Below are 72089 nucleotides of genomic sequence, written 5' to 3'. Positions count from 1 at the left end.
TTGTGATAAAATATTTCCAAAATAGATGAACTACAAAGGATGAGGAATTTTTTTTTTATAATGAGCTTCTATACATCAATAAGAAAAAAAGATTCATTAAAAGCATACAAATCCAAAATACATGTAAAAAGCTGTGTTCATCAAAGGAACACCGCTTAACATCATCTTAATCAACTACACAGAAATGAAATCAATGATGCACACTTAATCTGATCAGCTTTTCAAAGATTTAAAGTTATCAATACTCGTGAAGAAACATAGAAAGTCTCAGACTTTTGGTGGTGAATGCAGTGTGGGACTGTACCTTCTAATCTTATTCTTGTAAATCACTAATTTATTTATTTCAAACTCCACCAACCCAAAGCTTCATATATATATATATATATATATATATCCTTTAAAATATTTTTATTTATGGGGAGGTCAGGCAGTAGCACATCAGATTAAGTACACATAGTGTGAAGTGCAAGGACCCAGCAAGAATCTCAGTTTGATCCCCTGGTTTGAGTCCCAGGCTCCCCACCTGCAGGGAGGTCGTTTCAGAAGTGGTGAAGCAGGTCTGCAGGTGCCTGTCTTTCATTCCCCTCCTCTATCTCCTCCTTCTGCCTCAATTTCTCTCTGTTTATCCAATAAAATAAAAATGGAAAAAATGGACACCAGGAGCAGTGGATCTGTAGTGCAGACACCGAGCCCCAGCAGTAACCCTGGAGGAAATTATATATATGAATTTGTTTTTGATAGACACAGAGAAAAAATGAGAGGGAAGTGGAGTTTTCTGGGGGGGGGGCGGGGAAGAGAAAAACACCTGCAGCACTGTTACACCACTTGTGAAGCTTCCCCTCCACCCTGTAGATGGGGACCAAGGGCTTGAACCTGGGTCTTTACACATTGTAATGTGCGCTCTTAACTGGATGTGTCAGCACCCAGCCCTCCTGCCAAAGTTTCCATAGAGTTTGAATCCTCTGGTTGACTGTTTAGCATTGTTCTGTGTCCTTCTTTGCTGCCTCGATCACTAAGACACCTCCAGGCTGCCTGCTTTTAGCAAGAAGCCTTTCCTAATTGCAGCTTGCAATGCACAGCTAAAAAGGAAAGCAGAAAACTGTGCTGGGAGCAAAAGCTTCTGGAAGAAAATAAATGCTCAGTTTCTAGGAAGCTACCTTGTGAACAAAGGCCTAGGTGTCTCTGTTGGAGTCACGCATGTATGTGTTGCTTATGCAGAGACCCAGCGACTCTCCTAGCCGGTATCTGAAATGAACTGTTTTCCTGAGTGCAAGCACTCTGAAGACAAGAGTTGACTGAGGCTTCGCAACAAAATGAAAATTGTCATTATTCATGGTGTGCCTACTATGTGTCAAGCATGATGCCACAGGCTCATATTTCTTATTGCAGACAGAGAGGATAGCCACCTCCTTCCTTACACCACAGAGATAACAATAAGGAAATGCCATCTTGTTCTTTTTTTTTTTTTTAATCTCAATGTCCTTGAAGATTTTTCTTCAAGAGGTTTCTTTTAAAAATTATTTACTTATTCCCTTCTGTTGCCCTTGTTGTTTTATTGTTGTTGTTATTGATGTCATTGCATAGAACAGAAAGAGAAATGGAGAGAGGAGAGGAAGACAGAGAGGGGGAGAGAAAGATAGACACCTGCAGACCTGCTTCACCGCCTGTGAAGCAACTCCCCTGCAGGCGGGGAGCCAGAGTCTCAAACCAGGATCCTTATGCTTTGTGAGGTGCGCTTAACCCGCTGTGCTACCGCCCGACTCCCACCATCCTGTTCTTAATACCCAAGACTAAGACCTCAAGAGTCTAGCACAATGGTGGGCACTTACAAAGTCTCCAGCGAATGTTTCAGTGCGAGAAGCGTGCTTCGGCATCACCTCAGTCCATCCACTCAGACCCAGAAGATGGGGTATGTAGAGTGCACGGCATCTAACGACCAGCACAGATGTCTGCGGAATGAAAATGAAAACCCTGAATCATGCCTGTCACCGCATGTATCTCCCTCCAATGGGGCAGCAAGAGGGCAAAGCATTCAGCTCTGAGTCCCAGGAACTGAAACCACTAACAAATGTATCTTGTTAGTCTGCTGTCAGGAGCGAGATTTTTATCAGGAATGTTGTATTTCTGAAGACACCAGAATAATTTCCTCCTAATAAATTTCCATCTTATTCAGAGAAGTTGAGCTTCTGCCAGGAGCTCGGAGCCTCCTGGGGAGGGGGTTGGGGGTAGGGCTCCGTGGCTTTGTGTTGGCAAATTAAACGTGTGTTCATGTCCCCAAAGGCAGCTGGTGTCAGCCTCTCAGGAGCACATGTGCCCCAGCACAGGGCACCAGGCAGCTCTTTGAAAGGACCAGGATGGGATGTGGTGTTAAGGGGTTTTCTTCCATTTGCAGTGGGGGGAGGGGACCAGCTCATTCTTACAAATAAGAAGAACTATTTTTCTATTTCATTTCAGAGGGATGCGTGAAAACTTAAAGCACCGGTAATCTTGGAAGATTTTTTTTTCTTTTTTGCTCATTTTTCTTACATTCTTCATTTGCACATTCAAATTCACTCCTAATGTGTCAGGAGATCACCCCCAGGAGGGAATCTCTGCAGACTCTACTCTATTAATTCTTGCCAAGTCTTACCCCATATGTTTCGACATGGATGGTCTTTCCTGAAACAGATCAGGATGGTTCAACCTCGTCCTTCTTTCCTTTGTTGGCAGCTTCCCAGGGGTTCCTTAACAGACACAAGTTGGACAACAAATACAATAAAAAGAATTGGTGTTCTGAGCCTTCCACCCCCACCCCCTTTCAAAAAGTATAGTTCTAGCCTGTAAACTAATTTCCATTTGTAATGTGAAGGGACATGAGCCCTCCCCGGGGTAAATCATCACCATATGAATGCATGAAAATTAGTACAGGCCACAAATTATCAGACCCTTAGCTGTAGGATTTTCTTTTTAAGTAAATCGAGGTTGTATATTTCAATCTTCCAAGAGGCTTGGGTGCTTGGCTCCCCTTTATTAAAAGGACCTTTAAGATTCCCTGGAATCTAATACTACGTGGGACTGGAAGGCAGACTTGGTTGTTAGAAATATGGTTTCTCCAGGGTCTGGGTGAAGGTGCACCCGGTTAAGAGCACATAGTGCTGAGCTTAAGGACCGGAGTTTGGAAAGTCCTGCTTCCTCCCTGCAGTGAAGATGCTTCCTCAGTGGTGACGCAGGTCTGCAGATGTCTGTCTCTCCCTCTCCCTCTCTATCCCCCTTCCCTCTGCAATTTCTCTCTGTCCTATAAAATAAGATGAAAGAAAGAAAGAAAGGAAAGAAGGAAAGAAAGAAGGAAGGAAAGAAGGAAGAAAGGAAGGAAGGAAGGAAGGAAAGAAGGAAGGAAGGAAGGAAGGAAGGGAGATATAATGGCCACCAGGAGCTGTGGGTTTGTAGTGCTGGCACTGAGCCCCTAGCCATAAACCTAGAAGAAAACAGATCTTGTAACTGAAGGATCTGCAGCAGAGAAAAGGCATCATATAGTTAGAAAATCGCACATCCTGAATCCACCATATATTAGTTAGTTGATCCGTCAGGCCACCAGGAAATATAGAGAAAGAAGCTGGTGTGTGGGCATGTGTGTACAGTTACTGGCATGTGTGTAATATGCGCATGTCCATGTGTGTCTGCATGAGCATATGTATGGATGCATGCACATAGCAATAAGCATGTGAGCACGTGTGTGCACAGAGCTGTGCATGTGTATGCTTATGTCTGCATGTGTGCTCGCCTGTGTTGTACAAGCCTGTCTCTGTGGGTCTGACTGGGAGTGTGTACACGCATGCTACACGGGTGGCTGCAGTTTCCTCCAGCCAGACAGATCTGCATCAATGCTCCTTGTCTGGTTTTCCAGTAATCATACCTAAACTGGAGTTGATTATGTTTTTTTTCATCTTTAAGGTAACAAACTGGTATTAAATTCCAATGTCCGTGCACTGCCGAAGTAATCTGTGCATCACTTTTCTGCAGGGTGAATACACCTTTTAGATTTCATCCTAATTTTGTGAAATGTTTTCAATGCGTAGGCAGACATTTCTTCTCAGACAAATGCGTGTTTTTTTTTTTTTTTTAAGAAAAATGACTTTACTGAGGAAATGTTCACTTATAAGACTTGTTGTCACAGGGTTCTTACTGCCCTTCTCCCAGGTAGATATTGGAGTCCCCACACCCTCTGTTAGGACTTTCTTCCAAAAGCGTCTTTACTTCATTCCTCTCAATTCCTACAGAATCAGTCATCTAGGACCATGCTCCTGTGCTAAGGGCTAAAGCTTTGCTCATAAGGTAGGGTAGATAGAACAATCCCCCCCATTATTTTTACTTGTGAATAATAATTGCTTACAATACTTTATACTTTAAGATTACAGTGTACAGTTCCACACTATACCTATTACTAAAGTCCTGTGATCCCACGCTCTTGTCTCTCCAAGATAACCACCAAAGTTCTCTCAAGACTTAGAAAGTTTGCTTTTTTTTTTTTTTAGGTTCATGTGACCCATGAGTGAACTGATCTGGTAGTTTACTTATTTTACTAAACATAATCACCTCCACATCCATCCATTTTGTCCCAAGGAGCTCAATATCCTCTTTTTTATTGCAAAGTAATATTCCATGATTATATATATATATATATATATATATATATATATATATCCCATAGCTTCTTTTATAAATTAGTGAATTAATGTTGATTGACAAAATTATGAAATAATAGGGGTATAACTCCACACAGTTTTCACTGCCAAAGATCTGTATCCACAGTTTCACCTCTCTTTCAGTGATGGTATGGAAACAAGATTCTTCGTGAGAAACGTTTAGAGTCCTGGTGGAAATGAGGTTTAGAGTCTTCTGGTCATCTTACCCTGTCATTTACCCCCTCTGGGAGTATTGCCAAAATTCTATATGAGGTAGGTGCAGGAGGTGGGAGTTCTGGCTTTTCCAACTTTTGTATTCCTTTCTTTGATGAGCTTCGATTTTCTCCCATTTATGAAGTCTCAAGTGTCCTTTGTTGTATCCAAACTAGTATTAGGTTTACAGGGTTTGGCCTCAAGCTAGGGAGGAAATAGACCCAGGATTGTAGTGAGGTCTAAGTTAACCTCAAGTATTTTTACATTTACTTGTTTAATGATTGCAGTGAAGGTTGTTGCAGGAACATTAATTATCCATTTATATATATATATTCAATATAACTCTTGGCCAATTGTATATAGTGCTTCTTCTAAAAATTGTCAAAGGCTGATAATAATGCCGATACCCTGTCAGAAGAGACTGAAAGATGAAGAGTAAATCTTACTTACTTTCTTTGGTGTTGTTAATTATGTAGATAAAGTAACTGAAGAGAGAAGAAAATAATAATAATAATAATGGGGAAATGGCTTCTGGGAGTCATGAATTCATAGTGCTAGCACTAAGCCCCAGTAATAACCCTAGTGGCAATAAAAATAAATAAACAGATAAATAAATATACAAATGGAAGTGGAATAGGAGTTAGGAGAGGAGGGTGTCTAGGCTTAAGTAGCAAGTTCTTGACTAGAGAATTCTTGGTGGCTTATTTATGCCATCCTACTAGATTGCCAAGATTATTAGGTCCAAGTTTAATCACAGAGGACTATTAAGCAGTTTGACATTGAGGTATATGATTGCCCCCTAACTTACAGATACCTGTAACCATGTACCCAGTGCCCTAAGTGTTACTTTAGATCTAGGTAATGTAACTTTGTTAGAAATCATGCTATCATGGGCCAGGCAGTAGTGCACCTGGTGAAGCGCTCACATTACAGTGCACAAGGATGCAGGTTCAAGCCTCTAGTCCTCACCTGCAAAGAGAAAGCTTCATGAATAGTGAAGTAGGGCTGCAAGTGTCTGTCTTTTTACCTCTCTACTTCCCCTCCCCTCTCAATTTCTTTCTGTGTCTGGTCAACAATAAAAAATAAAAACTATTTTTTTTAAATAAAGGAAAAAGCATGTTATCTGAAATAGAACTAGGTAGTCCTATGTGTTGGGGGGGGGGGAGAAATCTCACCAGGTTGAAGATCTGCTCCGATCGTCTTATTTTTCAGTGGGGTTATTTGTTTAATTCGGAGATGAGACTTAAGAGAGAAACAAATAAACACACAAACAAAAACGTAAACACAAAGTGGAACATGCATTAGCTGTGATCTATTGCAGTAGACCCAAGGCAGTTGGAGATGCAGTATCTTGTGGTGGAGAAAGAGAATGAGTTGGTGGAACATGTGGTGTACTGACACCTATCATGGGAAGCAGGAAACTACACCATTGTGACAACAACAGTTTTGTAAACCAGCATCTCCTCCCAATAAATTGAAAAAAGGGGGGGGGGGGTGTGAGGGGCTATCCCAGAGAAGGCAGCAGCTAGCCTTGTCTCTGTTAGAATGCTCTTAATCTACTCTGTGTAGGTAGCTTCCTGGCATGCTTAGGCCTCCAGGAAGCTATCAACTCCTCAGGGAAGCCTTTCTTAAACCCTCTTTCTGAATCCATAGCCCACTTCTGTGTTGTTGACTATCAGTGTGCCTGGATTGATCGTTGCCCTCTGCATTTTTCATAGTCTGAAACCTTATCGTGATTGGCTTAGCTCTTGTTGATTGCCTCTCTCTTTGCCGTAAATCCAGGTGGGATGAACAATGACATTTTTCTTTCCTCTTATCTGTCCAGCATTTAGTCTAAGTGTACACTTCAGTGCTCCATGAAAAGTTTTGAATGAATAAACAGAACAATAAAACCTGCAGGTGGTCTTTTAAGTAGGGAGCTGGTCATTCACACATTTCCATATCACCTGCCCCCACGTGGAGGGGTCTGGTGTTTTCATCGGATTCTAAGGAAGAATTCATATTAAGATGTGCTAACTTGGAGCAGGGGCCAGCAAAATGACAAGGACAATCCTGAGGAAAAGAAAGTTATTCTCTGTCTAGATGGATGGTAGTTAACATATGCATGTGCACTTATAAAGCTCATCAACTTGCCTTGAAAATCTGTGCATTCTATTAAATTAATGTTTCATTTAATAGCAGTAATGAGAAACTCACTCAGCACACTTTGTCTTTCTCTTTCCCCAGCTAAAATGAAGAAAGAGAACAAATGACACTTTAAAATTAAACTCAGACTCTATCCCGGTCTTTAGAGTGAAGCAGCTAGAGCCAGGTTAACTTCTGAAATCATTGGATAATTCTCTTATTCAGTCTCCTATATGTTCTCCCTCTCCCTCCCTTATTTTTCCCTCTTTCTGCACACAGGGGAGACCAGTTCACAACTTGTCAAGTCTTCAGGAACACATGAGAAATTAAATAATTCTTGATGTAGAAATGAGAGTTGATAGCAGAAAGTAATGAAAGATCCCATCTACGGTGGGAAAATGTGATTTTGGATAGCAGTTAGGAGTTAGGGCTCCACCTTCCTTTCTGTGAAAGAAAGACAGGAGAAGAAATAGGTGTTGCAGTTCCTAGATGCATAACACTCCCTGAGGGCTACGGAGATCTGCCCCTCTGCGTCTGGTTGTGAATGAAGGCTTCAGATCCAAAATGCCAGGAAGAGCAAGAGGACTAGACAATGGAGAAATAGTTCTCTCCTGAGAGTGATAGTGGTGTTATCTGTTTTCTATATTGAGTTATTATTAAAATTTCTAGTGATTTAGTACTGGTTTACAAAATTACAAGTTAAGGGGGCCAGATGGTGGCACACCTGTCTAAGCACACCCATTACAGTTCACAAGGTCCTGGGTTTGAGTCCCCGGGTCCACACCTGTAGGGGGAAAGCTTCACGAGAATGGTGAAGCAGGGCTGCACATGTCTCTCTGCCACTCTCCCTCTCTACCTTCCCCCTACTTTCTTGATTTCTGACCGTCTCTATCCAATAAATAAATAAAGATAATATTTTTAAAAATAATTACAAGATGTCAGGTACAATTCAACACCAGAGAGATGTGTCTCCATTCCCTCTATTGGAAACTGCAGTGGTTCCTCCAGGGTCACAGCTATGGGTTGATTTTTATTTCTATAACTCTATGTTTTATCTATCTATCTATCTATCAAACTATCTACCCATGTTTTATCTGTCTATCTATGTATCTACCATCTATCTATCTACCCATGTTTTATCTATCTGTCTATCTATCATCTATCTCTATCTATATATTATATATCATATATCATATATCATATATCATATATCATATATCATATATCATATATCATATATCATATATCATATATCATATATCATATATCATATATCATATATCATATATCATATATCATATATCATATATCATATATCATATATCATATATCATATATCATATATCATATATCATATATCATATATCATATATCATATATCATATATCATATATCATATATCATATATCATATATCATATATCATATATCATATATCATATATCATATATCATATATCATATATCATATATCATATATCATATATATACTTATTTTTTGCCTATTTTTATGGTCCCGCTTTGTCTTCCTAAGTCTTCATATAGCTATTTCCGAATGTATTTCCTTTTCTTCTTCTCCCTTAGGGTCCTGATGAGACTGAGTTTCAGAGACCTGTAGTTATCTTCTCCAAAAATTCCTCCCCCCCTCTGGGAGTATGGACCCAATTTCTTTTTGGGGTGCAGAAGGTAGGAGTTCTTTCTTTTGCAATTGTTTCTCCAATGGACATGTACATTGGCAGGTTGAAGACCTGAAGATTTTCGAGGACACATATGAATTTTTACATATTTTTGTCCACATCTTCATTGTCTGTGTGTGTGTGGGTGTGGGGGGCTTCTCAGGTTCACAGATTCACAGAACATGGCACGTAGTCATGGAGGAATTTCTAATCTTCTAAGGAGCAGGGATGTCTCAGTTCTACAGGACTCTGCTTTCCTTGGGGAATGAGCAATGAATCTGACTAGATATGGTTTAAGTTTCTTCTCTCTTTATGTATTTATTTTTTGTCTTCCCCATTACCCCCACCAGTTTCCAAATTTTTGAGATTAAAATGAAGAAAACAGAATAATTCATAGAAGTTTGCCATAATTTTTAGACAATTCTTAAGAGTCTGGTTTGTACTCAGTCCCGTGAATTCAGTCAGTAGGAATCTGCCTTGAGCTCTGGCATGATGTTGCATCTTTCCATGCATTAAAATCAAACTTTTAAACCTGAAAATACCAACACCTATTCCTTGGGACAAAATCCTTCTGTAGAGACTTGTTGGCAGGGAGTCTTCTCACATGCTACCTGTGATAAAGCTGCTTTCTTATAGGAAACTGCTGGGATTGTTCTGCACAAATCAAAGGGATGAATGATTTTTATTTTTAAAATATTTTAAATATTTTATTCATTTTATTATTGGATACAAAGAGCAATTGAGAGGGGAGCGTAACATAGAGAAGGGAAGAGACAGAGAGATCCCTGCAATCCACTTTCACCATTCTTAAAGATTTTCCCCTACAGATGGGGCCTAGCATCTTGAACCTAGATTCTTGTGCACTGAAATGTGTGTGCTTAGCCAAGTGCACCACCATCTGACTCCCTTAAAAATGTTTTTTGTATTCGTTTTGAATAGAGACAGAGAGAAGTTGAGAATGAAAAGGAAGCAAGAAAAGAGAGAGAGAAAGACACTTGCAGCCCTGCTTTACCACTTGTGAAGCTTCTCCCTACAGGTGGGGACCAGGGGCTAGAACATTGTAATGTGTGTGCTTAACTAGGTGTGCCACCACCCAGTTCCCTAGGGATGGATGCTTTTAAGGATAAACACAAGTGAGAATAGCCTTCTAAACTTAGGATCTCTTGACTAAAACACATTTGGAACCTGCAGCACCTTCTGTTCTATTTGATCTCTGACCTTAGTTCCTAGCACGGAGATCTTAAATCCCTGCTTCATAGTACCATGGTCTTTGTTCCAGTAGGTGTCTCTGAATAGGCTCCTGACTGAAGACTGGACACTAGAAAAATGAAGCTATGGATAGAACCTTGGAAATTCCAGCCCCTTTAAAACTCTCATTCTCCAGAGGGGAGAGAGAAACTGGAGATGGAGTTAATAATCTAATCGGGCACATCCACAGGGTTGAATCTCCATGAACATCCCAGCAGGGCACATTTACAGCTCAGGGAAGTGACATACCCCCAGCCACTGCCAGGGACAGAAGTTCCTGCTCCTGGGAGCTCTTCAGATATTCATCCTGTGTATCTTTTCATCTGGATGATGATCTATAATCTGTATCCTTTCTTATATAACAAGTCAATAAAATAATAATTAAAAAAGAACCATACAAAAACTTATTTCCACTTACAAGATATAGAACAGTAACAGTGCTAATTAGGCATAGTTCTGGAGACAACAAGCTAGGAGGGTTACCTTTTGGTAGATAGCATAATGGTTATGCAAAGAGACATTTATGCCTGAGGTTCCAAGGTCCCAGGTTCAATCCTCTGTACTACCATAAACTAGAGCTGAAATAATAATAATAACATACTACTAATAATAAATAATAATAATAACAACAACAACACAGTGTAGTGCTTCATGGCTAAAAGCCTCAGAACTGGGGGCTGGCCAATAGCTTGCCAAGTAGAGTCCACACTTTACCATGTGTGAGAACCCCTTGGAAACCCTGGTGGCAAAATAATTAGGAGTAAATGACAATTAAAGGCTGGCTTTCTTCCTTAAACTCTTGTTACACTTAGGCCAGTATCATAAAAAATGATGTTGCACCACTGTGGGGAGCGACATATGCCCTCAAGGTTGCTATTGGCATGGCCATAGAGTTTATGTTAAAAGATAAGTTCCTGGGAGTCGGGCAGTAACACAGCTGGTTAAGCACACATGGTGCTAAGTGCAAGGACTGGCATAAAGATCCCAGTTCAAGCCCCCGGCTCCCCACCTGCAGGGGGTTTCTTCACAATTGGTGAACCAGGTCTGCAGGTGTCTGTCTTTCTCTCCTCCTCTCTGTCTTCCCCATTTCTCTCCATTTCTCTCTGTCCTATCCAACAGCCACAATATCAACAACAACAATAATAATTACAACAATAAAACAACAAAGGCAACAAAGGCAATAAATAAATAAATGAATTAATTTTTAAAAAAAGATAATATAAGTTCCTGCTTCCCTACAACTTAGAGTCTTTGTTAAAAGATAAGTTCCTTTTCCCCATGAATCACCCAGGACCTTCCAGATAATGGCTGATTACCATGAAAAATAAAAATAAAAATAAAAATATAATAATAATAAATAAATAGGAAATATACATCCCCCAATACTCAGTTGGCTAAGGCACCAAACCTCTTTTTCTATAAAAAATTCAAATCAGATGCCCTGCTAACCACGAGAAGCAGATTGTTTGTGTTTCTTCCACAGGAATCCCGGAAAAAACCATCTGGACCCCTGCACACCCTGACATCACCCACTAGATGGCACGACTACAGTGGCACACACCCCCAAAACCCTAGATGTCACCTGACGCCATCTGAAGAACCTGATTCACAGACTCCAAGGACAGAACTTTTTTACTGCCTGTCTGCCTTTCCTGCTTCTGCTTTGCCTGTCATGTTTTGGCGGTTCCAGCTCACTCTCTACACAAAAGCGGAATTCCAGAGGCTGACCTTCCTCATGCAGCATTTCATCCCCTGCCATTTCTCCCCCTAGTCACCTACTTTGGACTGAGACTTCTATCGGACTTGCTGGTATACCCTTTGGACACTTTAGACAATTTTACAGTAGCTTCCTTCCCTTCACATTGCTGGTTTTTCATAGACTGACCCTGAGTAGTTCATACTCTACAGACTGTTGCCCTGGCCATTAGATAAAAGGAAAGGGGGAGATGCTGGGAAATTGTGCAGATGCAGTCACATCTGCCATGTTGTCCCCTCAGGCTACTGCTAGTTCCTGTGAGAGTTGGGACATTCTCGTAGTGCCTGTTCCACCATGTTGTGCCCTCAGGGTATTGTCTATTTCCCCGCAATATTTGGAGTGCTTTGGTTACTCCTCCCCCTTCCCATTCTCGTGAAAGCTGCTCCTATAAAAGCCCTTCTTCTTCCGCACCTCTCTCTCTTGCCTGCTCTTCACCTCTCTCTTGCCAGTGCTTCACTTCGGTGTTTAGAAGCAGGAAGGGTTACTGAGTGAGGCGGCCATTTTCGCTACCTCCACGTGGCCCAACCTGCTTCTCTCGCACCCAACTCTGAGGTGCCAGCACAAATAAAGATCTGTGTTCCCTCTTCGCCCCGGACCTCCTCTCTCTTTCTCTGCTGCTCAGAACAACACACCACCCTCTTTATTTGTCTTGCTTATTATCACTTATTGAACGATAAACCCTGGAAGTCTGTATTTTGTGTACCCTTGTATCTTTATAACCCATGAACTGCCTGGTAGTCACATAGTGGTTATTTCTCCAATAACTTGTTTTTGTAGCTGAGCTATTTAGAAGTTCATAAGCAGCTTCTATCATAAGTCTCTTGGGGAAAAAAATAATAAGTCTCTTGGGCACCTCTCAATAGTTAATACAAAGTTGCTTTATATAGAAGGCACATAATAAATGTTGCCCATCATAACATTGATGGGTATAAGAAGAAGAAGAAAAAAAAAAGAGGCCAGATTTATTCAGGTTTTGAGCCTGTGCCTCCCTCAGCTGAGGTGATCACACATACAATTAGAGGTAAAAAGAAACTCGCTGTCTTATTTGCATAGAACTGCCCTGAGTCTGGGTCTGCTGTGACTGCTTCTGTAGTTGATGACTTAACTCTGTCTCCCCACCTGAACTGAAAAAAGCAGAGCACTGAGCCCTCCCAAGGAGCTGAAAAGAGCTAGAGTTAAAATAATGGGCACACATCAGCTTTGAGAGAGAGGGAGAGAATGGAGATGTCATTTTTATCTTTAGGAAATGATCACCCCCACTTGCTGCAGTTTGGTAAATGACAGGCAAATGCCTATTAAGATAATGATCGAAGAGGTGAATGAAATTGCAGAGAGAGAGAGAGAGAGGTCAAGAAAAGCTGATGAGAGACAGGTATACACCCAACACCAGACATACACCCCCAACACCAGACAGTGAAAAACCCCAAATCCTATTTGCTTGTGTCCTTTGATATCTATGATTTACATCAATTTTTGTTTTTCTTTTCTCTACCTCACCTTAATGGTTTAACCCCATGCGTCTCTCAAATGCTTTTGGATAGTTAACTTGCCTGCATCATGGAGACAAATTATCTTGACCTTTATGTATCACATCAATTCTTGTCATACCAACCCCCTTCCATAGGGGCAAGCTGACCTTTAAGAAACCTGTAATTTCTGACATATGTAAAAAATGTTCTTTGTTTAATTCTCTATATAAACCTGTACCCATCTCCAAGTAAATGAGTGTTCATACCAGAGTATTCCCCGAGACTTTCTTCATGAATCACGCAGTCCCTAAGAACCAGTGAGGGAGGATCAGTGACTTACCCCCTGGCTGGATCCACTCCATGGGAGTACCAGCACCCCCTTGCAGATGGGGTTGGGGGAATGAATCTGTACCCATGAGCACAGTAACATGTGTTTTTTACTAGGTGTTCCACTGTCAAGTCCCTTATTGCCAGGGTCCAATCATGTTTGGAAAGGAAGATTTATAATCCTGATGCTCATTTTCTCCTCCTGCAATCCATTGTCTGGGATGGAATGCTTCCAGATTTCTGACAGGCCTGTATCACTCTTAAAAACGAACACCCAGATACTTGGATTATAGCTACACAGGATCTTAGATCAAGCTCTTTTCGGGCACCTACAATGCAGGCCTATGCAGCTACCCTACATAAGCAAAAAGGGCTTGTTTTCAGTGCAGTTGCTAAGGGCATTGGCAGAACCAATGTCCAGAAAATAGACCATGACCCCGCCTCCAGCCAGGGCAACCCTGCCTCCAGTCAGGGCAACCCCACCTCCAGTCAGGGAACCAGAGACCATGAATGTCTTGTTCCAGATGCCAGAAAGGGTTTCATTGGAGGAGAGATTGTTGGTCAAGGTTCCATAGGAATGGCATGCCCCTGCCAAATGTAAACAGGAATTTAAACTAGGTGTTGGGCTTCCCTTAGCCCCACCTCCAAGAGGGAATGAAGCAGGTTGACGGCTTGGTGCCATGCCCTTCTTCCATAAACAGAAGCCCAGCTTGGGACCCAACCCATCACTACACCCACCACACCAAGTAACAATAGCAGAAGGTGAGTGGAAGGAGGAGCACAAAGCATGTGGGAACTTCCAGTGTAGAAATAACCAGCTGGAGCAAGAGAACAGCTTGGATTCAGAGCCTGAGATTTTGTGGACAACCTCTGTTTTAGAAAGGGGTCACCCAACTATGACAGTAAAGATTGGTAATATTCCCTTTAAGTGCTTGATTGACACAGGGGCAGACAAAACAATCTTAAGACAAGCAGAGGTTCCCCAGTGTTGGAGGGTTGACTCAAGCATTTCTCACACGAAATTCACTTGTGTGCAAAAATCCAGAAGGGACTACTGGACGCTTCCGTACTTTAGTAGCTGATATAAGCACCAACTTATTGGGGAGAGACTTGCTAGAATCTCTGGATGTATTAATATCCTCAGACACCTCTGCAGGACACCACACTCACTCCTGTGAGACTGCTAGACCCAACCAGCACCCCAATACTAACTGCCACTGTTCATAACAGAACTCCCCACTTAGATTGGTTTTCTAATGAGCCTGTCTGGGTGGAACAGTGGCCTTTGCCTAGGGAGAAGCTAGAAATTTTAAAAGAACTCATCCAAGAGCAGTTGTCTTAGGAACACATTCGTCATTCCTGGAGCCCATGGAATACTCTGGTCTTTGTGATTAAAAAGTGCTTAGGATTGCTCAACAAATTGTTTGGCTTCTTATGTTAACTCTCTTTTCAATCATCAGGTTCCAGAAGCCACCAGGATGCTGGCCAGGCTTCCCTGGATTGAAGACCCCACCAATGTGTCTTGGAGCTCAGCTTCCCCAGAGACACACCTTACTAGGGAAAGAGAGAGTCAGACTGGGAGTATGGACTGACCAGTCAACGCCCATGTTCAGCGGGGAAGCAATTACAGAAGCCAGACCTTCTACCTTCTGCAACCCTCAACGACCCTGGGTCCATGCTCCCAGAGGGCTAGAGAATGGGAAAGCTATCATGGGAGGGGGTGGGTTATGGAGATTGGGTGGTGGGAATTGTGTGGAGTTGTACCCCTCCTACCTTATGTTTTTGTTCATTAATCCTTTCTTAAATAAAAAATTTAAAAAAATAGTGCTTAGGAATATGGCACCTCCTCCAAGATCTTCGTGTGGTTAATAAAACCATGCAGGTTTGGGGTTCCCCCCAAAGGGGTTTGCCTCTTGCTTCTGCAATTCCCACAGGAATTCCAGTCATAGCCATTGATATACAGGATTGTTTTTCATCTATTCCCTTACACCCACAAGATTGTAAACATTTTTCCTTCTCTGTTCCTTCTATTAATAACGCCAGCCCTGTTGATAGATATGAATGGGTGGTACTGCCCCAGGGCATGGACGATAGTCCTACTATTTGTCAAGAGGCTGTTAAATCTGCCCCTTTTCCATATATTCATAAGGGCCTTAATGTTTTTCATTATATGGATGATGTATTAATATGGGGAGAATTAGATACAGATCTCTCCACCCTAGGTGATTTTTCTAATCCCTGCCTTAAAGAGAAGTGGACTTAATGTACCTCCTGAGAAGATACAACTAATTCCTCCAATATCTTTCTTAGGCTCAGAGATTTCCCTAATGCAGATTTGTCCTTTAAGACCTTGTGTTGCTTTTCCTTCTAATCTCACTCTTGCTTCTTTACAAAGTTTTCTTGGAAATCTGAATTGGCTTAGGCAGTATCTTTACCTGCCTACTAGCTGCCTGCGACCACTGTATGATATGTTAAAAGGAAACAAACAGCCTTCCTCAAAGCATATGTTAACCCCAAAGCCTCCTTGGCACTGGAAAGAGTTAACCAGGATCTCCAGGACATGCACCTCGTTCGGTTCTCCCCCTCCTCTCCGGTAAATCTTGTAATCTTTAACTCCACCCCCACAGCAGTGGGGGCACTGTGGCAGAAGCATGGCATTCTCGAATGGCTTCATACGCCAGTAGGCAGAGCTCCAAGACTTCTTACAGAGATTGATGCCTTAGCATTCATGGTTCGCCAAGGAAGAAACAGATCGGTATAGGTCTTAGGAAGGGAACCAGATTCAACCATTCTTCCTTTTTCTCTCACAGATACAGAATGGCTCATACTCCACCATTCTCATTTTGCCATAAGTTTAATGGGTTTTCCAGGACAATTAGATAATCATTTTCCCTCTAATAATTTGATAGCTTCTTTACCTCTTTTGCCTCTACTAGTACCTAAACTTTTCTCTCGAGATCCCATCCCCTCTGCTCCTACAGTGTTCACTGATGGTAGAAAAAATGGAGCTGCTGCCTTTATATATTATCCACACCAGAAATACCCCAAACCTCTCTTTACTGAGCTTCCTGATAATTCCCCTCAGTACAAAGAACTTTATGCTGTTTTCCTTGCATTAAAAGTTGTACCAGAAGCCTTCAACTTTTTATCTGACAGTGTGTATACTGTTAACTTACTTCCATGGCTTGCTCGATCTTATGTGAGAATTGATGACATCCCACTTTCTCCTCTTTTAATTCAAATTGCCTCTATGCTCTGTTCTCGAACCCAACCACTGTATGTTCAGCACCTATGTTCCTACAGCCCTCTTCCTGGTCCCCTGTCTGAAGGGAATGCTACAGCTGATCACCTCGCTTCCACGGGAATTCTCCTAGCTTCTGTCTCTAATCCTGCTGACTTTCATTCCCTAAACCATATTAATATTAAAGGCCTTCGAGCTTGATTTCCTGATATTCCTCTGACACAGTTGAAACACATTCTTGCTATGTGCTCCTCTTGTGCAGGTCTGATCAAAGCACCTGCTATTCAAACTCTGGGGGTTAATCCTAGATGTTTAAAAGCCAACGCTCTTTGGAAAATTGATATTACCCATATACCCAACTTTGGCAAACAAAAATATGTGTTCATCTCAATTGATACCTTCTCTAAGTTTGTGTGGGCTACAACTCAGATGGGAGAAAACTCAAAAAAGCTTATAAACCATATGCTCTCCTGTTTTGCTGTAATGGGGATACATCTTCAACTTAAAACTGACAATGGGGTGCTTTCACCAGCAAACAATTTAAAGATTTTTGTTCCCTCTGGAACATTACTCATACTACAGGCATTTCGTATAATCCACAGGGACAAGGCATTGTCGAGAGGGCCCATCAAACTCTTAAGGCTCAATTAAATAAAGAAAAAGTGAAAACCTACCCCTCCCAATATCCAACTGGCAAAAGCCTTAACTACATTAAATCTCTTTGATATTTACAAAAATTCAGACCAACCTCCTATTATTCTTCATTGGCAAACACCACCCACCTTTCCAGCTATTAAAGTCAAATGGAAAGACCCACTTGATAACATTTGGAAAGGACCTGACCCCCTGGTGACTATGGGGAGGGGTTTCACATGCGTTTTTCCACAAAATTACTCCAAATCTATTTGGGTTCCTGCCCGCCATGTCTGGCAATACCCACATGATGGCACTGAAATCCCTGACGAACAAGAAACACTGCAAGAGGACTGGCTGCAAGAGGACTGGCTGCAGAACGCACCCCTGGATCCATAATACGACATGGCAGAATCTAAAAATCTGATTCACAGAACTCTTCCTCCCCCACCCCCCGAATGTCTTATGCTATAACTGGCCAGTTGTGTTTTGTGAGTGAGTGAGTTGGAAAAAAAAAATTGAGTGAGTTGAGTGATCAAAATTTTTTGTACGAACCAATGTGCTCAGAGTGCTCTGAAATTTAATTGACTTTATATAAAATGGCTGGATGCAGCCATGGTTTCTGGAGGTGTCCAGAAACAGTCCAATTATTGTTTTTTCCTCTTTTTTTTATTTCTTTTTTAAGTCTTGGTATAAATATAAAATGTTTAGTCTTAAACTGTGTGAGTAAAGATGGTTCTACTATGACAGTAGATATAAATTTTCATTTAAAATGATATGTCTTAGTTACAAAAGCTTTTCTCCTCCTGTGTGTTATAAACTACATGTTTAATGTGTGTGTTTCAAGTTTGGTAAACATTAACTTAACAGTTAAAGTGTAACTTTGAATCTATATTCTTACCAGGAAAGGTAAAATTAATTCGCTAAAGTAACTGAGTGTTTAAGGTAAAAGTTTAAATTTTCTATGTGACAATTCATCATCTCCTAAGTTAAAATACAAATTCTCTATACAGAACATTTTTGGAGGGCCCACAAAAATGTCCTGTAAACTATCTTGTGGAAATTAATCCACAACAAATCTGGCATCAATCTGACATTGTAAATGTTAAAAAAAAATAGTAACTAAAATGTGTTAATTCTCTAGTAACCTGAGTTTGATTAAAATTCCAATGTAAAAATAGTTAAGAATCAATATATATATATATATATAACTTAAATTTGGTTTGAAAATTTTGCTGTACAGAGTCTGCTACATGAGGTCACATAAGATGACCTTTAAATGAAATTATAAAGATACCTAAACCAATTATAATCATCGACTTATCAATTATAGTAAACTTCTAATTTGTTACAAAGTTTTTTCATAAGTAATTGACTATTTCTATGTTAAGCCTTCACATGAAGAAGCATCTGCTTATACAGAATCCCCAGAAATTCATCTTGGACCCCTGACCTCTGACAGCACCCACAATTACAGCCATCCCCCTGAAACCCATGATGTGACCTGGCACAATCTGGAGAATCTGATTCACAGACTCCAAAGGACAAGACTTTCCTACTGCCTTTCTCTCACCCATCACTGTCTGCTCTTCCTGCTTCTGCTTCACCTGTCACGTTTTGGCTGTTCCAGCTCACTTTCTACAGAGAAGAGAAGTTCCAGTGGCTGTCCTCCTCCATCAAGATAGACATGTGGCATTTTTTCCCTGGTCTTTGACATTGGATTCACACTTCTATTGGACTTACTGGTACACCTCTTGGACATTTTATATAACTTTACAGCAGATTTCCTTAATGCTGCTGGGTTTCTCAAAGACTGACAGCAGCAGTCCATGGACTTTGCATCTGCCTTGGCACTCTATAGGCTGCGTCCCCTCACCTGCAGTCCCTGCCCTCAGAGGTAGGAAACCTCCCCTCCTTACTAGGTCCTGCCCACAGAGTCAGGAAACGACCTTTGAGGCATGAAACGCCCCTAGAGGCAAGTCATGCCCATAGAGGCAGGAAACGCCCCCCTCAGGCCTCCCCTTGTCATCACACTGGTTCTTGCTGCTCTCCTATTTTGTTCCTCCACATCTTGTGCCTGTATGATATAGGTTTTTGTTCACCCCACACTCCTGATACTATGGCCATTAGTTAAAAAGAAAGGGGGAAATGTTGGTATGCTTCTAATTCTGCTTCTAAAACCCCTTCTGTTTCATTGGTTTAATCCCCCTGCTTAACACTGTATTCTATTTACATAACCACTGTTAACTAAGCACCCCCCTGCCTGCAGGGCATTGGTTTAATCCCCACTGGTCATGATGTCTTTTTGATCCGCCCCCTCTCATAGTACACCCTGATTTGCACCAGTCTATATTTGCTCCACCCTCTCTACATCACATCCTGTTTCCACCCTACTTGGTGAGTATATATATATATATGACAGGATTGAGATTATAGATAGTTCAGATAGCTTAGATTGTGCTGCATTCCACATGAATAAAGAGATACTGCTTCCCAGCTCAGCCATGAGTCCCTGGTCATCTGTTTCCCACCTGCAAAGCTAGCCCGGCACCTTATGAAGTAGTTTTTAAAATATTTTATTCATTTATTAATGAGAGGGATAGGAGGAGAGAGAGAAAGAACCAGACATCGCTCTGGTACATGTGCTGCCAGGGATTGAACTATGGAACTCATAGCTTGAGAGTCCAACACTTAATCCACTGCACCACCTCCTGGACCATGCTTATGAAGTATTTTTACAACATACCCATAGCTTCATAGTTTGAGGGCTTGTGTATAGACATATTTATGTACAAACAACACTGTAGGAGAGAGAGGTGGAGACAGGATGGTTTCCAGAAGCCAAGCCTAGTGAACTTCTTTAGAAACCTTTTCAGATCCTGATCTATCTGCACAGAAAGGACAACACTGAGAACACAAAAAATCCATGGAAGAAACCTGCAACATATTTGAACAGTAGGACTAGGAACACTGAAGGAAAATACAAGCTATCTAGGAGGGTTTTGTTGTTGTTTGTTTTTTGCCTTTTCCCACTCCCATGTCTTGAAGCCAGGTATTCAAATCTTTGGAGGTTGCATTCCTGAGGTAATCCCTCCAGCTGAGCGAAAGAACCTGTAAGACCACATCCCAGAAGTAAAATGGAGCCTAGATTCCAGCAGGGGACAAAAAAAAGTTTACTGTGAAACAGCTACATTGTTAGATCAGAAAAGGGAGCAATAGATGTATTAGAATCAGCAGTGCTCAGGACACATGCATAAGGCTACCTACCACCCTTTGTGTGAACTTTCTCAAGATTGTTCCCTAGAGAGTCAGTTCTGCCTATCTGGAAGCTTCTGATCCCTAGAGAATATCTAGGGTAGTGAATTGTGGGCAAGGCAGAGGAGTGAATTCTAGTGAATGACTTGTAGCTACTGTAAACTAGGAGATTAAATCTCCCAGAGAGTGAAATCTCTTGTCCAATCTACCCTAGACCCAGTGTTGTGCTGATATTGAGTCTTTACAGAAAACAGGACCAACTAGACCTACTGATATAACACAGAGGAGCTCCAGTGGCAGTGGGTACAGGAGTGGGTTATGGACATGAGCAGGAACTTTCTGAAGGAACAGCCTGTCCTCAGGCAAGTCTGACTGGAGTCTGAAAAGAGTGCAAGTGCAAGTGTGTATGACATTCTCTTTCTTATTACTGGAAAAAAAAAAAACCTTACAGATGTGGAAAAATAAAACCAAGTAGGCTGAGGAGACAACAAAGTGGTTATACAAAATACTATGATGCCTAAGGGTCTGAAGTCCCAGGCTGAATCCCCAGCACCATTGTAAGGCAGAACTGCCTAATGCACTGGTCTTTTTATCTGCCTTTATCTTTCCCTCTATATCTTTCTTATTAAAATAAAATACTTTGATTTTGATTTCTTTTTTTTTATAACCACCAAGTTTATCTACTTCAGGGTTCGATGCCAGCACAATGAATCAATTGCTCCTGGAAGTTACTTGTTTGAAAAAAATTGTTACCTTTATTTAGACAGAGACTACCATAAATTGAGGGGGAGTGAGTGATAGAGGGACAGAGAGACACCTGCAGCACTACTTCACCACTTGCAAAGATGTCCTCCTACAAGGACTGGGGGCTCGAACCCTGGTCCTTGTACATTATATAGTGTAGTCAACCAGGTGCACCCTCAACAGATAAGACAAAAATAAATTGTGAGGAGAGGGACAGATAGAAAAGAAGAGATAAAGAGAAACACCTGCAGACCTCTTCACTGATTCTAATGCTTCCCCGCTTCAGGTAGCCAGTAGGAGCTCAATCTCAGGTAACAAGTGTGCTTAATTGGATGTGTCTACCCCTGAAATAATTTTTTTTTTAAAAAAAGAAACTAAAGTAATGAAGACTTAGCACCTCTGTTCACAGAAGAAGCTTGGAGTGCTCACGTTTAGGTAGAAACATTAGACTTATTAGGGAGGCTGAACAGAATTCACTCCAAGCTAGATTCTGCAGAGCTCACAGTACGAGGGTTATGCTGGCTCCAGGAAAGCGTCACATGCTGGGGGAAGAAATTTTGACTCTACCCCAGGTGGAAGGGATGCTCTGAAGGGCTTGACACATGGCCAGTGATCTCAATCTGGAAAAATTTATCCAAGTGTAGAATGAAGAAGGGTGAACCGAAATTCAAGAACCTGGGGCCTGCAGAGGCAAGTGAGGGATAGCCAGGGTATCCTGAGGGTGCTTCTTCCCAGGCATGTGCTCTCTGGGATGGAGAGAACTCGACCGGAGCCATCCTAGGCTGCTGTGCTGGATGGGAAAGGGATCAGGAACTAGTATCGTGAGAGAGAGACTCTGGGACTCGTGGAGCAGGAACACACAATACCCTGCTGCGTTTATTGATCTGCCTTTAAATATCTTCTGAGACGGAAGTGGTAGGGTGGAAAAAAGGAAGTGACTAGGAGAGGGGGCTGAGTGGAAAAAGAGCTTGAACCAGTGGGTATTAAACCAGTGGGGAATCTAACCATTGGGGATTAAACCAATGCCCACTGCAGGTAGGGCGGGTCTCAGACAAAATAATGATTATGTAAATAGACCGCAACATTAAGCAATGCAGGGGAACCTGGCACAATGACACGGATAGAAACAGAAGCAGAATTAGCCAAAGGAGAAATGATGACCAACAAGGGATGAAGAATACAAAGCCTCCAAGTGCAAGAGTGAAACATCTAAGGCCACTGGAAGAAAATGACAAGGATGGTGAGGTGATCAGATTTCAGGGCAAGACAGGACCAAGGACAAAAGTGCTCAGGAACCAAACTGGGATGTTCCTGGCTTCAGCTCACAGGGACCGTGGGTTTGAGCTGACATGATGAGTCAGAGTACCATCTGACTCACAGAATCAGATTTTGCAAGCAGAGGTGAGCATTTCTCTAAAGTGGTTTGGGCATCGAGCCAAATAGAATCTTGTAACCTGGAGGGAGTACTAGTTAGGATCACCCTCTTGGGGGAGAGATACTTTTTCTTTTTCTAGAAAAAAACCCTAGAATCTCCCAATCCTTGAAAGAGCTCCCAGAGTGTGGGAGTCACATTCAGGCAGGCCCCATCCCTTCCTAAGGTTGTGTGGTTCTGGGCTCCTCAACTCATCTCTCTCTGGGCTTAGTTTCTTCTGCATGACGTGATTATGGGTCTGCATTTCTCAGATTCTTTCCAGCTAAGAATGCATACATGTGCTTCCATGTAGAATCAGAACAATTAAACAGATTACACTCAAAGTCTGGAGATCCCGTAGGACCTCCTGCTCATCTGTGATTAAAATCACATTTACTATACTGAGTGGCTCAAGTGGGAGAGAAGACCTTTCTTCATGTTCTCCTATCTTAATTGTGTTCTTTTCTTTTCTTTTTTATTACCAGAGCACTGCTTAACTCTGGCTTATGATGGTGCAGGGGATTGAACCTGGGATTTTGGTGCCTCAGGCATGAGAGTCTCTGCATAACCATTATGCTTTCTACCTACTTCCCCTTAATTGTGTTCTTTTATAAGAAATGGGGCTGGGGCTGGAGAGATAGCTCCCTAGGAGTGAAGCCTGCTTCGTCATGCCACAAACAAGGTTCAAGTCCAGCAGCTCATGGATGATGTTGACAACAAAGCTGTGGACTCTTTCTCCCTCTCTCTTTCTCTCTCTCTCAATCTCTTGATCTCTCTTTCTCCCTCTCTCGCTCTCTCACTCTCTCTCGCTCTCTCTCTTGCTCTCTCGCTCTCTCCCTCTGTCTCTCCCTCTCTCTCGCTCTAGTTCTCTCATTCTCTCTCACTCTCTTGCTTCCTCTCTTGCTCTGTCTCTTGCTCTCATTCTCTCATTCTCTCTAGCTCTCTCTTTCCTGCTCTCTCTTGCTCGGTCGCTCTCTCTCCCTCTTTCTCACTCTCTCTTGCTCTGTCACTTGCTCTCTCTTGTTCTCTCTCTTGTCCTCTCTCTCTCTCTCTCTCTGTGTGTGTGTGTTTTTCTCTCTCTGAATGAAAGGTGGCCCAGGAATGCTAAAATCTTGGAATCAGAATACTCAGATTCCACCAAAAAGAGAGAAAGAAAAAAGGAATGAAAGTGAGGAAGTAAGAAGAAATAAAGGAAAGAAGGAAGGAAGGAAGGAAGGAAGGAAGGAAGGAAGGAAGGAAGGAAGGAAGGAGAGAGAGAGAGAGAACATTAGTTGAACTGAGTCTATGGAACTTGGTGACATCATTTTAAGAGTCCTACTACAGACCTCCCATCTGAAGAGGCTGCCCCTCATCTTGGTTCTCCATTATTCTGTAGGAATGAAGGCTCTCTGGGAAGTCCCCCTTTAAAATGCAAATGTTCCCTCATGCTGCTTTTGCTTTTACACCTCCATCCTTGGCTTTGCTGCTGCCCCCTCCCTCCTCCAGGTCATGGTGTGTAGAAGGTGGTGCTTTGGCTTCTCCAAGATGCTGGCTGTCCTGAGATTGAGTGCCAGTTCGGGCTTCTCCACTTCTGCTTTTCCTTCCAGAAAAGGCCAGAATCATTCAAGTCAGATCTCCAAGATGAAGGGGTTTTCTCTTTCTCCCGAGAGTTAAAGCCAATGCCAGCCCTTATGTAACTGAGCAGTCATACTCACACATGAGAAACAAGAGCAGTTATAAAACACACAAACACACATCTGGAGCAGGGAGGACAAAAGCAGTATTAGTCGTTGGCATTCCAATATCTCTTGGGAGGGGGACTTCTTTAGGAAAATTCTGCTGGGAATATAACCCAGAAGTTGCATGGATTAGCAACAGAAAACAGAAGAGAGGGTGAAATAGCTCCTGATGCAAAAAAAAAAAAAAAAAAAAAAAAAAAAAAAAAAAAGGAAGAAAGGAGAGATGAACAATAGAGAGAGAAGATGAATATGGTGGGTTGGGGCCAAGTGAGGTTCCTAACTACCAAATCACAGAAGGCTTTGGCATAGTATTTCCTGGGCACTTACTATGTGCTACTCATGTTCCAAGCTTCCAAGAGATGTCCTATTAGTGGGGAGTCTTCTGATCCCTTTGGTACAGATGTGGAAACTCTGTCAAGGAAGCGACTAGGTCACCCAGCCAGTGAGAGGTACAGACATGGAAAACAAAATAGTCAGTGGTGTGTTTATGCATTCTAGTTCCTTCCATCTTCCCAAGAAAGCAGCAAAATGACTGTCTCTAGAGGCACACTAGAGCTAGAGGGACTTTAAAATCTTGGATGAGTTGGTGGGCTGCAACAAAGCAAAGGATTCTGGGGAAGGAGAGCAGGGAGAGGGTAAGTTCTGGGCATGGTTTTAGTGTCCTGGTGCATGATGATCTCTAAAGATCTAAGTTGGGAGTGGAGGTGTTTTTGCAGAAAACTATCATGGGGGAATTGTATCCAAGTGTAAACAACTGTACTATAAATCATTAACCTCTAAGTAAAATAAAATGTAAAATCATAGATAGAGATATGCATGTTAAGGGGGCCTGGTAGTGGTGCACTGGGTTAAGTGCACACAGTACGAAGCACAAGGACCTGCACAAGGATCCTGGTTCGAGCCCCCGGCTCCCACCTGCAGTGGGGTTGCTTCAAAAAGAGTGAAGCAGGTCTACAGGTGTCTATACTTCTCTCCCCCCTCTTTATATCCCCCTCTTCTCTCAATTTCTCTCTGTCTTATCCAATAAAATGGGGGAAAAAATGGCCACCAGGAGCAGTGGATTCATAGTGTTGGCATGGAACCCCAGCAATAACCCTGGAGGTAAAAAAGAGAGAAAGGGAGAAAGAGAGAGATAGAGAGAAATATACATGTTAGCATCAGTTTGAAGAATTCCTTTATCATCAAGAATCACACCACACATTAAATACTACAAATAGAACAGTCAAAACAAACAAATCTTACATGACTGCTTCTGGCTACCCTGGGCCAGAAGGACTTGAGATGGGAGCTAGTATGAGGTGGGCTCATTATTGCTAGGGTGTGAACTCATAATTGACCCCCCAATTCTTCTCCTCCACCTCCTCTTCCTCGTCCTCCTCCTCTTCCATCTCCTCCTCCTCATTCTCCTGCTCCTTCTTCTGCCTCCAGGATTATTGCTGGGGCTGGGTGCCTGCACTACGAATCCACTGTTCCTGGAGGTTATTTTTTCCCTTTTTGTTGTCCTTGTATTATTGTTATTATTGTTACTGCTGTCATTTTTGTTGGGTAGGACAGAGAGAAATTGAGAGAGGAGGGGAGAGGGGGAGAGAAAGACACCTACAGACCTGCTTCACCGCTTGTGAAGTGACCCCCCTGCAGGTGGGGAGCAGGGGGCTCAAACTGGGATCCTGACTCTAGTCCTTGCACTTTGTGCCATGTGTGCTTAACCCTCTGTGCTACTGCCCAGCCTCCACCCCAATTCTTCTTACTCTTCATATACTAATCTCCCAGTTCTTGGGGAAACTTTAAATTTAGGTGCATTTTGTGTTTAGCCACTTTAAATTTTTGTTAGACACTCTTTCACTAGACATAGAAATGGTCTTCTTACAGTGTCTAGGGGCTGCTCCCAATGGCTCAGACCCACAACAACAGTTCTCTAGTCCAGTTGTCTGGAAGCACTTGGGGACAGCTCAGCTGGCTGGCATCTCGGGTAGAAGGTAGAGGGTAAAGTTGAAGGAATCATGTTCAGTAAGATAAGTCAGAAAGAGAAGAATAAATATGGGATGATCTCACTCACAGACAGACATTAAAAAATAATACCATGACACCAACCTGACTTCCCTGGGCGGATGACATCACCACTGTGGCCTGGAACCCCACTTCCCCAGAGCACTACCCCCACTAGGAAAAGATAGAGATAGGCTGGGGGTATGAATCCACTTGGCAACAGCCATGTCCATCAGAGAAGCAATTACAAAAGCAATTACAGACCTCCCACCTTCTGCACCCTATAAAGAACTTTGGTTCATATCTTATATTCCCAGAGGTATAAATAATCCCTTCCAATGGAGGGGATGGGATATGGCACTCTGGTGGTGGAAATTATATGAAATTGTACTCCTCTTATTCCACAATAATTAAAAAAAAATTGAAAAATAAGAAAATACAAAGCAGAACTTGACTGGGTTTGGTGTATTGCATCAAAGTAAAAGACTCTGGGGTTGATGGGAGGATTCAGGTCCTAGCACATTATGGCAGAGGAAGTCCTAGAGGGGGTTGAATTGTTATCTGAAAACTGAGAAATGTGAACACACATACAAACTACTGTATTTCACTGTTGACTGTAAACCATTAATCCCCTCAACAAAGAAAAAAGTGTAATAGTAATAATAATAGGAAACCAGATGGACAGTAGTTGTGTTCCCATAGCAAAGTGAGGAGGAAGCAGTATGGTGGGTGACCAGTATGGTGGGTGGTAAATGTATTAAGTAGAAAAATGAAGAATGGTAAGAGTGGGTGGTACCAGGTTGAATGGAGGGAGAAGAGAAGATATCTCATGAACTGAAGGAAATGAGAACACCACACAGTTCCATGCAGGAGGTCACTCAAGGCCCTGGTGTGCACACACCCTGTATCTGTGTTCACTACTGTATGAACTCAGCTCAGAGAACAATGTCTTGGCACATGATAGGGACCCAATAAATATTCCTTGGCTCAGCGACTGATGTGAATGCAAATGCTAATGGTTTAAGGGAAGGAAGACTCAGACAGATGTGAGAAAAGGCATCAGGAAACACTTCCTTTAGAAAGAACACTGAGAATATGAAAGGGCACATTCACAAGCTACATGTCAGTGCCACTGGATGTTAGAGGTATGAGTTCAAGGTGCCACAGCCTGGGAGGTTGCGCAGTCGCTAGAAAGTTAGAATTGCGGTCTTGTGCTGAGTTTGATTCCTGGCATATCATGTGTCAGAATGATGCCCTGGTTATCTTTCATAACTAAATAATTGTTGGTCATTACGCCAGGTCTACTGCATTGCTTGATGCTGTGGTCTATTTACATAATCACTGTTTTGCCTGAGACCCGCCCTGCCTTCAGGGCATTGGTTTAATCCCCACTGGTTAGATGGAATTCAAGTTCTTTTCCTTCTCTCCAACCACTTTCCTACCCACTTCCTTTTCCAGCCACTTCTGCCTCAGAAGATATAAAGGCAGATTCTTTTTTGATCAATAAACACATTGCATTGTGTTCCCACTCAGCCATGAGTCCCTGGTCGTCTCTCCCACCCGCGAAGCTAGCTCGGCAAAAAATTACAAGAGAGTTAAAGGGGACCAGGTGGTGGCATGCCCAGTTGAGCATTCATATTACTGTGCTTCCTTGCTCAAAGACCCAAGTTTGAGACCCAGCTCTCCACTTTTAGGGAGGACACCTCACAAGACTTAAGGCAGATCTGCAGGTATTTATATTTTCTCTCTACCTCTATCTTTTTTCCTTTCTATTTTTCTCTTTCCTATAAAATAAAATATCTATATATTTATATAAAGAAATGGATGCTGGGAGAGGCAGGTTTGTAGTGCTGACACCTAGTCCCAGTGATAACCCTGGTGGCAATAATAAATAGTAAAAGATGGCTCTCACACTTCCCTTTGTAATGATAAAGTGAGTGGATATGCTGCTCCAAGTCAAGGAAGACTGGTAGAAAAATCAGGTTCAAATGGTGACTAATTTTTCCATTTTATTAGACAAGACAGAGAGAAATTGAGAGGAAAGGGGGATACAAAGAGAGAGAGAGAGAGAGAGAGAGAGAGAGAGAAAGATAGACACCAGTAGACCTGCTTTGCTGCTTGTGAAGTGGACCCCCCCCCCCACAGTTGAGGTGTGAGGGCTCAAAGATAGGTCTTTGCCTAGGTCCTTGCATTTAATAATAAGTGCGTTTAACTGGGTGCACCACTGCTCGGCCCCCATCTCTCTCTCTCTATGTGTGTGTGTGTGTGTGTGTGTGTATACATATATATAGTTTTAATCTTTATTTATTGGAGAGAGATAGCCAGAAACCAAGAGGAGGGGGGAGATAGAAAGGGAGAGAGACAGAGAGACACCTGCAGCCCTATTTCACCACTCACAAAGCTTTCCCCTGCAAATGGGGCCCAGGGGCTCAAACCGGTTCCTTAAGTATTGTAACATGTGAACTCAACCAGGTGCACCATGACCTAATCCCGCTTTCACTCTATCTCCCCCTCTCCTCTCAATTTCTCTCTGTTTCTATCCAAAAATAAATAAATAAATATTTTTTAAAAAAGAATTGGAACATGTGTATTTGCAAAAAAAAAAAAAAAAGGGGGGGGGGTTATCAGTGTTATGCCCGGAGTTTTACCTCCAGTTTCTGCAGAGAGGCAGCCAGAGTCACATGCAAAAGCAAGAGCCTTTATTGAAACAAGCTTAAGCCTGGGCTACAAGCACTTTCCCAATAGTGGCTTGTGAGCCTCAAAGAGAGCAGACAGATTCCTTTTATCCACATGGGGGTGGAGGTGGGGGTGGGGGAGGTGGGGGGGTGGGGGACTTAGGGGCTCACTTTAAGTTCAGACCTGTTTGTCAGGGAATTTTTGACCACAGTCCCTGGCAGTTTTTGTCAGTTAAGCACATTTTGGCTTTGGGGGCTATCATGACCTCCGTTTACGGAACAACTGCTGATAGGTAGAAACGTTGAGACTAGTTTTTCAAGGGTAAAGTGTAGCTGCATTGCAGCTGTTAGATTATGAGGTTTTTTCTTGGCTGCCTTAGACAATATGGAGTAACAGTGGCCCTCACAGTCAGATTAGGTCACTAATAAAAAAGTATTAACTATAAAAAGTATATTGCTCTTAAAAATAATACCTGCTGGAATTTTTATAGTAAATAGTCTGGTTTGGGGATCTTTGTTGACACGATAGATAAGTGAACTTGAATCCTTGTTTAAGTGCTTATGAGGGTGTTGGGGTCAGCACAGGGACAGACACAGAGAGCGACAGACTTGGAAACCCCAAGTGTCTCACAGATGTTCAGAACATAGTCTTTGCCTCACCAGGGCTGCACACAGGTTCCCTATGCCAATGGATGGGGGAAAGAAATTAAATGTAGCATAGGAGATGAGGGTGAGACAGGTTTAAACACACACACACACACACACACACACACACACACACACACACACGAAATACTTTGCACATTGTGGGAGGAATTTTTTTTTTTTTCCTAATAAGGTAACCACACCTGGAGGTCGCAACTGACCAATGGGAAGCTGGCTTACATGTGCCACAGATCAGGTATAAAGGAGCTGGAGGTGAGCACCTGGGAGCACCGAGCTTGCCTCTTCAGAACCTCTGGAAGAGAGCTCCCCCTGCCCCCCACCCCCCGAGCTTTTCTGTACTTTATCATTCTGCATAATCTTTTACCTTGCAGCTGTAATAAAAAAAAGTTTGCACCTTGCATACTAACCACAGAGTCCATCTTGCAATTCTTTGAAATAGTCCTTGGGGTCCCAGTGGCTTCTCTCCAGGCCCCAACAGGTGGCAGAGAGAACAAAGTTCACAGTGGCTGGCACATAAGTGCATTTTTTTGCCACCTGTACAAAGCAAACGCTATAATCACCTTCACTTTACAGAAAAAAAAAAAAAAAGCCTGAATCACCAGAAGGTAAAAGGTCCTGCCAAGGTCACCAGGGTCAAGCTGGGATTTGAACCATGGTCACTAGACTCTTAACAAGCTATGTTCCCTCAGTGACCTCCAGGGGAGAATGCAGTGGCAGAATAGAAGCATGTTGTCATTCCCAGGCTGCTGCGTGACTGCTTATCTTTTTTTTCAAAGTAGGCGGACAAAGGCACAGTGAAACATGCCCCTGAGGGCAAATAGCAAGACCAGAAGGAAGCTTGTCTGAATGAGTAAAGGCATGAAGTAGGAAGACCCAAACAGGCTTTGTAAAGTCTAAAAGAAGCTCACTGCCTTTGCCCAATGAAGACAGACTTCACATATAGAGTATGGTCTCCAGTGAAGGAAGACAAACTCTTACTTCTACAGAATGAAAGACTGGTGACACGCTCCTTGGCTAAGTGGCCTCAGAGCCCAATCCTACCACAGCTGTGTCCTGTTCCACTGCTTCCTTCAAGTGCCTCAGTCACAATCGCAAGTATGGCCTTCAACTTCATAAAGTAAACAAGACCTTCAGTTAGATGTACCTTTAAATCCTGCTGTACCTTTCTTTATTATTATTATTATTATCAGTAGTAGTAGTAGTAGTAGTAGTAGTAGTAGTAGTAGTAATAGTGGTAGTAATTTAATAGTGGTTAACTAGACTGTAGGATAAGAAAGGTACAATTCTATACAATTCCCACCACCAGAGTTCTGTATCCTATCCCTTCCATTGGAAGCTACCTTATTCTTTATCCCTCTGAGAGTATGGACCGAAATTCTTCATGAGGTACAGAGGTGTAATGTCTGGCTTCTGTAACTGCTTCTCTGCTAGACATGGATATTGGCAGGTGGATCCATAACCCCAGCCTGTTTCTATCTTTCCATGTGGGGTAGAACTCTGGGGAAGTGAGGCTCCAGGACACATTGGTGAGGTCATCTGCCCAGGGAAGTCAGGTTGGTGTCATGGTAGTGTCTGGAATTTGGTGGCGGAGTATTGAAGTGGAGGGTTGGCTTCCTGGGTCTAGTGTCTCTGGACATTGTCTGAAGTGAAACATAGTGAGGTGGCACTGGCTGCACTGATTTGGTTGAGGTCAGAAGGTGTGGTATCAGATGGTAGGGATCAAGAGAATCACGAGGAAAAGCAAAGCCCCACCTGCTCTACCTTCCCACCCACATGCCTCTCCACTCATCTGCTCTAGCTGACCCTTCCATGGTGGGGAAGGTATCTTTCTGCCAACAGTAAGTACCTTTTCTGAAGCTGACCTCCTCAGCTCCTCCCTAAGGACCTTATGCTAGTGATCTCAAAACTCTTTCTAGGTTTTCTTGCTGGTCTACAACTGCCCTAGTAAGTGTGTTGATGTCCAATTTCAACTTCTAGTTAAATAAACTCTCTCTCTCTCTTTCTCTCTCAATCTCAATCTGCATTTCCCTGTAGTCCTAAACTCCCAAAACACAGACTCAGTGAGCTGCCAGGAACAGCAATAAGCCTGGAAGGAGAGAAAGAGAGAGAAAGAAACAGAGAGAGAGAGAGAAATAGCCCTGCTCACCACTCATGAAGCTTTCCCTCTGCAGGTGTGGACCAGGGGCTTGAACCTGGGTCCTTGCACACTGTAATTTGTGCACTTAACCAGATGTGCCACTGCCTGGATCCTATTTCAATTCTCTATATTCCACATATGACCACACCATCTGACTGTTGTCTTTCACTAAGTACAGTCACTTCCAGTTGCATCCATTTTGTCTCAAAGAATACAATATCATTTTTCAATCACAAATTAGTATTCCATTGAGTATAAATCCCATATCATATGGAGAGCAGTACATATATTTCAGAAATACCAATATATATTGTACATTCTTACTAGATACTCATGGATAGAGAGCCCAGGATACAAATGAAAAAACTTGATTGTTAAGAGAGTATATGACAGGTGTTGTGTTGGAAATTACCTTGACTCAACTGCAACCTAAAATATCATATCATATCACATCAAATAATATCAGGCTATCAGAAAAGTCATGATGTACTTTTCTATGCAAAAATGCACCATGACTTTTCCAACAGGCCAATATATAGCAGATAACATTGTCACATATAGTATAGAGCATATAACAATGGTAAGTTACAGAGATAATGGAAAAGAGGTATCACTGACCAAATTAGGAGAGTCAAGTCATTTCATCATTCACACACACACACACACACACACACACACACACACACACACACACACACAAACACACACAAACACACACACACACACACAATCTCATTGAGATGCAGTATTGAAGAGACAGAATAGGTTAACACACTTAGGAAAGCGTCTAAGAGTTGGAAGGTCATGCCTTTGGGTTTTATTTATTTATTTTTATTTATTATTGGATAGAGACAGAGAGAAATTAAGAGGGGGAGGGGAGCTAGAGAGGGAGAGAAACACCCACAGCTCTGTTTCACTACTTCTGAAGCTTTTCCCTGCAGGGGTGGTCCAGGGGCTTGAACCTGAATCCTTGCTCACTGTAATGTGTGTGCTTATCCAGGTGCACCACCACCTGGTCCCCATCCCTGGGTTCTGAATTCATCCATCTTAATATGTCCTCCCTCACTACACTCATCCTTTCACCCTTGAACAATGGTGTGACTTTGAGGTCTAGAATGGTACTGTGGTAATATGCATGACAGATGGAAGGCACTTGGGCCCAATCCTTGATCTACTGGGGAAATCCAAGTACAGTCACCAGTCTTTGGACAAGGGTCATGTCTTGATAGTTATCCTTTAAGCAGCTCTGTGCTTTGTCTGTCTTTCTGGATCTCACACAGAACCAGAATGGGGTCATAATGGATATTGCCAATGCTCCAAAAGGTGAGGTGAGGGCAACAACCCTATTTACAAAGACAGGAACTACCAAACCTTTATCATTGGGTAATGCTATCAGTTTCCATTTGGAAGCTTTCTTGATTGGCTCATTCATTTTATTTAAATTAATACGCATGTACTCTTCTTACTTAATCTCTGCCTGGCATATTTCCTAATCTATGAGCTTCTGTACTTCACTTCTGGTTTCTAAGGCAGAGTAGATTTCTCTCATGAAGGAAATATACTCTACCTTGGGCAAGGCACTTAGGTTTTCTGCCTCACAGAATTGCTGACAGGAGCCAAGGAAGCAACAGAAAAGCATCTGGCAAGGATAAAACATGATGTATAATCACTGACTGTTATTATGTTTTGATGTATAACACTGGACATGGTATAGTCAGCAGGCAAATTATTTGAGAAATGATTTCCCCATATGTGGGCCTACCTACTGGCTTACAGATAAGACAAAGGAATTAAGTAATTAGCTGTCAGAAAATTGCCAACCCAATAGTTTAGGAGAGTGATTAGGAAAAGCTAGTTTCCATAACCTCTCACTCTTTCATTCTCACCTACAATTAAATCAGGGAGTTAAAATTCATCAACACTGGGACAGGGCAGTGGTCACCAGATTGAAAGCACACATTATGATATGCAAGGACCTGGGTTCAAGCCCCTGGTTCCCACCTGGAGGGGAAAATATTGACAAGTGGCAAAACAGTGCTAAATCTCTCTTCCTCTCTCTTCCTTTCTATTTCCCTCATCTGCTTCTCAGTTTCTCTAAAAAATAATTACATTAACAAACATGTATATGTATTTTTAAATTTTTGATAAGGATAGAGAAGTTGATAGAGAAGGGGAGCTAGAAATGAAGAAAGAGGGGTCTGGGTGGAGGCACACCTGGCTAAGCACACATATCACCAAGTGCAAGGATCAGGTTTGAGCCTTCACTCCCCACCTGCAGGGAGTTTTCCTCAAGAACATTGAAGCACATATGTAGGTATTGATCTTTCTCTCCTCTCTTTATCCCCCCCCCTCACTTTTTCTCTGTCCTGTCAAGTAAAAATAAAATAAAATAATAAAAGGAAAATGCCACCAGGTGCCATGTGTTTGTAGTGCCAGCACTGAGCCCCAGCAATGGCCCCGGTGGCAAAAAAAAAAAAAAAAAAAAAAAGAATGAATGAAAAAAGAAAGAGAGAGAGAGAGAGAGAGAGAGAGAGAGAGAGAGAGAAAGAAATAAAGAAAGGGAGGAAGACACTTATAACACTTTTTCACCACTTATGAAGCTTCCTCCAGTAGGCAGGACATGAGAGCTTGAACCCAGGTCCTTGCACATAGTAATGTGTGTACTAAATGGTTTATGCTATAGTCCAGCCTTTAAAAACTTCTTTAACAAAAAAAATTAAGCAAAACTTTGTCTATTTTCTAAAGGAAAATAAGGACTGAGGAGGTGCGAAGGTGGCAGAGTACCTGCATTGCTTACCTGAGGCCATAAATTTGTGGCCAACAGACGTAAGTGATCAAGTGCAGAGTGTGGATGGTGCAACCATGCCTTGTCCCCCCTCCAAAGAAGATAAAAATAACTCATTTGACCTGGATGAATGACTCAGCTGCAGTGTGTATTAGTGAGACCAGAGATCCACTCTACTGTACTGCACTAAAAAAAATAAAGCAAAATATTCAATCTCACCCTTGACAAATGAACTAATGACAATCAAGAAACTCAAAGACATTTTTGAACCCTTCTGTAGTTACACTTAGTAGGCAAGCAGTCTGCCAAGGGGACACAGTTTAGTTTCATGGAAAAGGGATAGACAGAGATTTGAATGCATGGAGATGAGAAAGAAGAGATGCAAATGATGATAGAGATAGAGACACAAAGCAGACAATATAAATACTCTATAATGTATAACATGATATATAATATAATAGGCATATAATGTAGAGAGACTAAAGAGATGGCTTAGTTGCAATGCAAACAATATTCCTTGATTTATTCAACAAAGACATGTTGAACCTTGTATTCCTTTGCTAGAATTGCCCTAGCCAACCAGGATAGACTGGGTGTTTTGAACAGCAGAAATCTATTTCTTGCAGCCAGGTCTTGCCTATACCTACCCACCTGCTACCATTTTCTATTTCTAATGTCTGTGCTCTGAACTCTGTTTCTTCTAAAGATATTGGTCAGATCATACTACAGTCTATCCTGATGAGATGACTTTTCTGAAATTACTTCTTTCTCCAAATACATTCCCTTTTATAAAATTCTGGAGAGTACAAACCAGTGGGTGGGGGCTGGGTGGTAGCTCAGCCAATAAAAAGTACACACTATCATGCTCAAGGACCCAGATTCAAGCCACTGGTCCCCATGTGCAAGGAGGGAAGCTTCACAAGCAGTGAAGCAATGCTTCAGGTTTTTCTCCTTCTCTCTGTCTCCCTTTTAGTTTTCTCTCTTTATCTCTCTCTGTTTCTCACCTTCTGTTAAAAATGTCTGCTGGTAATGATGGAGTCATATAGACAATGAACCCCAGCAGAACTCTGGTGACAAAGAAAGAAAGAGAGAAAGAAAGAAAGAAAGAAAGAAAGAAAGAAAGAAAGAAAGAAGGAAGGAAGGAAGGAAGGAAGGAAGGAAGGAAGGAAGGAAGGGCAAAAATTGTAAAATGAAAACAAAAGAAAAACCAATGAAGGAATTATAGAGGGCCAACTTAACCCAAGAGAAATATCATCTGGGGATCACTTCCATGCCTGAGGTCTTGGCTTTGATCCTTAGCACCTTGAGTGATGTCCTGTGGTTGATCTCTATCATCTATCTATCTATCTATCTATCTATCTATCTATCTATCTATCTATCTATCTATCATTTATCTATCATCTATCTTTCTATCATCTATTTATCATCTACCTACCTTTCATCTATCTATCTATCTATCTATCTATCTATCTATCTATCTATCTATCTATCTATCATCTCTCACGCTCTCTCCCAAGATAAATTTAAAATAGAGACCAAATGTCTGGGACCAGGTGGTGGTACACTCTATTGAATGCACATGTAACCATGTTCAAGCCCCTGGTCTCCACCTGCAAGAGGGAAGCTTCCAAAGTGGTGAAGCAGTGCTGCAGGTGTCTTTTTCTTCCTCTCTACCTCCCACTTCCATCTCAATTTCTCTCTATCTCTACCTAAAATAAATAAACATAATTATATATATATATTAATTTAAATGGCCAAAATAAAAAATAAGTTAAAGTTCCTTTCTTAAATCAAGAAGCATCCTCTATGTGTTCTAACATACTGGAGACACAGTATCTGGATGAATGAAGCGGAAGGGGAGAGCATTAGTGTTGACTAATGAGAATAAAGGAGGAAAGGGGGGCTTACTCTTGGAACTCTCTCTGAGTGAGAACAGGGACTCTCGATTTTCTAAGCCCTCAGCTAAGCAGGCTCTATCCTAAAGGTTTCTTTCTTTCTTTCTTTCTTTCTTTCTTTCTTTCTTTCTTTCTTTCTTTCTTTCCCTCTCTCTCTCTCTCTCTCTCTCTCTTTCTTTCTTTCTTTCTTTTCTTCTTGCTGCTTCTGCACCCTCTTGAGGGATTACCAGTCCTCCCTTATCTGTTTCCTCATCCACCTTTCTCATTGCATTTTCTGAAATTGCATGGTTAGGACTATTGGGTGCACTTGCTCCCCTCTAGAATGGCAGTTCCCTGAAAATGAGAATGCCATCATGGTCTCTGGGCTGGTGCAGAGCCTAGTGCCATGCAGGCCTTGTCGGAGATGCTCTGCCCATGTTTGATGAATAAATGAATAACACCAGAGCAGCTTCTGCTCTGCAGTCAGGGACCTATGGGATCAGGTTATGGGGGAGACAGCATTTTAATAAGCATTGGAAAATTCCAGAATCTGAGACATCTAAAGGCTGCTCAGCTGACAGCTGACTTCCCTACCACCAGCTGCAGGGTTTCTGAAAGACAAAGACAGATAAGGAAAGGAGAAAAATTGTGGCCTGGTTAAAATAAAACCTGAAGAGGGAACATTTTATTCGGGTTTTTAATTGTGAGGCTTTCTGCAAGGAGCATGGAGAGAGGGGGGTGGAGAGAGGAGGGAGAGGAAACTGCATACACCCCCCTCCCCTCAATGCAGGCCAGAAACTGTGACTTGTCCTTTCATCTTCAAAGTGCAAGGCAGAAGTTGGAGGGAGGGGTAGACGAGGTTGGGATGGGGTAATTAAAATGCAATTTATTGAGTTCTTATATGTCTGGTTCTTTGTTTAACTTCTTAAGTGCATGATCTTATAGAATCCTTGCTCCAGCAGGCAGGTTTGAATGCTTTCACTTAGAGAAACTGTGAGAAATGAGAAGACAGACTCAGGGAGTTTAAATAACCAGCTTCAGGACACACAAGCTTTCAGGTCTCAGAGCCAGGATTCACCCAAGATCCCCTGACTCTCTTTCAGAGGCCTTTTGCTCCTATTCATTCTTCTCTGACATTCCTATGATGCCTGAGTTGCTTTCCCTCATCCCTCCCTTGTTCCCCCACCACCACAATCACCATAATTCTGCTCCTACCCTTGGAGTCTTGCACTTTGCATGTCAGTCAAGCTGGGGGCTCATATACTCTGAGTCTAAAGCAAACTGACAGATTTGGAGACACAGAAGCAGAACTAAGAGAGAATCTTAGTGTGCTTGCTTGCTTTTCAGTGTCCAGTTTTGCAGACTTGGCACTCAGTGTAGAACAAGAGAAGAGAAAGACAGAGATAGAGAAAGAGAGAGAGAGAGAGGAAACCAAGGCTATTATTATTGTTGCCTCCAGTCACTGGAGTTCAGTGCCAACACTACAAATCCACAGCTCTAGCAACCTTTTTTTATTATTTTTCTTTATTTGATAGGACAGAAAAAAATTGAGAGGGGAGGGCAAGATAGAAAGAGAGAGAGAAAAACACCTCTTTCATCACTTGTGAAGCCACCTGCCTACAGGTGGAGGGGGACTCGGGGGCTCAAAGTGGGATTCTTGCTTGGGTCCTTGTGCTTCTCACTATGTGTACTTAACCCCGTATGCCACCACCCAACCCTCAATTCTCAAGAAAACTTACCACCAAATTTTCTGGGTGAAAAATCCTCCTATTTATCAGCTGGGGCTGCTATGGCAGAATGCCATGGGCTGGGTGATGCAAACAGCAGACGTTTTCTTTTTCTTTTCTTTCTTTTTTTTTTCTTCTTACAGTTCTGGAGGATAGAAGCCCAAGATCAAGATGCTGGCTCATCTGGTTCCTGGTTCTAGCCTCTTGCAGAGGCTGTCTTCTTGCTGTATCCTCACACAATAAAGAGATCACTCTGGTCTCTCTGTGTCTTCTATAAACACAAATGCTATCATGGGCATGCCACCATCACAAGCTCATCAAAATCTGTAATTCCCATGGACCAGCAAAATAGCTTACTTGAATAGTGCGTTGATTTGCCATATCGATAATATATGCTTGAGCCTGGTCCCCACCACATTGAGGAAAACTTCAGTTCTTCCCCCCTCCCCCACCTCTCCTTTTCTCTCCCCCTCCCTCTCCCCCCTCTCTGCGCCTCTCTTTTTCTATCTAAAAAATAATATACATTGGGGTCCAGGTGGTGGCACACTCAGTTATGTGAACATAGCTCAAAGTGCAAGGACCAACACAAGGATCCGGGTTCAAGTCTGAGCTCCCCACCTGCAGGGGGAAAGCTTCCCAAGTGTGGATATTCATGTTTGCTTACAATATGATTTTAAAACACAAAAACATTTTTTTTGCATTTTTCAATTAAAGATTATTGCTAGTGCTACTTCATTTCCATATTTGCATCTATGTTTTGAGTTATTTTTATCATGCTTGTTCTATATTATTGGTATATATAGCATGCTAGTCTTGACATTTTTGTTACGGTGTTTCTTCTTGCTCGATGCTTTGCAAGAAGCTACACGCCTTCAATAATAACTTCTCGGATCATTCAGTTGTCATCCACATTAAGGCAAGACCCAGCCCAGTGAAAAGACAGAGCCATTATCTTCTGGGTAATGGTTAGTATTTCAGGGGATGGTGAGGTATTTTAAAATTAAGACATCTGGGGAGTCAAGCGGTAGCACAGCGGGTTAAGCGTATGTGGCACAAAACACAAGGACCAGAATATGGATCCGGGTTTGAGACCCCGGCTCCCCACCTGTAGGGGAGTCACTTCATAAGCGGTGAAGCAGGTCTGCACGTGTCTATCTTTCTCTCCCCCTCCTCTCTCCATTTCTCTCTGTCCTATCCAACAATGGTGACAACAATAACAACAACAATAAAAAAATTTTTAAATTAAGACATCTTCTCTGTTTTCTTTTTAATATTGTATTTTACTTATTTAGGATAGAAATAGAGAGAATCTGAGGGGAAGGGAGGGGTATAGAAGGAGAGAAAAGAAGAAGAAGGAGGAGAAGAAGTAGAAGAGGAAGAAGAAGGAGGAGGAGGAGGAGGAGGAGAAAAAGGAGAAGGAAAAGAGAGAGAGAGAGAGAAAGAGGGAGAGAGGGGGAGATGGAGAGAGAGTTGCAGCACTGCTTCAAACACTCTGAACTTCTTGGAAAAAATCCAGTGCACGGCATGTCATGAGGCTTAATCTTAGCAAGGATATTGGGAATCTCATGCACATGATGGCATTGTGTCCTGTTGCCAGGTGTGAATGGCATTGAATGTTGAGTTAGGTAGCCCAGTCACTAAGCCTTGGGCCAAATTACTAGGATTAGATGTGCACTGAATTTGAAAAAAAAAAAATTTCTTTACGTCTGAGAAGAGAGAGAGAGAGAGAGAGAGAGAACCAAGTACCTCTCCACCATTTCATGCAGTTGTGGCCATTGAACACAGGATCTCACATATGCCATTTATGTGCTCTACTGCAGAGTCATCTCATTGGCTCCATGAGTTTATTAATATTTAAGGATTTTTATTTTTATTTTTTGATAGAAGGGAAGAAGTATGATTTGGAGGTTAGAATTATTGACACCTTAACCCAAATTTCTAGCCCATTTCTCTACTCTGACACCATCTTTTCAGACAATATTTTTGTCCAACGCTATGTAAGCTATCTAACTCAAAGATGCTAGTTGTGGGCCCCTAGGAACATGCCTAAAATAGACTTCCTAGCTTCTTTCCATCATAAGATCCCTAATCTCTTCTGATCTATTACTACTTTTTGGTTCCTGTTCATTAATCATTTCCAGCCTTTCAGTCACCAAGTTGCAAAGGCAATCATGGGGGGCTGGGTGGTGGCACATCCGGTGAACGGCAAGTTACCATGCACAAGGCTCTGGGTTCAAGCCTCCTGGTCCCCACCCGAAGGAGGAAAGCAGGGCTGCAAGTGTCTCTCTGTCTCTTTCCCTCTCTATCTCTCCTTCCCCTCTCAATTTCTCTCGGTCTCTACCCAATAACAAATAAACAGAAATACAATTTAAAAGAGTGAAAAAAAATTTTAAAATACAATCATGATTTCATCCTGACTTTTCTGGGCATATGACCTCACCAACATGTCCTGGAACGTCACCTCCCCAGAGCCCTGTCCCAGTAGAGACTGATAGAAAAATGTTGGGGGTATGGATCAACCTGCCAAAGTCCATGCCCAGTGGAAAAACAATTACAGATGTCAGACCTTCTACCTTTTGCACCAGAACAATCATTTTGGCCCATGTTCCCAGTGGGAAATAAATGACAGGGGAGAGATGACCAGAGGGCTCTAACTTTCAACTTCATCAGGACCCAGAGAGAGAAGAGGAAAGGGAGGGACAACTGGACATAGTGATAGGTGTCATGTATGACTTGGAAAGAAGAGAAGATGGGAGCCATAAAATAAAAGGCAAATATATACAAATATAGACAGATAATTCTAGAAATAATAGTTAACCCATATCTACAATTTTACGACAATTGCTGTAGCTTCCAGTGGAGGGACTAGAGATTCAGAACTCTGTTGGTGGGAACAGTGTGGAGTTGTACTCCTCTTAAAACTTTGACTACATCACTTTTTTTAAGTGATGCAGCATATGTTGAATAGATTCCTTGACACAGCAGAAGTGATTGGGAGGTCCTAGATTTCCTAACCTCACTTTTTCTACAGGAAAATACATTATTAAGTGTTCAGGATAAAACCAAGATTTTCAGTCACCAATTTGTATGCAGGTTCATTTTGAAGAAAATTTCCAATATTTTGGAGAGCATTTTGTGGTTTCAGAATTCCAGACACAGGACAGTGCTGCATAATTAAAAGAAGGTATAGGCATCAGTTTCACTAAGAGGTCACCATCTTCCCTAGAGAGGGGGAAAAAACAATTCTCTGGAGAAAAAGCTATCCTCCTTTAAGGTGGAGAATCTCTCTAAGATCCTCTCCATCACAAAAAATCCTTCAAGTAAATGCACTGGGAATTGGTAGAATTTAGAGTCAGCCTCAGGGACAGGTCCCACCCCCCAACATGCACACTCCCGACACACACACACACACACACACACACACACACACACACACACACACACACACACACACGTGTGTACATATTCCACAGTATTCTGTGTTTCCTTCTTCAGTGTGAAAAACAGGAACTTTCAATGGACAGCTGGGAATTTTCATTTCTTGTATGTCTTATTTTCCTTGTTTTTATTTTTTTTGTTTTACAGTCCATGCAAATTCTTAGGAAGGAACAGACAATGATAAAAAGGGCTTTTAGCTTCTGATCATGTTAGTAATGTTGATAACATTCAAATTAAATAACAATATTTCTTTTAAAAATTTTCCTCCAGGGAGTCAGGCAGTAGTGCAGTGGGTTAAGTGCAGGTGGCACAAAGCACAAGGACTGGCCTAAGGATTCCAGTTTGAGCCCCCGGCTCCCCACCTGCAGGGGAGTCGCTTCACAGGCGGTGAAGCAGGACTTCAGGTGTCTGTCTTTCTCTCCTCCTCTCTGTCTTCCCCTCCTCATTCCATTTCTCTCTGTCCTATCCAACAACAATGACACCAATCCTAACTACAACAATAAAACAAAAAAGGCAACAAAAGGGAATAAATAATAAATAAATATTTTTAAAAATTTTCCTCCAGAATTTATTTTACTTTATTTGCTTTGCAGGTTAACACTGGGGTTCAGTTCTGGCACTACGAATCCACTGCTCCTGGAAGCCATTTTTTTCTATTTTATAGGATAGGACAAAGAGATGGGGGAGATACAGGAGAGAAAAAGATATACACCTGCAGAACTGCTTTGCCACTTGTGAAGTGTCTCCTCTGCAGGTGGGGAATCAGAGGACAGAACCCAGATCCTTGTACTTAGTACTATGTGTGCTTAGCCAGGTGAGCTACTCCCCAGCCCCCGATTTTAATTTTTTTGATTGTTAAAAATACTGTCACTGAATAAGTGTGTAACACACACACACACCATTGCACAAATGTAGGGCACTTAGAAAAAAGAAACAATTTACCAATGCATTATGTGTTTTCAGAGAGCTGAAATGAATACAAAGACATCTGAGATCCTATCATTAACCTCTTCACATAGTGGCAGACATTTTTCTTTGCTTTCTATTTTGTTTAGGATTTGGATTAATTCTCATACTTGAGAATTTAAATGTACGTACACACCTAGGTTGGTAAAACCACCAGAGACTTCATTGTGGAACTGTTTCCCCCAAAGGATGGCAAGATCTTTTGTTCCCTCTTTAAAATTCAGCATGCAAAGGAGAGTGAAAAAAAAAATCATGTATTAGAACTGGGATGAAATGCAGAAAGAAGCTGAACTGCCAGCCCTCTCATTTTACAGAGACACTGGGGTTGGTGGGTGATTGATTCACTCCACAGCAACAACATTGACTCTCAATATCTGAGTTAAAATCCTAGTCATTCCATCAGACAAATTGCTTAACTTCTCTGAGGCTGTTTTGTGATCGGAATCAGGGTTCTTTCCAGCACCTCTATCAGAGGATGGACTAAGGATGGAAGGAGGTAACACACACACAGCCCATCATAGTGCACAGTTGCTAAGCATGTCCTAGTGCACTTAATTTGCTGATGGTAACAGAAGAGGAGGTGGTTCTCAAGTATCGTTGCCCTGACTCGGCATCATCCAGGAAGGACTGGAAGCAGCTGTCTGCAAAAGATGGGCTTCCAGAAAGGTGAAATGAATGGTGGGGAGGGCAGAGAGGATAAGATGTATGGGGCTAATAAGCAGAAATAGATCAAACTTATCCTCTCTCTTCCCTTCAAAGTACCTTTGATGCCAGGGATGAGAGCTTTCCTGAACAACCTCCCTTTCATAACTAAAGCTTTAAAAATATTTATAGTTAGTTTCTTCATAATTTTTATTTATAAAAAGGAAACACTGACAAAAAAGATAGGATAAGATGGGTACAATTCCCACCACCAGAACTCCATATCCCACCCCCTTCCCTGATAGCTTTCCTATTCTTTATCCCTCTGGGAATATGGACCCAGGGTCATTGTGGGATGCAGAAGGTGGAAGGTCTGGCTTCTGTAATTGCTTCCCGCTGAACATGGGTGTTGACAGGTCGATCTATATTCTCAGCCTGTCTCTCTCTTTCCCTAGTGGGGCAGGGCTCTGGGGAATTGGGGCTCCAGGACACATTGGTGGCGTGGTCTGCCCAGGGAAGTCTGGTTGGCATCATGGTAGCATCTGGAACCTGATGAGAAGGAGATAGAGACAACAGTATCACTCAGCTCTGGTTTATGGTGGTGCCAGTGATTGAACCTGGGACCTTTGAGCCTCAGGTATGGAAATTGTCTGCAAAACCTTTGTGCTATGTCCTTTTGGAGAGCCTGTAAACAAATAAAAATGGAACTACCATATTATCCAGCAAGACCACTCTTAAGCATTTATCCCAGGGACACTCACATGGTACATGGAAGGAACATTACACACCCTTTTCTTTCCTACCTGCAATATTCACAACAGCCAAAGGGTGGAAGCAGCCTAAATGCCCATCATCAGAGGAACACATCGATAAATACAATTAAAAAAATCTTTTTAAGAAAGGTAATCCACAGAATTAGTCATCTATTGTCTCAGCATTTTACTTAACATCTTCTAGTATTCTCTAATAAACAGGATACAATATAAACTCTTAACATGATTCACAAGGCTCATTAATATAGGATCTTGACCATTATTTCTGGATTCTCATGATTTCCCCACACTCTTGGTTACATTTCCTTATCAGAAAAAGGATTAATGGAGGGAGCTAGCACAATGGTCATACCCCCCAAAAAAATTCACGCCTAAGGCTTCAGTGTCCCAGGTTCAATCTCCTACACCACCAGATGCCAGAGATGAGGACCCCTCTGGTATCTCTCTGTGTGGTTTTTGTTCTATATTTCTTTCATTTAAAAAAAACTAAAATAAATACAATACTAAAAAAAAAAGAAGTAAAGAAAAAGGGTTAGCATGCATTCTTAGTGCATACCCATGTATATATCATTTGTAAATATATCTTATTATAAAACATTGACTAAAAAAGAAGTAAACATAAGATGACTAAGCTCAAGGAGTATCCACAATACAAAAAGTCAAAAGAAACTTAGAGGTGAACACATTACAAAAAAATGGAGGGGGAGTTGAGCCGTAGCAGTGGGTTAAGTGCACGTGGCACAAAGTGCAAGGGCCAGTGGAAGGATCTGGGTTGGAGCCCCAAGCTCCCCACCTGCAGGGGAGTCACTTCACAGGCAGTGAAGCAGGTTTACATGTGTCTGTCTTTCTCTCCCCCTCTCTGTCTTACTTTCCTCTCTCCATTTCTCTCTGTCCTATCCAACAATGAACAACATCAATAACAATAATAACTACAACAATAAAACAACAAGGGCAACAAAAGGAAACAAATACATAAATGCTTTGAAAAAAATTAAAAAGGAAATATACACATATACAAATACACTTAGAGACCTCAGCATTCATCTTTCAATAACTGGCAGAACAGGACATCAAAAATTAGCAAAGCCATTGAAAAGTGAATAGAAATAAAATGACAGAATGGACTAGGGAAGCTGGAGTAAATATATGCCATGTAGAAGGCCTTAGGTCCAGTGCCCAGCACCAGTCTAGAGCACCAGAGAGAAAAATGGGTGGATCTCCATGGAAGGCTAGATGGAGTTTTAGTGTCTTTTCCTCCTTCCTTCCTTCCTTCCTTCCTTCCTTCCTTCCTTCCTTCCTTCCTTTCCTTCTTTCTTTCTTTCTTTCTTTCTTTCTTTCTTTCTTTCTTTCTCTTTCTTTCTTTCCCTTTCTTTCTTCTTCTTCTTCTTCTTCTTCTTCTTCTTCTTCTTCTTCTTCTTCTTCTCCTTCTCCTTCTCCTTCTCCTTCTTCTTCTTCTTCTTCTTCTTCTTCTTCTTCCTCTCTCCCTCTCTCTCATAAATTTATAAAATGGGGGGAGCGGTTGGTGGCACACCTGGTTGAGCAAACATGTTGCAATGGGCAAGGACCCCAGTTCAAGCCCCCAGCCCCCACCTGCATGGGGAAAGCTTTGCAAGTGGTGAAGCATGGCTGCAGGTGTCTCTCTGTCTCTTGCATTCTCTATCGCCCTCTCCCTTATGGATTTCTGGCTGTCTCTATCCAATAAATAAATAAACATTTAAAAAGGGAAAGAAAAAAATATATATATATAATAAAAGTTAGACTGAAAAGGTGACTTAGCAGTAGAACAAATGTTCTCAGCCCTGGATTCAATTCCCAACATGACAGTAAAATTTAAAAGTATTTATAAGGCCAACAAAATAGTTAACTTGAATAATAAGTTTATTTTTCCATGTATGTGACCCGGGTTTGAGGCCGACCCCCAAAGTGGAGAAAGGTTTGGTGTCTCTCTCTTAATTTTACTTTGTATTATTATCTTGATTTATTTATTAGAGACAGCCAGAGATCAAGAGGGGAAGGGGAGAGAGAGAGAGAGAGAGAGAGAGACCTGCAACATGGCTTCACTGGTTGCAAAGCTTTCCCCCTGCAAGTGGGGGCTGGGGTCTGGAACCTTGATCCTTGCACAGTATGATATGTACAGTCAACTAGGTATGCCACCACTCAGCCCCTGGTGTCTCTCTCTATCTCTCAATCTTTCTCTTTCTGAAAAAGTCAGTCCAGAGAGGTGAAGCCCAATCATGACTATAAAAACACATAAATAATAAAACACAGAACACAAACATTTGTAGGGCATAGTGAAGGCAGGAATTACAAAACAATTTATAACACTAAAGGTAGATATTTGAAAATATAAACACCTCAAATAATTTAAATTACCATCTGAATAAACTAGAAAGTGGTAGAAAAAATAAGTCAAAGAAAGTAGAAAAAATAAAGAAATAAAAAAGAACAGAAGTCATGGGAATGGAAAGCCAAGTAGCTGAGAAGTGACTCAGTGATACAGCACAGGATACAGCACTCATAAGGTCCCAGGTTCAGTCCTCATCATCACATAAGCCAGTGTGAGACTCTGATCCTCTCACCTCATTGAATGAATACATCTGAAAAAATAAATAAATAAAACAAAACAAAGCAAAAGAGAAACTACAAGACAAAAGTATTTTTGAAAAACAAATCAGTCAAATCAATAAAACTCCTGCAAGATTGACAAAAAAATCAGAAGAAGGCACAAATGACCAGTATCAACAATGAACCAGGAACCACTATAAATTTTGCAGCTATCAAGTAAATCATAAGGAATTTTACCGCCCCCCCAAGAAAGGGGGGTGACTGATTTTTTTGAACAATACAAATTGCTACAATTTACCAATTTACATCATATAGCATAGATAATTTGAATATCACCATGGCTACCAAGGAAATTAATCTAAAAATTTCCAAAAGAAAGAAGTACATCTATAAAAAGGAAGAAAGCTACAAGCTCAATCATTTTTATTTACTTATTTTTTTTTTAAATTTTGGATAGAGACAGAAATTGAGAGGGAATTAGGGAAAGGAGAGAAACACTTGTAGCACTTTTTCACCACTCATGAAACTTCCCCCATACAGGTGGAACTAGGGATTTGAACCCAGGGCTGTGTGAACTGTAATGTGTACACTCAACCAGGTGTGCCACTGCTCAGCCCCCCAAGTTCAATACTTCTCCCATAATATTTTTCCAAATGTTTAAAGAAGGCACTGGTGACATAGATCTTGGTGCTATGGTAAATCTGTCTTTTCTCCTTTATACTGTGGGAAAAAATTGGTTTAGAACACTGAAGCTGTATGGATGCAAGGCTTCAGTGCACCAGAAAGGAAAGCAAAAGAACATTACTCCTACACATATTTTTTCCAGTATAGAAGAGTTTGAAGTACTTCTTAACCTATTTATGAGATAATAATAATAATGATGATACCAGGATGGTAGACAGCATAGTGTTTTTGCAAAAGACTAATGCCTGAGGTCCTGAGATCCCAGGTTCAGTCTACCCATACCATCGTAAGCCAGAGCTGAGCAGGGCTCTTGTAAACATAATAAAAATAATGCCTAAACCTGTCAGTACAAGAAAAAAGAAAACCATAGATCAATGACAGCCAACGACACAGACAAAAACATAACAGAAAAAAATCAGCACCATACATGAGGCAATCAGCACATATTGATAACATGATCAGAAAAAAGAAGGAACATTACAGTGTGCAAGGACCTAGGTTCAAGCCCCTGGTCCCCATCTGCAGGGGGAAAGCTTCACAAGTAGTGAGGCAGGTCTGCAGGTGTCTCTCTGTCTCTATCCCTCCCTGTCTCTCCCTCCCCTCTCAATTCCTTTCTGTCTCTGTCCAATAATAAATGAATAAAATTTTAAAAAATAAAAGAAGGAAAAAACGAGACAGGAAGACTTTGACTAGAATAAGGCCAATAAGTAAAAATAATATAAATTAATATCTTTAAAAAAATGCAACCTAACAAAACAGACAGAAGAGTAACAACAAAATCTTAATAGGCTTATATTTATTTAAGTAATTGAATTTTGAATTTGTGTGGAAAAACCTTTCCACACAGAGATATCCAAAGGCAAGTGAATTCTATCAAACAAGATAAAATACTTCCTTTAGAGAAGAAATAATACCAATTCTACACAAACATATTTAAGCAGAAGAGGATAGTACACACTCCTACTTATTTTATAATAGTATTATTCTGATACCAAAACCTGACAAAGACTAAACAAGAAAAAAGTGTACTAATATCCCTTCTGAACACAGATACAAACACACTGAGAAAATAAAATGTAGCAAGATATTAAAAAGGATATACATTAAGTGGGATTTATCTAAGCTTGGCTTAACATTTGAAAAATACTCAAAGTGCAGCCAAGTGGTGGGGTACCAGTTAAATCCACACATTACCATGTGCAAGGACCCAACTTCAAGCCTCTAATCCCCACCAGTAGGGGGGGATCTTGATGAGTGGTGAAGCAGTGCTGTCTCTCTGTCTCTTTCTCCTTCTTTCCCTCTCAATTTCTCTCGTGTTCTATAAAATAATGTTAAAATAAAAAAAAATCAAAGTAATTAATTATGCTTACGGAATGAAAAAGAGGGCTGGGGAGGCAGCATAATGGTTATGCAAAATACTTCCATGCCTGAGGCTCTGAGGTCCTGGATTCAGACCTCAGCATCACCATAAACCAGAGCTGAGCAGTATACCCTGGTAGGTTTCTCTCTCTCTTTTTCCATATCTCTCATTAAAAGAAAAAGAAGAAAGAGAACAAGAAAAATAAGGAGGAGGAGAAGGAGGAGGCAAAGAAGAAGGAGGAAGAGGAGAATAGCTAACTAGTTAACTCACAAGTTAATATATAAATATATATATATATACACTTATACATACATATAAATATATAAATACATATATACACTTATTCATGGTAAAGCTCTTGAAAAATTATTAGAATAAAGATTCTTCAATCTGAAGCAACTGTGAAAAATATAAAACTAACTTGCTAATTAGCAATGAAATATTAAGTCATTACTATATGATCAGGAGCAAAGCAAAGTTATCCACTCTTACCACTTCTATTCAAAATATAACATCAGGCCCTAGCTAATTCAGTAAAGCAAAAAAAGTAATAAAATATTTAAAGATTGTAAATTTTAAAATAAAACAGTATGTTTGTTTACATAAAGAGTTCATAGGACACCAAACCATCCCCCTCCTTAAAAAAAAAAAACTAATAATAAGTAATAACTGAATTTCATAAGGCCTCCAGACAGATAGAAATAGTAGGGTCAATATCCAATGATTAATTTTTATTTCTGTGACTATCAGCAAAAAAATGGGGAAAGTTTTATTTTATTTAACAATAGTGGTATAAATACTTCAGAAGGTTGGAAATAAATGTAAGTAAATCAGGGAAGAGCTTTCTTCTCAAAACTACAAGTGTATGGAAAGAAATTTTAAAAGGCCTAAATGAATAAGCAAAATACCCTCTCCTTAGAGTTTCAAATGTACAACATCACTGCCAGGAAAATAGATTAGTGGTAATGAGCAGTGTTTGCATGAGTAAGATCCTGAGTTTGATTCTCAGAAATAAATCTAACAGAGGGATGTTTTGATTTTTGCTTTTCAGAGTGTTCCCTCTCTCCAGCTTGTTAAATTAACCTTTTTAAAATGTACAATACTGGCAGAACTAGAACCACTTCAGGAACCCACCAAACCACCAGTGAGTGCAAACACGTGTGGCTCATGGACAGGGAGGAGCCTAAGGAGAGATTGAACAGTTGGTAACAGTCCAGCAGTTTAACAGTTGAGGCACCACCTCCATTCTGTCTTACCAACAAAACGACTGCTGAAGGGAGGAGAGGATTCCCCTAAGACTCACCAAATGCAACTGTAAGTCCCCATTGCTACTGCCCTCGGAGCCTCGAGCAGCAGAGGGGAAGCCCTGTGCTGACATCTGGGAACAGATAACTGACCAGGAAACTCAGGAGAAGAGCTACACCTCGGTGGCCTAGCAGTGGAGCTGTATAGTGGGAGCTTTTCCACATTGCTCTCCTGATGAGAACATGTTGAATAATTGCCTCAGAACCTATAGACTATAAATGGGAATTGCTTAGAAATTCACAGGGCCCAGCAGCACTGCCCAGGTTGGCAGAGAGACTGAATTGAGCCTGGAGCTTTGGATGCATGGGGTGTGAAAGTCTCTTTGCATAACCACTGTGCTATCTTTCCCCCACCTTGCTTTATCTCTTGGTCAGGAGTGAGTGATTAAGCTAAGAAGCCTACTTACAGTTTAAAAGCCCTCAGGCTTCCATAGCCTACAGGGAAGAAAAAGAACAAAATGGCTTTTAACAGCTTCTGTGCTCCAACTCAGGGATTAAAATAATATTGAGACCATTTAATTAATTTAACTTAATTTAATTTCCACAACTGTGAACCCTTTAAGTACCTTACTTAGACACAAGTCAATCCAGGCAAGAGTGATCAGTAATTTGAAAAGTACTGAGAGAGGGACCTCATAATATACTACATAAAATGGTTAAACCATCAAGAAGAAATACTGGAGAAATGAACAAGGACAAGAGTCCAGCTAAAATCCTCCCAAAGGTTGAAGCACAAAATAGTGAGGTCAACATCCACACACTTGTTAAGGAAATAGTCACAGGAATGAGTAAAGAGTTTGAAAGAATTGTTATCAGAAATACAGAAACAACCAATGAGACTCTCGAAGAAAACACTATCTCAAGGTTATTAGAGAGTTGAAAGCTGAAGTAGCTTAGCTAAGAACACAACTGGCTGAACAAGCTAAAAAAATATCAAAACAGGGTAACAAAATAGATGAACAGCAGAAAAATTAGAGGGGAGAGAGAATAGAATAAATGAGTTTGAAGACAGTGTTAGGAAGCCACTGACCCAGCCTGACCACAAACCAAGATGGACAGGGACAAAGTAACGATGTTCAAGAGTATTTATTCACACAAGCACACACAGAGAGTCTCACTCATACAGGGAAACTCAGCCCCTCCAAGAAGTTGGAGGGTTCACTAGCTGGGATAGCTCCCTGGTCTAGGAATGTTCAAAGATTTATTCACATAACCACAAAGAATAGCCATTTTAGAAACTTACACATGTAAAGACACAGAAACTGACACACACACACACACAAAGAGACCTCAGGAGACTGAGGGGTTCCCCCCCACAAACTGCAGTGCCAAAGGTGACCCCGTTGCTTCAATGAGAGACAGAGATGCTAGGAGGAGGTCTCCTTTTGAAGGGTCTAAGGCAGGAGGTGGTATTACATTTTGAGCAATATCTTGAGCAAAGCTAAGGGCACAAATTACACATTTTTATCTAAACAGTGCATTCTAATCTCTGTCTATGGCATCATTATTTTACCTCAGCAGAGCGGGTATACATAAATAAAAATGATCTGGTAAAGTGAGTGGGTATTTCAAAAATTTAAACTGTCACATAAACACTGATTTCTCCACCTCATTTTTGTAAGCTCAAATGAGTCACCTGTGTCTGCCCAGATGATTCAGGTGTTATTGGGGGAGAAGTCAACTTGCTTCTCAACTTTTCCTGTCTTTTATATGTAAAGCAAATCTCTAAGATGGAGGAACTCTCAAAATGGGGAACTCTTGCTCTCAGACAGAATTAGCAAGACCAAGGATGAATTAGAGATGCCTAAAAAAGAAGTAAGATATCTCAAAAAGAAATTAAGAGATACTGAAAGCAATAACAGAGACATATGGGATGAATTCAAAAGAAATAAGATGTTCATATTGGCTTAAAAGAGGAAAAATAGAGAGGGGAAGAAAACATTCTTCAGAACACAATAGTTGAGAACTTCTCTTGTCTAGATAACATAAAATACATAAAGGTTCAAGAAGTGCAGAGGGTCCCAAACAGAATTAACCCAAACTAAAGACACCAAGACACATTCTATTTAGAATGGAATGGAAAGGAATAACGATAAAGAAAGGATCCTGAAGGCTGAAAGAGAAAGAGAAAGGCTGAAAGAGTCACCTACAGAGGAAAACCCATAGGATTAGCAGCAGACTTCTCCACACAAACACTAAAGGCAAGAAGAAAATGGCAAGATATCTATTGAGTGCTCAATGAGAAAGGCTTTCAACCAAGACTACTATATCCTGCTAGACCATCATTCAGACTAGATGGAAGCATAAAAACCTTTTCAGACAAGCAACAGTTGAAAGAATCAAAATTTCACCAAGTGTGCCCTGATAGAAGTTCTGAAAGGTCTCCTGAAAACAGTCAGACAACCATAAATATGCCATCTACCAGAACAATCTAAAAATCTACAAGTATGGCGTTAAGATATCTTCAATCTCTGATATCAATAAATGGCCTGAATTCACCTATTCAAAGGCACAGACTAGGAAGATGAATCAGAAAACACAACCCAACAATATGCTGTATATAGGAAACCCACTTAACCCAACAAGACAAATACAGACTCAAAATGAAAGGATAGAAAATGATCATACAAGCCAATGGCCCACAAAAAGGGCAGTAACAGCTATTCTCATATCTGACAGAATAGACTTTAAAAATAAATAAAAATTAAAAAGATAGGGATGGACATTACTTAATGATCAGAGAATCAGTCAACCAAGTGGACTTAAGAATTATTAACAATTCTGCACCCAACAAAAAGCCATTTAAATACATCAAACATCTACTAAAAGAGCTAGAGCAATATATTAAAAGTAACACAGTTATAATAGGAGATTCAAAACCCTACTCTCTCAGTCAGTTCGAGAAATAATACAGGCAGAAAATCATTAAGAAATGAGGGAGCTAAATGAAGAGATAAACAAGAACTATTGAATATTTTCAGAATTATTCACCCAAGAAACTGGAATACACATGCCACTCAAGTCCACATGGGTCATTCTCAAGGACAGACCATATGTTAGGCCACAAAGACAGCATCAGCAAATTCATTAGCATTGAAATCATCCCAAGCATCTAATCAGACCACAGTAGAATTAAAATAACATTTAACAATATACAAAAGATTAGTAATAGTCCCAAAATGTGGAAGCTTAACAGTACACTACTTAACAACTACTGGGTCAAAGAGGAAATTAAAGAAGAAATCAAAATGTTTTGAGAGTTCAATGAAAATGAAGACACAAGGTATCAAAATATTTGCGACACAGCTAAGGCAGTACTGAGAGGGAAGTTCATAGCCGTACAATCACACATTAGGAAACAAGAAAAAGCACAAATAAACAGCTTGGTTGCACACTTTAGAGACAGAGAAGAAGAAGAACAAAGGAAACTTAAAGCAAACAGAAAGAAAGAAATCTCTAAAGTTAGGGAAAAAAATAACATTGAAAATAAGAAAACCATACAAAAGATCAACAAAAATAAATGTTGGTTCTTTTAAAGAGTGAACAAAATCAACAAACCTTTAGCCAGACTCAAAACAAAAAAAGGGAGAAGATCCAAATAAATAAGATCATAAATGAAAGGGGAGATATCACAACAGACACCACAGAAATTCAACGTATCATGTGAAACTTCTACCGTGAACAACTATATGCCACCAAGCTAGAGAACCTGGAAGAAATGGATGATTTCCTAGACACCTACAAACTTCAAATATTAAATAAGAAGGAACTAGATAATATTAACAGGCCCATCACATCCAAAGAAATTGAAACAGCTATCAAAAACCTTCCCAAGAAAAAGTTAATACTTCTACTTTAAAAAGTCTTCCCCAAGGTTGAAGACACTGGAATACTCCCTTCCAGCATCTATGAAGCCAACATCACTCTGATACCAAAAGCAAACATGGACACAACCAGATACAGTAGTATATTACAAATATTGTTCATCATAACCAATAAGGTTTATCTCAAGGATGCCAAGGTGGCTTAACATACATAAATCAATCTACCACATCAATAAAAGCAAGACCAAAAACCACGTGGTCATATCAGTAGATGCAAAAAAAGCCCTTGACAAAATCCAGCATCCCTTTATGATCAAAACACTACAAAAAATGGGACTAGATGGAAAATACCTCAAGATAGTGGAGTCTATATATAGCAAACCTACAGCCAACATCATACTCAATAGTGAAAAACTGGAAGCATTTCCCCTCAGATCAGATGCTAGACAGGGCTGCCCACTATCACCATTATTCTTCAACATAGTGTTGGAAGTTCTTGCCATAATATCAGGCAGGAAAAAGGAATTAAAGAGATACAGATGAGAAGAGAAGAAATCAAACTCTCCCTATTTGCAGATGACATGATAGTATACATACAAAAACCTACTCAATACAGCAAGAAGCTTTTGGTAATCATCAGGCAATACAGTAAGGTGTCAGGTTACAAAACTTAATATTCAAAAGGCACTGGCATTCCTCTATGCAAACACCAAGTTAGGAGAAATTAAAATCCAGAAATCAATTCCTTTTACTATAGCAACAAAAACAATAAAATATGTAAGAATAAACCTAACCAAAGAAGTGAAAGACTTGTATACTGAAAATTATGAGTCACTACTCAAGGATATTAGAAAAGACACAAAGAAGTAGAAAGGTATTCCATGTTCATGGGTTGGAAGAATTAGCATCATTAAAATGAATGTACCACCCAGAGCCATATACAAATTTAATGCTATCCCCATCAAGATCCCAACCACATTTTTTAAGAGAATAGAGCAAATGCTACAAATGTTTATCTCGAACCAGAAAAGTCCTAGAATAGCCAAAACAATCTTGAGAAGAAAGAACAGAACTGGAGGCATCACACTCCCATATCTCAAATTGTATTATAGGGCCATCGTCATCAAAACTGCTTAGTACTGGAACATGAATAGACACACTGACCAGTGGAATATATTTGAGAGCCAAGAAGTAAGCCCCCACACCTATGGACATCTAATCGTTGACAAAGGTGCCCAGACTATTAAATGGGGAAAGCAGAGTCTCTTCAACAAATGGTGTTGGAAACAATGGGTTGAAACATGCACAAAAATGAAACTGAACCACTGTATTTCACCAAAGTGAATTTCAAGTGGATCAAGGACTTGGATGTTAGACCACAAACTATCAGATACTTAGAGGAAAATATTGGCATAACTCTTTTCTATATAAATTTTAAAGACATCTTCAATGAAATGAATCCAATTACAAAGAAGACTAAGGCAAGCATAAACCTACATCAAATTAAAAAGCTTCTGCACAGCAAAAGAAACCAATACCCAAACCAAAATACCCCTAATAGAATGGGAGAAAATCTTTACATGCCATACATCAGACAAGACTTTAATATCCAAAAATATACAAATATCTTGCTAAACTTAACAACAAGAAAACAACCCCATCCAAAAATGGAGAGAGGACATGGACAGAATATTCACCACAGAAGAGATACAAAAGGGCAAGAAACAAATGAAAAAATGCTCCAAGTCTCTGATTGTCAGAGAAATGCAAATAAAGACAACAATGAGATACCACTCCACTCCTGTGAGAATGTCATACATCAGAAAAGGTCGCAGCAACAAATGCTGGAGAAGTTGTGGGGTCACAGTACCCTACTGCACTGCTGGTGGGAAGATAATTTAGTCCAACCCCTGTGGAAAGCAGTCTGGAGAACTCTCAGAAGGGTACAAATGGATCTACCCTATGATCTTGCAATCCCTCTCCTGGGGATATATCCTAAGGAACCCAACACAAGCATCCAGAAAGATTTGTGTATACCTATGTTCATAGCTGAACAATTTGTAATAGCCAAAACCTGGAAGCAACCCAAGTATCCAACATCTGATAAGTGACTGAGCAAGTTGTAATATACATATAATACTACTCAGCTATTAAAAATGGTGACTTCACCATTTTCAGCTCATCTTTCATAGAGCTTGAAGAATTCATGTTAAGTGAAGTAATTCAGGAACAGAAAAATGAGTTTAGGATGATCTCACTCTCAGGAAGAAGTTGAAAAAAAAGATTAGAAGAGAAAACACAAGTAGAACTTGAGCTGGAGTTGGTGTATTCAACCAAAGTAAAAAAACTCTGTCGTGGGTGGGGGACAGAGTACAGGTCCAAAAAGGATGACCTAGGACCTAGTGGGGGTTGTATTGTAATGTGGAAAACTGAGAAATGTTATGCAGTACAAACTATTGCATTTACTGTCAAATGTAAAACATTAATCACCCAATAAAGAAATTTTTTTTTTAAAAAAAGGACAGAGAACTAGGACAAAGATAAGAGCTTCTCCTCAGTCTGTAAGCTTTTCATTCCTCTTCATTTTTAAAATAGCCTGCACTCTTAATAATGGCTACAGTTCTCCATACCCCCTTTTAAAAAAAATGTACAATACTGTTGTCAGTTATTTCCAATTTAACACAATCCAAATCATGATCTTACCAAGCTTTGTGAATAGAATTCTTCAAGATACATCTAAAATTTACATGAAAATGCAAAGAGATTAAAATAACTAAGTCAGTCTTGAAAATGGATGCAATGGAAGGATTTGTAATTTAAGACCAGGGAGTGTGAGATTTTGCATAAGGATGGACACATAAATGAATGGGATGTTGAAGTTCAGAAGTAGATAATTTATAAAGTCAAGTGATTTTGATCAAAGGTACAAAAAGTACCACAGAGAAAGGAAAGCCCATTCAATAGATGGCACTGGCAATAAATATCCTGATAAGAAAAAAAAAAGTGCCCAAATTATTGTAATAATTTGAGATAAATCATAGAGTTAAATATGAAGTTAGACAGGTAAGTCTTGTTAGGAGGAAATATAAGAGAAAATATATAAGAACATTTTAACAAAAATTATTTTCTGGGAAGGATATAAAAATGATTAGACTTCAAAGAGAGAAAAGGCATAAGTTATGATTCATCAAAATTAAATCTTCTTTTCATTAGAAGATGCCATCAAGTAAAGCGTCATAACACAGGCAGGAGAAAACATATTTTCAGACATATCTGAAACAAGAGTATTTTCAGAATATATAAACTCAGTAATGAATGAAATTTAAAAAAATGACAAAAGACATGAACATCCACTTCACTAAAAAAAAAAAAAGTGAGAAATACACTCAACTGATATTGGGAAACACATAAATGAAAATGAGAATCATAATGAGATAGCACCATGCAAGAATGACTAGAATTTAATAGACTGATAATGTGAAATGGAGGTGGAGAAGAGAAACTAAAGCATTCATATTTTTCCAGTGCCCACACTAAATGTTTTCATCATAAATTTAAAAATCTACCCAGATGGTGATCCAATAATTCCTCTCCCTGTTTATAAGAAAGAAGTAAAAGAAGAAGAATGTCCACTAAGACTTGTGCAAAAAAAAAAAAAGTTTGTTACTTGTAGTCATAATTTCTTATTCATAACTATTAAAAACCTGGAAAATGCCCATCAATAGAATAGACATTAAAAACTGTGGTTGGTAACTATATATAATAAAATATAAGCAGACAATCAACAGAATACTTATAAAGCAATGCATATCAACCATATAGACTTTATAGAATGCATGTATACACTGTATGATCATATTTAAAGTACAAGTCAAGGTAAAAAGATCTATGATGACAAAAATTAGAAAATGGTTGCCTTGGGGGCTGGTGGTAGTACACTTGGTTGAGCACACATTACAATGCACAAGGACCTGCATTTGAGCCCCTGGACCCCATTTGCAGGGGGAGAAAAGCTTTGCAAGTGGTGAAGCAGTGCCACAAGTGTCTCTCTATATATCTTCCTCTCTATCTCTTCTTACCCCCTTGATTTCTGGCTGTATAATAAAAATTTAAAATACCTTTAAAAAAAAAAAAGAAAGAAAATGGTTGCCTTGAGTCTGGAGGAAATTTGTATTGGGGAAATTTTGGGACAAGTTTGTTCCACATATGTCTAAAGGTTCATCGCACATAATCCCAACAAATAACAGAGAAGAAAGCATTATTTTCAGGAATTTTAAAGTTCAGGAAAATTCAGAACATTAACACGTGAAGCCAAGAGAGAAAAAGAGAAGACAGAAAAAAATGAAACAAATAAACAAACAAAAAGCCACTCAGAGCTCTTACTCAACTGTTTCCTAGTCATAGAAAGAGAAAGGCAACTATGCCCACTTATACACATCCATGCTCTGCCTTTACCTTTCTGCCTTTACCTGATACCACTCTCATTTTTTGTGCAGCAAATTCCTTCCCCCCTGTACACAGGTGTGCCTCGGGGACATTCATTCTGGTGTTGTACAGTAGTGTTTTTGTCCTCCTCAGTAATTCCTGTCATTTCTGACCTCAACAAACTGACTCAATGGGAAATCATAGGAATTTGTTTGTGTTTTTCTTGAGGAAGTTACTCCACAGTCACACAAAAATGCTGAAAAGGAATTGAGACAAATACCTAAGCTCTGTATGATGTATTGACTATAACTCATTCCTTAATTTAAAATGTGAAAATAAGACAAAAAATTAGATGAACAAAACTCTTCTTCAATATATTGTTGAAGTATGCCATTCATTGATTTGATAATAATGTAGCATAACCTATTCAGAAATGTTAACCATACCTGATGAAAATTTATTTTTCAAATTTTCCTGACAATGGACATTTTATGTCCTTCCACCCCACCCTCTTGTACTACCTTATTTGACTGTACTGGGAATGGATGGATTATCAGCTCTCCCTTCTTGGTCTTCTTTCATGCTTGTTTAATAGTGTTATTTTCAATAGAACTTGGTTTCTTTACAAAAATGTTTGCAAGTGGCTTGTCCATTCTATATAGGTTAGTTGAATTATAACTCATTAAAATCTCCCAGGCACAGGGACCCTCATAGCATTCTGATGAGATTTTATAAAGAAGGAAATGAAGTCTTCATCAATATGGCCATATTGTTAAACCCTGGGTACCACACACATATGGAGACAGCTCTCTAGAGTCAGAGATCCCTGCCTGGATCACTCTGGGTCTTCCTATAAATCTCAATATTTTAAAAATATGAGTAAGGATTATTTTATAAATATTTGAATAAAGAATAATCATAGAGATCAAGAAGTGGATACTCGTATTTTTCTCTGCTTCCCCCTTATAGGCACTGAGGGACACAATAGGGAACTACATTTGACCCTGAAATGCTAGTGAGATAGGCAGTTAAAATAGTCATAACATGTGATAAAGAAAAAGGCAGAAGTATCTAACAAGAAAGGGGATGGCATGTAAGGTGAGAGTGGAGTTCACAATACCACTTGAGGTGAGAGAGGACTATACTCAAACTGTGATCTTGTATCAAGACCAGAAGGCCCATGAGTACCTAAAGGGAAACTGATGCAAAAAGAAGAAAAGCCATTCTTTATTATTATTGTTAGTGATTTAATGTTGGCTTAGAAAATTACAAGGTAAAAATTCCATGGCATTCTCACTACCAGAGTTCTGTGTCTCCATTCCCTCCATTGGAAACTTCACGGTTCTCCTAAGGTCACAAATATGGGTTCACTATTATTTCTATTAGCTACATGTCTATCTATCTATCTATCTATCGCCTATCTATCATCTATATTTTTGTCTATATTTTTTTATGGTCCTACCTTCTCTTTTTTTCTAAGACTAACCCATATCTATTACTACTTCCAAATGTCAGAAGAAAGATCATTCTTACTGAAGGAGCCATGGCAGAACGTGGGAGACAAGTAAACAAGTTCAAAGTCATAGTCCACATTACAATCCACAGATCATTCTTGCCAATGGAATGGATATAAAGGAAGCCAAAGAAAAGGAGAGTAATGAATGGCTCTGGGTGTCTGCTTTCAGCTTGTTGTTGAATAATGGTGTTGGGCAGGGATATGGGGAAGAGCAGATCAGGTGGTGTTACATGTGGGGTCAAGACTTGGCATCTGATATGATAGACGTGGACTGTTATGTTCACTCTGCTCATCCATTTAAATTGGAGGACTTCAGGCTCTGAAAGTAAAGTAGCTGCCATGAAACTTAACAGATGTCTCATCAGAAGAGGGACATCACTTTCCTGTCCCTTAGACTTAGATGCTTTGAACAAACTGCAAAGGAGTAAATATGGTGGCCACAGATGTCTGGAAAGTCTTCCTGCCAAACCATGGCTACCACTATAGAAACAACCTGGGCCCAGTCTACTGATAAATGAGAGACACTAGGTCAAATTACGCCATAACTCTAGCTGACAGGGGTCCTGTAATCAGCTACATGAGTTAATTTCTTCCTGTCAAGAGTCAGTCAAGAATGTGGAAAATAAAACAAGTGAAAATAGGGTGTTTGAATTACACAGTAATTTTAGAAAAACTAGTTGATACACTTGCTCTAGATACAGATCTGGTAAGCGGCTTAAGTCAGGAATTGCGTCTTCTCCTAACTTCACTGCTTCTCCATTATTCCAGGACCAGCTTCTTTAAATAGTAGCTCATCAGAACTAAGAACATTCTGGGACCCTCTTCTCCTGTCTTCAAAAAGCAAGTGTGCATTAAAACCCATTGGTTAATGTGAAATCTCACTCTCAATTCTCTATCTCCTACCCCACCTTTTTTTGCTGTAAAAGCAACCAACAGAAATTCAATTTAATTTCTGGGTAAATTTACAGAAAAAAAATTTTACTATGCCAATGCCCCACCCTATGGCAATATTAAGCATATGGACTCTTAGAAGAAGCATCTATCACAATATGTTGCATTGCAGTGCAGGAATTGGCATTTTTAATTAATTAATTAATTTTACGAGTTCATGTGTTTCAATTCTCTATATTCCGTATCTGAGTAAAACCATCTGGTAGTTGTAGTTCACTATTCCTTCCTTACCGCACTAAGCAAAATCACCTCCAGTTCTATCCATTTTTTCTCCTCTAAATGACACAATATCATCTTTTTGAATTGCTGAGTAGAACTGCACTGAATATCTGTCCCATAATTTCTTAATCCAGTCATCTGTCAGCAGACATTTCAGTTGCTTCCATATTTTGGCTGTTGTGAATAATGTAGCTATGGATATGGTGGTAAATGTGTCCCTTTTTAAAAAAATTTTTTTTCCAATTCTTCGAAACACAGCTAAGAGCAAAGTCAATGTAAAGGTAAATATTCCAGGATTCTGCTGATGTTTTTCCCCTTTTGATCTGTCCCTTTCAAAAGCATTCTACTGGTTTAAGGAGAAGAAATCAGGCTGGCAAAATAGCTCTCCTGGATAGTGCTCCTGCCTTCTCATGCAGATGACTTACATTCATGCTTACCTCCCACTGCCCAAGAGAAAACTTTTAAGCATTTCCATCTCTCTGTGTCTCTTCACAGGTGGTGAAGCAGGTCTGCAGGTGTCTGTCTTTCTCTCCCCCTCTCTGTCTTCCCCTCCTCTCTCTATTTCTCTCTGTCCTATCTAAGTATGACGACATCAATAATAATTACAACAATAAAGCAACAAGGGCAACAAAAGGGAATAAATATTAAAAAAAAAAAAAAAGAGGGTGAGGGAGTCTCCTGGACAACTGACAACAGGAGCTAGGTGAGAAATAATGAATCTGTGTAAGAAAGACATAGAACTAGAGGCTGTTATGGGACGGTTTCTTGGTACAACTAGGCATTACACACATGCTGGTCCATCCCAAAGGTGGAGTCACATTTACAAAAACCTCTCAGGATTGGTTAATCAAGGGTGAATTTTTCACCCATCAGAGACTCACTTACTGGAAACCATATTTGCATAAACAGATCACTTTTTTACCTGTATAAACTGTACACCTTAGCTTGGATTATTCCAAGCAAACAGCTCAAAGGTCTGACTCCTAAAATAAACTGAGTAATAAGTAGGAGTTGAGGAACCAGAGAGCCACAGCACTGAAGCTGCAAAGATAGTGCTGTAACTTAGTGGTTGCAACTCACTAAGTGTTTAGTTTCTGGGTTAGTACAGAGTTCTTTAGTTATCCAGAAATCAAGTTAAACATATTGGGTTGTGGAAGTTTGGAAATGGTAATAAGGAACATGAGGTGTGGAGGAAAAGCTTACTGTAGCTTGAGTCCTTGACTGTAAGTGACTCTCACCAGATTCATATCTTTGGGGTTGGGCTGTATTAAGGGGGATTTGGACTGAGTCTATTTGAGATATTTAGAAGCTTGTAACACATAAACTCAACAATAAATTGAAAAACCAACAAAACAAAACAAAACATGATTTTCAGAAATTTTAAACTTTATTCAGGAAAATTGAGAATACCTGCATGTTGGAGTACACATGGGCCAAGAGGGAGAAAGAAAGAGATAAAGAGAGAGAGAGAGAGAGAGAGAGAGAGAGAGAGAGCAAGCTATACCCATAGGTCTAGCTTATGAACATTCAAGCCCCACTTTTACTTCCTTTCTAAACTACACCCACACCTGTTACTACTCCCATTTCCTGTGCAGTAGTTTTCTTCCCCCAGGCACACAGGTGTGGCACACATTTGCTCTGCTATGGTGTCTGCATTCCCCCCAGGTACTTCCTGTCATTTCTGACCTCAACAAGGTGTTTGTAAATACATCATCTGGACTAAGCCTGGCCTCAACACTGGGAAGTAGGTGTAAAATTTCTGGTGATCCAGTGAAGAGTTCAAAGTCAGAACTCATCAGGGTCTAAGAAGAGGCTACATCCGTACCTCCTCACTCTGTAAAAGAACAGGGACATGGTGACTGGAGATATGGTCTTCAACAGCCACCAAGGACCCACAAAGAACTTGATAGTCAATGCTCAATTTGCAGAAGAATGGGTGAGCTGAGTAGATAGAAAAAATAAAATAAAATAAAATAAATGATTATGTTTGGTTCCCTCAATGCAGAAGCAACACTAAAATAAAATGGATTAATATTAACATGGATAATATGTCTTTCCCTCTTTCTTTTCTATGTTATAGGACCTCTTATGTATAGAGCAGCTAATTTGGGGTATTTCCCGTTTTTATCGATGGGGTGGGGTTCTAGACTGACTTCTGCATCAAATAATTGTATTGGAGACAATTACTGGCCTGGTTTGTTCCCCACTTGTGTAAAGGTTGGTCAGACATCATCCCAACAAAGAATTGAGGAGAAAGCATGATTTTCAGGAACTGTAGACTTTATTCAGGAAAATTGAGAATATTCACATGTCAGGCAGAGAGAGTGAGAGAGAGAGAGAGAGAAAAGAAAGCCACTCAGAGAACTTACTCATATGTTGCTAGGCTCACCTGGGCAGAAAGAGAGCCACACCCACAGGTCTAGCTTATAAAGAACCAAGCTCAGACTTCTGAGCCACGCCTATACCTGATACCACTTCCATTTCCTGTACATTAATTTCTTTCTCCCAGGCGGGCAGGTGTGCCTGGGGAACATACGTTTTTGGCATAGTGTACCCTAGGTATTTCCTGTCTTTTCTGACCTCAACTGAATCACAAGATCATGTTTCAGGGAGATGAGCATTTATTTATTGGGAGAAAGTAAGGAAGGAAAAAGAAAAGAAAATGCAAGCTATCATCTGAGGAAGATGGGTCCTAAAATTGGGGCAGCTTAGAACATTCCTGCTCATAACTACAGAATGTGAACTCAGACCTACAGGGTTGCAAAGTTCCTTAGGCTCCTAAGCTGAATATGGGCCCTAAATCAAATCAGTGGGGTCTACAGTCAACAGTGCCTATACATATGCATATTTGGGAACTACTCTCTTCCCTGATACAGCTTTCTAGCCCTTTTTTCATCCATGACATCATCTCCCCAGACAATAACTTGGATCCACCTACATATCAGAGGTCAGGCTCAGGAAAAAACTAGTATAGTCATGGGCCCTTTAGAATATACCTAAAATAGGCCTACTAACTATTTTCAAAAAAGAGACCCCAAATTTTCATCAGCAATATTCCAGCCTTCGGGTTCATGATAAGTCAACAATTTGTTTGGCGTTGTATGTTAACTCTTTTTTCAGCCACCAGTTTCCAGATGCTAACATGATACCAACTGGATCTCCCTGGGCAGACGACACCACCAATGTGTCCTGGAGCCCCGCTTCCCTAGAGCCCTGCTCCACTAAGGAAAGAGAGAGACAAGCTGGGAGTATGGATCGGCCTGCCAATACCCATGTTCAGCAGGGAAGCAATTACAGAAACCAGACCTTCCACCTTCTGCACCCCATAATGACCCTGGGTCCATGCTCCCAGAGGGATAAAGGATAGGAAAGCTATCAGGGGAGGGGGTGGGATATGGAATTCTGGTGGTGGGAATTGTGTGGAGTTGTACCTTTCTTATTCGATGGTTTTTGTCAGTGATTCCTTTTTATAAATAAAAGTTTAAATAAAAAAGAAAGAAAATACAAGCCATAAAGGCATGTAGACCACAAAGAAACAGACAGACACACAAATCCCCATCCCATGCCCCCATCTTCCTAGCTTTGTAGTCCCTTCAGGGGAAGGGCAGGACCCTCAAGGGTATGTGCTTCAGCCTTTATCTTCAGGTGCTCACAGCTGCCTCCATCCACAATTTATGGCCTTTGTAGACAGGTTGGCAGGTTTCAGACACATTGAGCCCTGCCTCTAACCCCTTCTCCTGGCTTCCAGCAGGGTGCATGGGGAGGGGTGCTGTTTTCCCTAAGCTTCCCTCCGATTTACATATTAATTTTACACCCATTTCAGCTACACACAGAGTATAAAATCTCTACACCGAAACTCAGTCTTTTGACCAATTCTCCTCAGCACAGTGTGAAGATTCTTCTGGGTTCAAGGTCCTCTGAGAAGTCTCAGTTCTGCCTTTTAAAAAAATATATTTTATTTATTTATTATTGGATAGAGATAGAGAGAAATTGAGAGGGGAAGGGAGATAGGGAGAGAGGCAGTGAGACACCTGCAGTCTTGCTTCACCACTTGTGAAGCTTTCCTCAGGGTGGTGGGGGATGGGGGGGACCTGGGTCTAGAACACAGATCCTTACAAACTGTAAAGTGTGTTCACCAGATGAGTCACTGCCTGGCCCCCTCAGTTTGATTCATTAATAAACTCACCTTAGGAAGCCATGCACTCTTACGTTTTTCAGTTAGTGTCACAATAACAATATGGAGTCAACGTAATTTAAAAAAAGAAATAAAAGAAGAAGAATGATGAAACACAGGAAGAAGTTTGTATAGAGAGGAGCATGAGAATCTCTGGTTCTTAGTTTTCTCCTTCGAATCATACCCTCCCCTACTACAACTACACACCACAACCTTGCCCATCCATCAAGGGCCCTCAGAAATCTAGTTCGGTGAGTACACAGGCAGGATTCAATGAAAGTCATTGATGATTTGTTGCTAGGTGATCCAAATCCCGCTCTCATCTTGAACACTCTCTCAACTTAATCCATGAAGCACTGTAGTCCTACATCTGCCCTCAGTCCTGTTCTTCACACTTTCCAGATGGCTGAGAACACATGCTGATTGATATTGTAATGGCTCCAGTGCTTCTTTCCCTCCTAGCCCCAACTAGAGCATAAATTCCTGCCCTTTTATCTGCCCCCCCCCCCCCAGTGGAGGCCTCCCAGGCTTCAAGCAGACTGCACTGCAGGTAGAAGTCTCCCCAAATGCACTGGGATACCCAGTTTACAGAGCCAGTGATTTGATTGATCCTCCAAACCCTCAAAGGCTTTTGGGAAGCATCTCTGTTTAGAGCAGACATGGGGCTCAACAGGAAGAAGTGTTTCTCTAAATGGTTCCTCCCACTTAAAAAAAAAAATCACCCAAGTTAGTGAGTTATTTTTCCATAAATGAAAACTTGGGGGCAAGGTCTGTATTTTATGTACTGTAAGTTATTTTTAGGGAAAAGAGAGACAAAAACACATTTAAGGAGGTTGATGTTACATCCTTGCATTTCTGATCCTTCAGATCTTCAAAGCACTTTACTCAAATCAACTAATGAAGACTTTGTCACCCAGCATGGTGTCTCCTCAGGGAGCTGGAAGGCTGGGGGCTTTACTCTTGGCAGCCAGAAACTTTAAAGTGTTGGTGTAATTTGCTGTTAACAATTGCATCTGCGACTGCAGGATCTCAAAGAGAGATGGTCAGATCTCACACCTTTGCTGAGCGAATCCTGCCTGGATGTTTGTTGACTGATTCAACGAATAAATCAGAAAGAGTCAAAATGGGGTCCTCCCTCTGCCCTTCTCCATTTCCTGAAGTCAAGGGATTGTCCACTCTGGCAGCGCTTTCTGATGCCTGCCTCCCTCATTAGGTCATTTGATGTCAAGCGTTTTAAGTCCATGAGTTCTGTCAAAATCAGATGAGATGTGTGGACTCTATTCCTTGGGAAAATGCTAACTGCACACACCCACACCCACACCCACTGTAAACATGGGCAATCTTTTCAGAGCTCAATTTGAGATGTTCTGTTTTGGGGGTCTTGTTGGGAGGCAGAAATAATTTGTTCTGTCCAGCACATTTGGGTTTCACGGGATTTGAAAGCAAAATTTAGAAGTGCAGCTGCTTTTTTTCAGATGAGGCCTAAAGAATATTTTTTTAAATATTAGTTCTCTGGATGTGTTTCTGTTTCAAGCCCTTAAAGAAAGAAATGGTCTCAGTCATTTGCAGTGACCTCTGGGATTCATTTTGCCTCTGCTTAGGCTCAATTAATGACAGATACATCCTCATATTTGGAGAAAGCAGTTTCTTTCTTTCTTTCCTTCCTTCCTTCCTTCCTTCCTTCCTTCCTTCCTTCTTTCTTTCTTTCTTTCTTCCTTTATTTCCTTCTTTCTTTCTTCTTTTCTTTCTTTCTTCTTTTCTTTCTTCCTTCCTTTCTTTCTTTCTTTCTTTCTTTCTTTCTTTCTTTCTTTCTTTCTTCCTGCTTGTCTTCATGAGCAGATGTGCAGGAACTGGAGAAGAGCTTAGAGAAAGCTTGGCAACTCCAAGCAATGCTAACTAAATTCTAGAGAAATTCCCTCCAACAGAGCTGAACAAATCACATCAGGAAGCCCTGACACCACAACCCCAATTCCCAGCCTCCTGGATCATGACAAAGGGAAATAATTTGCAAGCAACTGGAAGGGAAAGAGCTCACATTCCAGGGCAAGGGAACTTTTTCTTGAGGAGGAGACAGAGATGGAATGAGGAGGGGAATGATCAAAAGGAAGTTTGAAGTCCTTAGTGGGTGGCCTTCCAAAAAAAAACAATCCCTTGCATTTTCAACATTCAGCTTTAAAATGCAGAATTCCAAGATTCCCTCTGAGAAGACCCAGTGATACTGACCAGTGGTACTGAGCTGTGTCTTTTGTTTGCTGAAAACTCAGGATCTCTAACACCATCTCTATGTTTAAGACCCATAGGTTCTGCTGATGCCTTTGGGAGGAAAGAGGGAGTTAGAAAGCTTGGGGTTAAGAGAGGAGATGTCAGGAATTTCTGTCAAGGATGAAAGCATTTCCACACATCTCCCTAATTGACATGCAAACTAGCACTTCTCTTTTGATGACTCAGGCATTCTGAAATGATTGCAAGAACAAATGTTCTAGACTGAACAATAACTTCGGAGTTGAGACCAAGATTTCTTAGCTTTAATGCCAGGTAAGAAGGAAGCAGAAGGAGGACTTGTCAAGCACCCTGGATCCCTTCACTTGAGCGATCACTCTTTTTCCTGGTTGGCTCTTTCCTGAACTTGTTTTCATAGTAGGATATGTGGGGAAAAAAAGTTAAATGTTTTTTGTTTTTGTTGTTGTTGTCAAAGCCATTAAAACTGCACTTTTTTCTTCTTTATTGGGAGTGGATTAATGGTCTACAGTCAACCAAAAAATACAGTAGTTGACACATGTATAACATCTCTCAGTTTTCTGCATAATACTCTAACCCCCCACCTAGGTCCTCCTCCACCATCATGCTCTAGGACCCCCAGCCCCAGAGTCCTTTACTTTGATGCAACACAGCAAATGCACATTGTTATTGTTTAATTTTCACTTACTTGTTTTCCATGTATTTTTTTTCCCTTTATTGGGAGGATTAAGAGTTGACAGTCAACAGGAAAATACAGTAGTTGGTACATTTGTAGCATTCCCCAGTTTTCCACATAACAATTCAACCTCCCAACCAAACACACTTTTTAAAAAATAATGTTATTTAGAATAGGGTTCCTTTCCTTCCCAAATAATAGGTATAAATAAAATATCTTTCTTAACACTAATAAGCAGTAGTAGATGTGGACCCTAGGTTTCTATCTTAACAATAGTAGATGATAGATAGAGATTTTAGCAATAATTTTTATCCCTATTTACTCTACAGGATCAGGGAGAGTTTGGATGGTGCCTCCCCCCATCCTTGACCTCATTAATATCGGATTCTATTTTTTAAATTAATTAATTTTTTATGATTGGATAGAGACAAAGAGAAATTGAGAGGGAAGTGGGAGATAGAGAGGAAGAGAAACAGAGACACCTGCAGCCCTGCTTCACCCCTTGTGAAGCTTCCCCCTGCAGGTGGGGACCAAGGGCTTGAACCTGGATCCTTGTGCATTGTAATGTCCATGCCTGGCCCCCAGTATCAGATTCTTTGCCTCTGAAAGATTCTTTGTAAAACTTGATGAGATGCAGGACATGAGAACTGTTATGTCCACTCTAAAGATGAAGAAATGGACTCAGACGAAACAAAAGTGACTTAGCCAATGTCACCTAAAGAGGGATTGTTACAGCATTAGCCTGGGGCCCTGGCTCACAGCCTACATATAAGCATGAAAGGAGAATCTCTACTTTGCAATTTGCTTCACTTTGTAGAGTTTCCTTTCCTGCTCTCTACCCAATTGTGGTTCCATTTGTAACCCTGTTTCTTATGAATCACGTCTTTGTTTTATACAAGGATTATGATATTAACCTGGCAGAGTGATTCTGCCTAGCAACAAGCTGCTGTGGAGATAAGAAAAAAAAAAAAAAAAACTCCTTAGTTCCCCTCTGAGCTCTTCTTTGTACCAATGGCTGCTGCCCAGCATGGCTCACAAGGGTTATTTTTAATTACTCTAAACATGAACAACACATTTCACCTTTAAGCAACATTCTTAAATTCTGCTGTTTTAATATAAATGGAACTTGGAAAGTGACCTTAGTGCTTTGTTCTTCCGGGAGAGAAATAAGAGTATGCCACATACAAAACTCAACTACCCTCTGGCTTCTGTTTCTGCTTGTTCTAAATGCAATGCACTTAGGCAGGTGTTTTTGTGTGTACGTTATCTCATTAAACTATACAAAGACCTATGAGATAAGCACTCTTACTGCTGAGGTCAGAAATGAAGTACCTAGGAAGTACCTGGGACAGGAAGTACCTAGGGGAACACAGGCACTGTTGCACCATGCCAGGACGCATGTTTCCCAGGCACACCTGCATTTGGCTGCACAGGAAATGGAAGTGGTAACAGGTGTGGATGTGGCTTTGAAAGGAGAAGAAGGAGGAACTTAGATGTCTGTAAACTAGATCTGTGGCCATGGCACTCCTCTCTCTCTCTCTCTCTCTCTCTCTCTCCCCCTAGCTGAGCCTGCCATCCATCTTGTGAGTTAGGGTTCTCAGGCTCTCTCCCTTTCAAACTTTTTCATGGCCCATGAGTTCTCCAATATGTCATTTCCAATTTTCTTTTTTTAAAAAAAATTTATTATCTTGATTTATTTATTGGATAGAGGCAGTCAGATATCGAGAGGGAAGGGAATGATAGAGAGGGAGAGAGACAGAGAAATACCTGCAGCCCTGCTTCACCACTCATGAAGCTTTCCCCCTGCAGGTGGGGACTGGAGGCTCAAACCCAGGTCCTTGTGCATTGTAGCACATGCACTTAACCAGGTATGCTGAGTAGGCCCCTCATTTTCAGTTTTCCTGAAGAAAGTTTAATATTTCTGAAAATCATGCTTTCTCTTCAATTCTTTGTTGAGATTATATGTGATGATGCTTTAAATGTGTAGGAAAAAAAAAAACAACTCAGCCTGGAATTCCCCCAATACATTACCATACATGTTCTTATCTGTATTCAGAGAGAAATCCGGGACAAAAGCCAGGAAGTGCCAGTTCATTTTTATTGCAAGAAGAAAGTAAATGTATTTACTCACCTGGGAGTGTAACCAGGTTCTAGGATAAAGAGTACCCTGAGAACTGCAGGAGCTCAGATTACATGGGCTCTCTCTGAGATAGATGGTATATTCTTGAAAGAGTTGGGCCAGACCTGGGAGGTGGTGTAGTAGGTGGAACCTTGGAATTGAAATTATGAAAAAATTGAGCTTCCGAATGGGAGACGGCATAACGGTTATACAGAAGACTTGCATGCCTGAGGCTCTGAGATCCTAAATTCAATCCCTAGTACCACCATCAACCAGAGCTGAGCAGAGCTCTGTTCCTCTCCTCACACACATCTCTCTCTCTCCCCTCCTTTCTGCCTTTTTCTCTGTATTTCTCTCATTAAAAGTAAATAATATATATAATATTTATTTCCTTGTGTTGCCCTTGTTGTTTTATCATTGTAGTTATTATTGTTGTTGTTATTAATGACATCATTGTATAAGACAAAAAGAAATAGAGAGAGGAGGAGAAGACAGAGACGGGGAGAGAGAGAGATAGACATCTGCAGACGTGCTTCATCCCTTATGAAATGACTCCCTTTCAGGTGGAGAGCCAGGGGCTCAAACCAGCATCCTTATGCAGGTCCTTGTGCTTCACGCCATGTTTGCTTAAGCCACTGTGCTACTGCCCAACTCCCAAATAAAATATTTTTTGAAAGAACAGGTTAGGTAAATTATTATTCAACTGGAGGCATAATAAGTTCTACCCAGTCTGCCTAAAATGGTGGGCTGTTGGATCCTACCTCCCAGGAACATGGCAGACCCATCAGAACCTTCAACAGAAATACATAGTATTTTATGGGACAAAATTTGTTTGCCCAGTTCATTCTTCTGCTATCTCAAAAAGACACAGGTGTTGGCTATATCTCCTTGTTACCTCTCCTGAGTCTAGTCTCACTGGTCAGACTCACCTCTGTCCCCATGCCCCTTTGATTCTGGAAGTCCCTTGTTATAGAAGAGAAACTACTGTTCCAAGTTCTGCAAACACAGTAAGTAGCCCAGGTAGTTAGCAGGGCCCAAACTCCTGAAGGTGTTCCCTATTCCACTGTGTTTTGGAGACTCCTTCTCCTCCTTCTTCTCCTCCTCCTCTTTCACCTCCTCCTCCTCTTTCACCTCCTCCTCCTCCTCTTCCTCCTCCTCCTCCTCTTCCTCCTTCTTCTCCACTTCCTCCTCCTCCTTCTCCCCCTTCTCTTCATGTCCTTCTCCTTCTCATCCTCCTTCTCCCTTTACTTCCCCTCTCCCTTTGCCTCCTCCTCCTCCTCCTCTACTTCTTCTCCTCCTCTTTCTCTCTGTCTCTCTCTATATATATATATTATTTTTGTTTGAACCCTGACCCCTGTGCATAGTACTGTGTGCACTCTCTGTGGCGTATCACCACCTGGCCTGCACCATTATAACCATTTTTTAAAGATCAGATGAGCCAATTTGTAAAACAAAGCCATAGAGAATAGAAACACCTCATCAACTCCCTCCCCAAACTCTGGAGCAGAACACATTAAGGCAGAGATTCTCACAATTTCTAGTTACTGCACTTGGTTTTAAAAAGAAAGAAAAGAAGAGAGAAAGCTAAATGATGTCATTACAGGAGAAAGCTAAATGATGTCATTACAGTGGCTAATTAAGTCTAGCCTTTCCTGTGACAATGTATTCATGTTAGAGGGTCATTACTTTTCCTGTGGCTTCTTTCAAGCACTTACTTTAAGGTTTCCACTGGAGGAAAATCTTCTTCTTCTAGTTTGCCCTTCTTCCGTAGCCAGTCAACAGCGTCAGGTTGAGCCTGATGTAAAGTTTCAAGGAAAATAATAAGGCAAGACTGTAAGGTGAGGGCCTCACTTCTAACCAACGACCAAGTTAAGGGTCACTCAGAGCCATG

The sequence above is a fragment of the Erinaceus europaeus genome, chromosome 3, assembly GCF_950295315.1.
Source record: "Erinaceus europaeus chromosome 3, mEriEur2.1, whole genome shotgun sequence".
NCBI classification, from domain to species: domain Eukaryota; kingdom Metazoa; phylum Chordata; class Mammalia; order Eulipotyphla; family Erinaceidae; genus Erinaceus; species Erinaceus europaeus.
The sequence above is the reverse complement of the archived record's forward strand: the minus strand, read 5'-3'. Positions refer to the sequence as shown.